Source organism: Hordeum vulgare, chromosome 5H (assembly GCF_904849725.1).
Source record: "Hordeum vulgare subsp. vulgare chromosome 5H, MorexV3_pseudomolecules_assembly, whole genome shotgun sequence".
Lineage (NCBI taxonomy): Eukaryota > Viridiplantae > Streptophyta > Magnoliopsida > Poales > Poaceae > Hordeum > Hordeum vulgare.
Genome location: NC_058522.1, coordinates 569,900,267 through 569,972,355, shown reverse-complemented (window position 1 = coordinate 569,972,355; position 72,089 = coordinate 569,900,267). Strand labels below are relative to the sequence as shown.

Sequence of the window (72,089 nt, the reverse complement as noted above, 5' to 3'; positions counted from 1 at the left end):
TTTGAGTTGATTCTTTTTGCTGCTGGTTGATATGCCTTTTTCCCAGGCAGTCGTAATTTATCAGATTTTTTGAGGTACCAAAAGTATACAAAGTATAAAGATTGCTACAGACTGGTCTGTTTTTGACAGATTCTGTTTTTGTTGAGTTGGTTGCCTGTTTTGATGAAACTATGGTTAGTATCGGGGGTACTAGCCATGGAAAAGTAAGAATACAGTAGCCCAACACCAATATAGATGGAATTCAAGTTGCTACAATATCAAAAGAAGTGGTAGTTTGTTTTCTTGTGCTAATGTTATCACGAGTTTCTGTTTAAGTTTTGTGTTTTGATGTTTTCAAGTTTTGGGTGATGTTCTCATGGACAAAGAGATAAGGAGTGGAAAGAGCTCAATCTTGGTGATGCCCAAGGCATCCCAAGACAAATTCAAGGACACCAAAAAGCCTAAGCTTGGGGATGCCCCGGGAAGGCATCCCCCCTTTCGTCTTCAATCCATCGGTAACATCACTTGGAGCTATATATTTTTATTCACCACATGATATGTGTTTTGCTTGGAGCATCTTGTATCGTAGGAGACTTTTCTTTTTGTTCTGTGACAATAATCCTTGTTGCACACCTTTTTGAGAGAGAGAGAGACATGCATTCATCGTGATTTTGCTAGAATGCTCATAGTGCTTCACTTATATCTTTTGAGCTAGATACTTTTGCTCTATGTGCTTCACTTATATCTTTTATAGCACGGCGGTGCGTGACTTGGTAGTTGGCTTATGCTATGAAAGTAGTCCCAAAGGTGATAGGTACCCAAAGAGGATGCAAAAACCTCCATCTTCAGGTGCATTGAGTAGAAAGAAAAGTCTTGATTCCTCTCAATTAGTTTTGAGACGTGGATTTGGTAATATTAAGAGCTATGTTAGTAGGGTGTTGTGAATCTAGAAATACTTGTGTTGAAGTTAGTGATTCCCATAGCATACACGTATGGTGAACTTCTATGTTAGGAAGTCGGAGCATAATTGATCTATTGATTGTCATCCTTTGTGTTGAGGTCGGGATCGCGTGATGGTTAATACCTACCAACCCTTCCCCTACGAGTATGCGTTTAGCACTTTGTTTCGATTACTAATAAAAACTTTCGCAACAAGTATGTGAGTTCTTCATGACTAATGTGAGTCCATGGTATAGATGCACTTTCACCTTCCACTATTTCTAGCCTCTCTAGTGCCACGCAACTCTCGCCGGTACACAAACCCACCATATGCATTCCTCAAAACAGCCACCATACCTACCTACTATGGCATTTTCATAGCCATTCTGAGATATATTGCCATGCAACTCCCACCGTTCCATCTCATGACTTGTGCCGTCACTCTCATATTGCCATTGCATGATCTTAAGATAGCTAGCAAGATGTTTTCAACATCATATGCCATGCTAGATCGTTGCACATCCCGGTACATTGCCGGAGGCATTTCCTATAGAGTCATCATCATTTTGAGCTTTGAAGCTGTGAGTAAGTAAAAGTGTGATGATCATCATTATTAGAGCATTGTCCCATGTGAGAAATAAAAAAAAAGAGAATAGGCCAAAGAGCCCAAAAATAAAAAAATAAAAAAATAAATAGGCCTAAGAGCCGAAATAAAAAAATAAAAAGAGAGAGAAAAAGAGAGAAGGGACAATGCTACTATCTTTTCCACACTTGTGCTTCATAATAGCACCATGTTCTTCATGATTGAGAGCTTCTTGATTTTTCACTACCATATGCTAGTGGGAATATTCATTATATAACTTGGTTTGTATATTCCAATGATGGGCTTCCTCAAAATTGCCCTAGGTCTTCGTGAGCAAGCAAGTTGGATGCACACCCACTAGTTTTCCTTTTGAGCTTTCACATACTTATAGCTCTAGTGCATCTCTTGTATGGCAATCCCTACTCATTCACATTGATATCTATCAATGGGCATCTCCATAGCCCTTTGATACGCCGAGTCAATGTGACCATCTCCTCCTTTTTGTCTCGCAACCACCACCACACTCTATTCCACCTACAGTGCTATATCCATGGCTCACGCTCATGTATTGCGTGATAGTTATAAAAAGTTTGAGAAAGTAAGAGTGTGAAAACAATTACTTGGCCAATATCGGGGTTGTGCATGATTTACATTAGTTGTGTGAGGATGATGGAGCATAGCCAGACTATATGATTTTGTAGGGATAACTTACCTTCGCCTTGTTATTTTGAAAGTTCATGATTACCTTGCTAGTTTGCTTGAAGTATTATTGTTTTCATGTCAATAGAAAACTATTGTTTTGAATCTTATGGATCTGAACATTCATGTCACGTGAAAGAACTTGCAAAGGAAAACTATGCTAGGTAGCATTCCACATCAAAAATTCATTCTTTATCACTTCCCTACTCGAGGACGAGCAGGAGTTAAGCTTGGGAATTCTTGATACGTTTCCAACGTATCTATAATTTTTGATGGTTTCATGCTATTATATTGTCAAACTTTGGATGTTTTGCATGCCTTTTATATGTTTTTTGGGACTAACTTATTAACTCAGTGCCAAGTGCCAGCTCCTGTTTTTTCCATGTTTTTGACTCCTTTCAGAGGAGATTTTGAAACACAGTCCAAACGGAATAAAATCCCCGAAAAGAATTTTTCCGTAACGGAAGAAGATCAGGAGACTTGAGAGCCAAGGCAGGGGAGCCCCAGGGGCCCCACAAGCCCCCACCCCGCGACCAGGGGGGAGGCCGCGGCCCACAGGCTTGTGGGCCCCCTCGACGTCCTTTGCCTTAGGTTTTGCGCCTATATATCCCCAAAAATTCCACAAAAAATCAGGAGATCATCGAAAGTACTTTTCCGCCACCGCAAGCTTATGTCTCCGCAAGATCCCATCTGGGACACGTTCTGGTGCCCTGACGGAGGGGGGATTCGGACATGGAGGGCTTCTTCAGCAACACCATGACCTCTCCGATGATGCGTGAGTAGTTCACCATAGACCTACGGGTCCATAGCTAGTAACTAGATGGCTTCTTCTCTCTCTTGAATCTTCAATACAAAGTTCTCCATGATCTTCATGGAGATCTATCCGATGTAATCTTCTTTTGCGGTGTGTTTGTCGAGATCCGACGAATTGTGGATTTATGATCAGATTATCTATGAATCTTATTTGAGTTTCTTCTGATCTCTCTTATGCATGATTTCATATCTTTGTAATTCTCTTCGAGTTGTGGGTTTTGTTTGGCCAACTAGATTTATGATTCTTCCAATGGGAGAAGTGCTTGGTTTTGGGTTCATACCGGGCGGTGACCTCACCCACTGACAGAATGGGTAGCGAGGCATGTATCGTGTTGTTGCCATCAAGGGTAAAAAGATGGCGTTTTCATCATTGGTTTGAGATTATCCCTGTACATCAAGTCATCTTGCTTAAGGCGTTACTCTGTTCATCATGAACTCAATACACTAGATGCATGCTGGATAGCGGTCGATGTGTGGAGTCATAGTAGTAGATGCATAAAGTATCGGTCTACTTGTCTCAGACGTGATGCCTATATGTATGATCATTGCCTTAGCTATCGTCATGACTTTGCGCGGTTCTATCAATTGCTCGATAGTAATTTGTTCACCCACCGTGATATTTGCTATTTTGAGAGAAGCCTCTAGTGAACACTATGGCCCCCGGGTCTACTCCACACCATATTTTCAGCCTTACACTTTTTACTTGGTTGCACTTTCCGCCTTCAGATCTCACTTTGGAAACATGCTTGAAGGGATTGACAACCCCTTTGAAGCGTTGGGTGCAAGCTCGTTTGTGTTTGCGCAGGTACTCTGGACTTGACGAGACCCTCCTTATGGATCGATACCTTGGTTCTCAAACTGAGGGAAATACTTACTGCTCTTGAGCTGCATCACCCTTTCCTCTTCAAGGGAAAAACCGACGCAAACAAGAGAAGTAGCAAGAAGAATTCCTGGCATTGTCGGGGAAGGACTTTTGTTGCCGTAGCAGAGCTCAAGGTGATGCAACAGGAAATTAGAGGTGTTCAACTAAACCCTAGAGGAGATGACTGGGTGTGTGCATGGGGAGCTGACAGTTTTACGACGGCGGCGTACCGCCGTTTCTACTTCGGAGGAGCCATGGTCCATGCGGCGTTTAACTGGCTGTGGAAAATGAAATGTGTACCAAAGATGAAGGTGTTCGGGTGGTTCTTGTTGATGGACAGACTTAATACGAGGAATATGCTCAAAAGAAGGCATTAAAATATCGGGCCTACTTTGGACTGCATGCTATGTGACCAATGCGTGGAGGAAACCCTTGAACACCTCTTCTTCGAATGTCACTTTAGCCAACGTTGTTGGGATATGCTGAACATCAAATGGGCGGATCGATGACATAGGCTGGAGATACTGCAACATCAGAGGACGGCGCACCCCCGAAGCATGTTCATGGAGGTTTTCCTAGTGGCGGCCTGGAGTCTATGGAAAGAACGAAATAACAAGTGCTTTGAACATGTAACCCCCTCTCTGGGAGCTTGGCGACGTAGATTCGTTATAGACTTCTCCAACCTTAGATATCGTGTGCCTGCTAGCAAGGTGCACATCATAGATAACATTGTTGCAACCCTAGCTGACGCCTCCTAATATGTAACTCTTACCTCCCCACCTCACCCCCTCCCCCACCCACACCACCCTCCCCCTCCTGTATATGTGTAATTGTTGGCTTAATATATAAATGCGGTAGGAGCATATCCTACTGTCTTACATTCAAAAAAGGGGCTCCCAGACCACCAGGGGCTGGTGCACCCCCTCTCAGCCCATGTGGCCATTCGGGGTGGGTGTACAACTTCCAGTGGACCTCTGGAACCCTTCCAACACTCCCGGTACATTGTCGGTACTGCCCAAAATATTTCCGATGACCAAAACGGAACTTACCATGCATAAAAGCTTCACCACCATACCATTTCGGAGCTCCTCCTCACATTCGGGGTCTCCTCCGAGACTCCGAACAACATTTGGTCACCAACGTACATATTGCAATACTACTCCAACATCACTGAACGTTAAGAGTGCGGACCCTACGGTTTCGAGAATCATGTAGCCATGATCGAGATACCTCTACGGCCAATTACCAATACCGGGACCTAGATGTCCATATTGGTTCCTACGTATTCCATGAAGATTTTTATTGGTCGAGCCACAATGCCAAGGATTCAGTTAAGCTCATATGCAGTTATGTTTGTCCATCGGCATGTTACTTGCCCGAGATTTGATTGTTGGTATCTCATACCTAGTTCAATATCGTTACCTGCAAGTATCATTACTCATTTCATAATATAAGATCCGTTGACAAATAATATTGCTTGCAAGCTTCTTTTGAGGTTGTATTACCGAGAGGCCCCGGAGATACCTCTCCGTCATACAGAGTGACAAATCCGTGTCTCGATTTACACTAACCCAACAAACACCCTCAAAGATACTTATAGAGTACATTTATGATCACCCAGTTATGAAGTGACATTTGATAGCACACAAGGCATTTCCTCGGTGTCATGGAGTTGCATTATCTCATGGTCTTAGGAAGACATACTCGACATGAAGAAAGTAGTAGCAAAAAACCTAGAGATATGATCAAATGCTATGCTTACGGTTGGGTCTGGTCCATCACATCATTCTCCTAATGATGCGGTCCTGTTATCAAATGACAACTCATGTCTCTGGTTAGCAAACCTTAACCATCTTTGGTCAATGAGCTAGTCTATTAGAGGCTCACTTGGGACATGGTGTTGTTTATGTATCCACACATGTGCCTAAGTTTCCGATCAATAAAATTCTAGAATGGATATTGAACGATTATTTGAAAAAGGAGATATAATAATAACTAATTTATTATTTTCCTTAGGCCATATTTCAACCAACCACAACCATATTTAAATATAGCATGGGCATCCCATGCTCCTGCTTCACACTAATGTCTACTACACAACTTTATTCTTGTAGATGTTGTTGGGCCTCAAAGTGCAGAGTTTTGTAGGGCAGTAACAAACTTCCCTCACGCATATGAATTTATCAAACCATGGGAGGTGTAGGATGAATATTGTCACTCTCAAGCAACCGTGCAATCAAATACAAGAAATCTCTTGTGTCCCCAACACACTCAATACAATGTCAGATTCTATAGGTGCACTAGTTTGGCAAACAGATGGTGATACAAGTGTAGTATGGATAGTAGATATAGGTTGTTGTAATCTGACAATATAAAAATAACAAGGTAGCTAATGGAAAATAAAGAGAAAAACCTTATGTAAATGCTTGCAAATAAGGCCTAGGGCTCATAATTTCACTAATGCAATCTCTCAACAATGCTAACATAGTAGAATCATATAATAATCCCTCATCATGCAACAAAGAATCACTCCAACGTTCAAAAGTATCGGGGAACCCAAGATGAAATTGGTGTAGGTAGTAGAACCAACTCAAAGTTATTCTTTCCGATCAATCGTCTGAGCTATTCGTATAAGTGTCACAAATAACCCTAGAGTTCATACTAGATTAACAACCATGATACATATCAATCAACCCTAATGACACCTCAAGTACCCATGGGTTAATTATACGACATGCATTGGACAATTTCAGATTCATCATATTTGATCCAACACAAAGAAGTTCAAAGAGTACCCCAAGATTTCTTTCAGAGAACGTAGTATGAAAACGTGCAATCAACCCCTATGCATAGTCCCCAAGGTCACCGGAATCCGCAAGTTGATGCCATGACATATGTCAAGTGAATCAATAGAATAACGATACGTCTTCATCGTATCTATAATTTTTGATTGCTTCATGTCAATATTCTATAACTTTCATATATTTTTCACAACATTTTATATTATTTTTGGGACTAACTTACTTATAAAGTGCCCAGTTCTAGTTCCTATTTTTTGTGTGTTCTTATTTTCACAGAAAATCCATAGCAAATGGACTCTAAATGTGATAAAATTTATGAAGATTTTTTAGGAATATATGTGAAATTTTCGGAGTCGGAATCAATGCAACACAATGCTCGAGGGAGGCACAAGACAACAGGGCGCGGCCTAGGGGGCCTGATGGCTTGTGCCCAGCCCTTAAGTCGGTTGGAGCTCTCCTTTGGCCACAAGAAAGATATTGTGACGATAAAAATCTCCTCAAAATTTCATCCCGTTCGGAGTTACGGATCTCCAGATAATTAAGAAATGGTGCAGGGCCAGAAAACAGAGTCGAAAACAGAAGAGAAACACGGAGAGAGATCCAATCCTGGAGGAGTTGTTTCCCTCCGGGTGCCATGATGGCCATGGACCAGAGGAGAAACCCTCCCCTCACCTAGGGAGGAGTCCAAGGAGAATAATAAGGAGGGGGGCTCTCTCGCCTTCTCTCTCGGTGGCGCCAGAGCGCCGCCGGGGAAACCATCCTGACAGCGATCTACACCAACAACTTTGCCACCGTCATCACCAACACCATCATCTTCCCTCATCTATCTACAATGGTCCACTCTCTCGCATCCTGTTGTACCCTCTACTTGAACATGGTGGTTAATGCTATATATTATTATCCTATGATGTGTGGCTATCCTATGATGTTTGAGTAGTTCCTTTTGTCCTATGGGTTGATTGATGATCTTGATTGATTTGAGTTGCAAGTTTTATATTGGTGATGTCCTAAGGTGCTTTCCGTGAGGCGCACACATGAAAGATTCATGCTGGAGGGTTGCAAAGTGTGCATGATTTGCTTATAGTGTGTGGCTAGAGTGACAGAAGGTTACACCCGAGTAAGGGAGTTGTTTGCGTATGGGAGTAAAGGGGACATGATTTTTAATGCTATGGTTCGGTTTTACCTTAATGATCTTTAGTAGTTGCGAAGGCTTGCTAGAGTTCCAATCATAAATGCATACGATCCAAGTCTGAAAGTATGTTAGCTCATGCCTCTTCCTCATATAAAACCACAATAATGATTACCGGTTTAGTTATCAATTGATTAGGACAATCTCGCAAATCCTATCACCACTTTTTGACACTCGCTATATTTACTTTACTATTCTATTATTAAAACAACACCTAACTTTTATTTCCACATTCTTCATTATGTTGCAAAACTATCTATTACACCTAATAAGTACTTCTAGTTTCCTTCCCACAAAATAGTTTCATACTTGTTCTAGGTAAAGTAAGCGTTAGCGTGCATGGAGTTGTATCAGTGCTCGATAGAACTTGAGAGAATATTAATTGTACTTTTAGCTCCTCGTTGGTTCGACACTCTTACTTATCAAAAAAGGCTACAAAGGATCCCCTACACTTGTGGGTTATCAAATACCCCATTGGCACTATGGGTATCCGCATGCAAGACATACACCAAGTGTTCTCAAATCCAATATTTAACCTGACATAGCAAAATCTCAAAGGGAAAGATTAAATTGATCACAAAAAGATAGCAAGGGAAGAACACCATATGATTCAACTATATTAACAAAGCCAGTGATACATCAAGATCGTGCCATCTCAAGAACACGAGAGAGAAAGAGAGAGAGATCAAACACATAGCTACTGGTGCAAATCCTCAGCCCCGAGGACGACCTACTCCCGGCTACGGCGACAGAAATCTTCTGTTGCCTCTTGAGCTTGTGTTGGTTTTTCCCTTCAAGAGGAAATGGCGATGCAGCACACGAGCACTAAGTATTTCCCTCAGTTTGAGAACCAAGGTATCAATCCAGTAGGAGACTCGCGTCAAGTCCAGAGTACCTGCGCAAACACAAAACAGCTTGCACCCAACGCTATAAAGGGGTTGTTAATCCCTTCAAGATTGACTGCAAAGTGAGATCTGAAGGCGGAGAGTGCAACGAAGTAAAAGTGTAAGGCTGAAAATATGGTGTGAAGTAGACATGGGGGCCATAGTGTTCACTAGAGGCTTCTCTCAAAATAACAAATAATACGGTGGGTGAACAAATTACTGTCAAGCAATTGATAGAACCGCGCAAAGTCATGACGATGTCTAAGGCAATGATCATACATATAGGCATCACGTCCGAGACAAGTAGACCGATACTTTCTCCATCTACTACTAATACTCCACACAACGACCTCTATCCAGCATGCATCTAGTGTATTGAGTTCATGACGAACAGAGTAACGCCTTAAGCAAGATGACATGATATAGAGGGATAAACTCAAACCAATGATGAAAACCCTATCTTTTTACCCTTGATGGCAACAACACGATGCGTGCCTCGCTACCCCTTCTGTCACTAGGTGAGGTCACCGCACGGTATGAACCCAAAACCAAGCACTTCTCCCATTGCAAGAATCATAGATCAAGTTGGCCAAACAAAACCCACAACTCGAAGAGAATTACAAGGATAAGAAATCATGCATAAGAGAGATCAGAAGAAACTCAAATAAGATTCATAGATAATCTGATCATAAATCCACAATTCATTGGATCTCGGCAAACACACCGCAAAAGAAGATTACATCGGATAGATCTCCATGAAGATCATGGAGAACTTTGTATTGAAGATCCGAGAGAGAGAAGAAGCCATCTAGCTACTAGCTATGGACCCAAAGGTCTATGGTGAACTACTCACGCATCATGGGAGAGGTCATGGTGTTGATGAAGAAGCCCTCCGTATCCGAATCCCCTCTCCGGCAGGGCACCAGAACGTGCCCCAGATGGGATCTTGCGGAGACAGAAGCTTGCGGTGGCGGAAAAGTATTTTCGTGGATCCCCTCGGCAGTTTTGGAATTTATCTGAATTTATAGGCGGAAGAGGTAGGGCAGACGAGCCACAAGGGGCCCACAAGCCTGCTAGGCGCGGGCCCCCCTGGCCGCGCCTAGGGGGCTTGTGGGGTCCCTGCTGGCCCCTGCCTTGGTTCTCAAGTTTGGTGTGTATCTTCTGTTCCGGAAAATATATTTTCAGAAGTTTTATTCCGTTTGGACACCGTCTAAAATCCTCCTTTGAAAAGGGTCAAAAACGCGGAAAAAACAGGAACTGGCACTTGGCACTGAGTTAATAAGTTAGTCCCAAAAAAGATATAAAAGGCATACAAAACATCCAAAGTTTGACAAGATAATAGCATGGAACCATAAAAAATTATAGATATGTTGGAGACGTATCACTCCCTCCTTGTCATGGCCTCCGCTGGGATGATCAAGATGTCCACCAAAGATGATTTCCCCCCTTCGGCAGGGTACTGGAAAGGCTCCAGATGGGGTTTTCGTCAATATAGAGTGTTGCGATGGCGGAGCGGAAATTCTCTGTTTATTTCTGAGGGTTTTTGTATATATAGGATTTTTTGGCGTTGGAATCATGTTAAATGGAGCCACATGGGCCCCACAAGCCATCAGGGCGCGCCCTATTTGCTTGTGGCGCACAGGTATCTCCCCTCCGATGATTCTTCACTCCAGTATTTCGAATGGTGTGCGAGGCAATCACTTTAAATGTAAACGTTGGGTGAGACATGGCCTCTTCTTTTTTTGTTGGCACGAGACCTACTACACTTAGTTGGTAATGAGATGAATTCTACTGGTGCATTGTCTTTTCCCATACCAACCCACAACAAAGATTATCAAATCTATACCAAATATTGGGTGGGGGTTGTTTCTCCACATTTTTGTCCATCAAGCGCTTTTTGTAGGTCATATTCGTCGTCCATCAACCATGTTTAAGTCATTTTGGAAACAAACATGCGTCGTTGATTCACAGGAGCCAATCAAATGGGTCGGCCCAATTGCAGCAAGTGCGAGCGAGCTTATAGATACAAAAAAAGCGTGTCGATAGAGGATCGAACTCGCGGCCTTAGGATCCTGCATGGCTAGTGATTGCGAGCCAAACCATTGAGCGTTTGTGTTACCCGATCATAATGAAAACTAGTTAAAGAAGAGGAAGTGTAGCAGCGACTCGGCGATCCGTGAGTTAATTCGAGATTCTTATGAGTTTCAATTCTAGCCAACCCCAACTTGTTGGACTACATGCAGGTTGGTACTGTACCTTGCATAATCTCATCACGCAACTCTCTATGCCCGAACTGGGCAAGACTATGAGCTAAACTATCTACCCTTCTATCTAATTGTAGACTTTAACTTCCCTGATCCCTTGTTTGATGGCTTGAAATTCCTTCGCAATCGCTCCTACTTGCGATCTATAAAGAGGCGAGTGGTCGAGCGCCTTTTCCACCGGACTGCGATCTGTCTCATTAATTAATTGTAGATCCGTACATGAGACCGCCTTCTGCAATCCTTCTAGGAAATAAATGGCTTCCACATAGTCTGCTCCATTGCACCGCGGTATAAAATCCCAGACTGATAAAAATAATTCTTCCATCATGATCTCGAACCACATCGCCACACACTCCACTCATACTTTCATCTAGGAAACTTTCATCAACATTGACCTTTGCCCACCCAAGCCTGGCTTTTGCCATCCTTTCTCGTGTGTATTATCATGTTGCTGCAAGTTTGGTAATTTAACCATAGGACTTTTTTACTTTTCGATCTATCTCAGAATTTTCGTTCGCAATTATGTGGAGGTTTACAAGGTAGTTTTGCAGTGAACAGCAGAATGGGAAATTTTCGCTTTACCTTTGACTAATGACTTTGTTGTTATACTCCATAGGCAATTGGTACCATAAGCATTGACAATGTGGAAAAAGATACGGGTAATCATAAAATGACAAAGAAATAATTAGGCAAGAACTGGACCATCAATGATGAGTACATAAGTAGAAACATATTACTAGAACCAAAGGCTAAATCGTGTGATTTATTTATTTTATTTTATTTTATTTGTAAATCTCAATTACATATGCAAGAAATAACCAACATACAAAATTAAGTTAACATAATTGCATTTATTGTCAATGAACAGTTTGTAATTGTTTTGTTTTATGTATTATCATAATACCATTAGTTCACATACAAATTAATGGTCTACGTTACACCTTTAGACATTCATTGTTGCCTTAAATAATACTCCCTCCGTCCTAAATTACTTGTCTTAGATTTATATATATATATTATGTATTTAGACATGTTTTAGTGTTAGATACATCCGTATCTAGATAAATCTAACACAAGTAATTTGGAATAGAGGGAGTATCTATTATGCAATGAAATTAAAGTATACTAGCAAAAGGGCCCGTGCGTTGCAACGGGAAAAAAATAATTTTAAATGGTCATGGCCATATTTTGTTGTATCATCGGCATACACTACCACTCCTAATTTCATGAAATCATGAAGAATTTTTGAAATCATGACCATTTTTTAAAACTCGTGCACATGTTTGAAGAAGTGAAAAATTTCAAATTCATTAACACTTATACAAATTTTTGAATACTTTCTAAAATCAAGAACATTTTTTGAATTCATGAACATTTTATACTATTTGCAAACATTTAAAAAATGAGTATGGACATAAACAATCAAATTGAAAAAAAGGAGTCATCTTCAACTTCAAATAAAAAAAATAGACGTGTGCATAGTTTGAAGAGCAAACATATTTTTTCTTAGAAGGAAAAGAGTAAACACATGTGTGATGCAGCCACGCTAGCTAGCTAACATGTCGGCTGGCTAGAAGAAACCAGCAGCCTGGTTGGCACTCGCTCATAGCCTTATCTTCGTCGTTTACTTTTCTAATATTCCACGAAGCCTTCCACATCCTCACACTGAGATGGGCCATCGCTGCCTCTTCGATCGCGTGTCGTCCCCTACCCTACCAAGCTCTAGCACCGATGGGATCACCCCCTCCCTTCCATTCGGGGCGGCGTCCCCATGCCGTGGTTGTGGAGCCCCTCCTCCCCGGTTAGTGGCTGGAGGCGACGGGGCTGGAGGGAGTATCCTCCAGGTATCTCCCCTCCAGGTATCCTGTTGGCTTGTGGTGCATATCCTCCAGGTATATCCCCTCCGATGATTCTTCACTCCAGTATTTCTTATTTTCTCAAGATCTTCACACTTTATAAGAAGTACTCAACATAAAGACAAGTGAAAACTATCATGATGCATGCAAATGTATACCTCTGCCAGTGTAGCAAGATATGCAATGAAACTAGCGCGTCATGTAGCAATAATAAGGGCAAGGCCCAACTAGCATACGGCTCCTCGGTCAAGCAAAATCATGTATGACATGAAGATCAAATCATGAGATGGTGGATGTTGCATGGCAATGTATCTCGGAAAGGCTATGGAAATTCCTTAATAGGTTGGTATGGTGGCTGTTTTGAGGAAGGATATAATGAGGCTTATGATGACAGAGCGTATCATGACAAGGGTTTGGATGCACCGGCGAAGTTTGCACCAACTCTTAAGATGAGAAAGGGCAATGCACGGTACCTAAGAGGCTAGCAAAATATGGATGGTGGAAGTGCCAACAATCGAATACTCACATTAGTCCGAAGAACTCACGCACTTATTATCGGTAACTCTCTATCTAGTTAGGAGATTCACAAAGAGACAAGCACCCCGAGGAGGAGTGCTTGGGGGTTTGGTTATCCTTGCGCATCCTCGACCCATGAAAACGTGAGGGTACTCTATATATTCCAACCCTTCCAAAGGTTAGCGATCCATTTAGTAGCCAGAGTTCTCAACTAATTTTTTAGTTTTCAAAAACACACGGATTTACCAAAATACGACACCTATCACTAATAGGCTCAAGCTCTTGGCACCAATAGTCCAAACATTACTCAAATCAATACCTCAAAACTATTGCAAGTTACTACTTTACTTAAATAACAACCTCAATTACCTACTCATGCAAGACACACAACTTAGTGCAACAAGCCAACTCTCTAAACAAGATAATCATGATAACTCAAGAGAGTTCCAAAATTAACCTAAATAAAAGATCTTAAAAGATAAAGCATGCAAACTAAGAGCTAAGCATGACATCAGCTATGAAAAGATAAAGAACACACAAAAAGGATAAGCATGAAAACCTATGTTGTGTTCTAGGGTGGAGTGGAGCATGTTTCTCTCCAAAACAAACAAAACTATGTTCCAATTTGTTCTGAACAACAAGAAAAACTAAAACAAACTAAAAAGTAAAGAGCGGGACGCTCCAAGCATAGCACATAACATATGAAGTGATAAAAATATAGCATGGAGAAGGATGAACTGATGATTGTTGATGGAGAAGGAGATGCACGGGGGCATCCCAAGATTAGACACTTGAGTCTCCTTGAATATTTCTTGGGGTGCATGGGGGCATCCCCAAGCTTGAGCGCTTGCCACTCGTGGATCTTCTTTCATCATCTTCCATCGCATACTTGAAAACTCCCTTCATACGAAACTCATCATAAGCTGAATAGAGTGGTTAGTGCCCATAATAAAAAAATATTATCTACTGGAAATAAAGATTTCCATGAAGATCTACTGCTTCTCAAGATTTCCAAAAGTTTTTTGCAAAGAAAAAGCAAGCTTAAGATTTGCAAAATGATGAAACCGCAAAACGTGGCAGAAACTGTGAAAAACAGAACAGCAGGTAGTAAACAATTTTTTCGGGGCACTTCTGCAACTCAAATCAAAAAATTCAGAACATACGCTAGAAATAAAATTATATATAGCATACATTAAAAAACATTCAGATCAAAAATTTGATCCGGTGAGGACGGGGCAGTAGCCCAGTGGTTGGGTTCACGGCAGTGCACCCAGCAACCAGAGTTCGACTCCTGTGTGGGATTATCTGGGATTCTCACCAAGTATGTTCTAAGGGATATGCCAGCTATCCGTACATGTCTGTATCAAAAAAAAATTGATCCGATGATTTTTGGCGAATATTTCCGTCAAGCAGACAGAATCTGTTTCTCGACAGCATGTCACAACTTTTGAACTTTCTTGCTGTCGAAGGCTAAAACTTGGCACAAAGCTTGAAAATAAAGATACAATGATGTTGCTACAGTAGTAACAAGCATCAAGACCACAAAAAATTAAAGTAAAAAACTCAAAGTGAAGATAACAAGGGTTGTCTCCCTAGAGCTCTTTCTTTATAGCCATAAAAATAGGCTTAAGATTTTAATGATGCTCTTGTAGGAATAAGATTTGTAGAAAAAAAAAGCATCAAGAAGAAAATACCAAACACATTTAAGTCTAACATGCTTCCTATGCATAGGAATATTTCAATAGAATATTTCATTGAAGCACAAAGCAATAAGCATAGGAAGGCAAAACAAGTGCAGCTTCAAAACCTTCAACATAAAGAGGGGAAACTTCTTATTTTTAGATATTTAGAACCATGTCTCCCCCTCTCAGTATAAATTGCAGTGGCATCATGGATGAACTCAACAATATAACTATCACATAAGGCATTATTTCCATGATCCAAAAGCATAAAAGTATCATTAATCTTCTTATAGGCAAAATATTTCTTATTAGGAATAGTGAGAGTAAAGCAATCATTATCATCATGGTGATCATCGTATCTAGGAAGCAAAGCAAATTTTCTCCTCAATAGTTGGGGGACTAAAAATATCATGTTCATCAAACCCGTCATCCCCAAGCTTAGAGCTTTCCATGTCATTAGCAATATTGGTTCAAATAAAGCATAGTAATAACATTGCCACCACCATAATTGTTATGCAAATAATAAAGTTCCATAGGTTTTTTAATTTTCTCCTCAAACACTTCATGTCCTAGTTCAAGATAAAGATTATAAAGCTCTCTCATATCTTTTTTGTTTTCCATTAAGGTATAAGACTCTAAAGCAAAAACTAGAAAGCAAACTAACAAGACTTAAAAGAAAAGGTAAAAGATAGTGCATCTCCCCTATCTTGAAGACTGGAGCCCCCGGCAACGGTGCCAGAAATTTTCTTGATGAAGAGTTGATGGATATACTTCTCGCCCCTCGTTGGTTACCCCAAGTGGAAGGTGGAGATGTAGTCAGCAGCAGATTTCCCTTACACGGGGACTGTAAGGTTTATCGAACCAGGAGGACTCCGAGGATCAACAAGTAGGTGTCCCCTGCTCTGGCGCTAGCAGAAGACATGGACATGCACACACAACAAATAACTTTGCAACCAACTAGTACAAAGAGGTTGTCAATCTCTCCGGCCTTGTAGTTTACAAAGGATCAAAACACAAGCGGGAATAGTGATAGTGATTGCAACAGAAAAGTAAACAAAATAGTAAATGGTGGAGGTATAAACAATGGTGGTAATATGGACCAGAGTCTCATGATGTTCACTAGTGATGTCTCTCTCCCAAAAGACGATAAACAACTATGCATGGGTAAACAAATTACAACTCGGCAATTGACAGAATTATAAACGCACCGCAATGCTAATCATGCTACTAGAAAGTTAGAGGCTCAAAAGTAATGGGCAGTACGCCAAGACAAGTAGACCGTTTATTCATCAGCATGTACTTACTAATCGTCCACCTTGAGATATCTATCCAGAACATCTCGCTGGTATTAAGTTGCGAGCCCCACCCAAAGTGTAAACTCAAAGCAACGGGCAACTGCATTAACGAACTTTGCGTAAGGTAAACAATACTTGCAACCACGGTCACAAGCACCGTTATTTTCTCCCTGGTGGCAACAACACATCCCCTAGTCTCATGTTTTTGTCACTGAAGCTAGACATCAGGGGGCATGAACCCACAATCATGCATAACGCTCCCTCTTGGGGTTACAATCTACTAGTCGACCAAAGCAATAAAAAGCAACAGAGAACATGCATGAATCACTAAACAACATAATATAAATAAATAATCAAATATATAACTCATCGCAATATGAACATAATCTCATAATCCATCGGATCCCAGCAAACCAAGCATAGCAATAGCAGGAAAATTACATAGATGCCTTGATCATGTAGGGCAGCTCACAAGGGCTAAACATTGAAGCACAAGATTGGAGAGAAGACATCACATAGCTACTGGTCATGGACCCATGGTCCAAGGATGACTACTCACGGCACGTCCGGGAAGCGTCCATGGTGGTGGAGAAGCTCCCAGAGGTCAATCCTCCCTCCGGCAGGGTGCCGAGAAGAGGTCTTGTGACGCTCCCGATCTCGGAAGCGCTGTGGCGGTGGAACGATGGAGAAATTCACGATTCTGGATATTCTGGAAGGGTTTCCTATCGGAGAGGTAAATATAGGCCGAAGGATGGCACCAGAGGAGGTGGGACCCACCTAGGCGACCTGGTGGCGCGTCCAGGAGGGGGGCCGCGTAGGGAGGCCGCCTGGGAGGCCCTGGCTCCCCTCTGGCCCATCACAGTGCTTCGTGAAGCTTCCGTCATGCTAATTTTTATATATTTTTCTCAGGATTTTGGGGGCTCTTTAAATTTGGGTAAAAGTCCCTGCAAAAAAGACATCAGCGTACAGAAACTGGCACTGGGTACACTGAGTTAGTAGGTTAGTCCAAATATGTGTAAAAAGGTATGGAAGTGTAAAAAAACATATAACATTGTCACCCAAAAGATCATGGAACAAGCAGAAATCATAGATACGTTTGGGATGTATCACACACATGGGAACTACATGCACTTTCAATGGCCTCGATCGCACTAACAACCAACCAGCACTGTCAGGAAGGTATAAACACCACCACCCACCTACCCATTTAAGGGTGCATGTCGTTCCGGGTGATAGCGGACGGCGTGAGGAAAAGGCTCCATTAGTGGCTGATGACATTGTCGTCATCGATGAAGCAATGTATGGTTTCCATGGACAAGGATGATTACTATCTACAGTATCTCAATACCGATGGCTATGATGACGGAGGATTGATGGCTCAGCGGTATGACTTGGGGTTTGAGCGTATGAGTTGATGCCTGAATTGCCCAAGCAGGATCGTCTTAAGGCTGATTGCTAGAAGTCTCTCTTCCTACAACCCTCGCAGGACACGCCTCCATATGTCGTCCCAACCAAGCAACAACAACGTGAGGCTTATGCATTAATGTTGAGCCTGACAACATTGGGGCAGTGGTTAGGGACAGTATGATAGGCTCAGTTCCGGTAGCAAAGAGGCATAGGAAGCGACCGAAGAAAGGCCCTCATGCCGAAGAAGCTACTTCTATGAGCTAGCCGCCTCCGCAACCTCGGGTTGAAGATCGTATACCTATCAAAGGTGCGGTGAAATACCAGTGATCCGATCCAACCTAAGGCAGCGTGAGAGACCATAAACGACGATATAAGGAGAGTTCATGACGATGTGTTGTTTTGGAAGAAAAGCCTAATCGTGTGGAAAAAACAGGATACCCTCTCTACATGGTTAACGTGTCGCAACAAAGGTTGTACATCGAGAAATTCCCCACGGGTAAGTTCTTCCTTTGCTTTCATTACATATTCGACATGTTTCACATGACAAAGCTGGATTTTATGTTTATCCACCTTTATGCCTTGTAAATGAAGTACATAATCAGGCGCGAGCAAATATCTTATATCTGTGTCGCTGACCCATACTTTATACACGAGGGCTTCTTGGCAATCAACCCAGAGCACCATCAATATGCGAGAAACTACATCGCTGATTTCATGGTCGCCAATAAGGACAAGGAGGCGATTCTCCTGCCTTATCATCCCATGTCACTCATCTGCATATGTCCTTCCTTCGATATCAATCATTCATTTGCATGCGTGGAGGCTAATTTGATGTGTACTTATTTTGCGCAGCATGGAGTGCGTCGTCCTCATCGTTCTTTACCCCCGAGTCTCCAATGCTCTTTACTTAGACTCGTCGAAGAATATAAAGAAAAAAGAGTACACCCACATCAAGGTTGTTCTCGGTAGTGCTATCTTCTTCTACTTCCACCGGGGTGGAGAGATCACGCAATATAGGACAAGGAACCGCACACTGTTTTTCGCCCATAAGGTCGACTTCTGCTGCATCCAGCAACCGAGAGATGCTCTCAGTGATGGATTCCATGTCATCTAACGCATGCTCGAGTACAGACAGGATTGCCAGAACCTTCGCATGTTAACTAAATCCAGCGATGTCGATATTCTGGAATGGGCCAAGAAACTGGGAAATGTACCGGATCATCGATTCCCACCTGAGTTCTATCACATCCAGCGTGAATTTGCCCAAGTCATCATGAAGGAGGTCCTAAAAAATAGGGATGTTTTACGAAGAAGGGAAAATGTCGCGGGAAGACGTCTGAACACGCGTAGCCGCTCAGCATTTCGGCCTGAAGCCTGTCACTGAGCTCGGGTCCTTCCTCCCTGATTCGGAGGGATGGCATTACATGTTGGAGTGATTGACGATATATGACAATGCGTCCGTTTAGGTACGATGAACTTTGTTATTTAAGCTTATGATATGTTGCTTCTATTTTTGCTAACTCTCTCTCTCTCTTTTTGTTGCTCAACTATATATTATGTTGCATATTATCGACTTATGTGATGATGCAGGCACATAGATCATCGATGGCGAAGAAGTGTTATGACGTGTACATAGGAAAGGTTCCAGGAGTGTACGACGAGTGGCCTGAGTGTCAGGCCCAGGTGCACCGGTTTCCGGGCGGCATCCAAATAGGGTTCGATAGCACAACCGAAGAGGAAGTTAGTTACTTGAGGTTCGGAGAGAGGGATCGGAACCGACGCCTCAATAACTACTACATTATCGCGCTCTTGCTCATAGTGATCGCTCTTCTCTTCTACTCCCTCCGTTCCTAAATATAAGTCTTTGTAGAGATTTCACTAGTGGACTACATACGGATGTATATAGACATACTTTAGAGTATAGATTCAATCATTTTGCTTCGTATGTAGACCCTTAGTGAAATCGCTTAAAAGACTTATATTTAGGAATGGAGGGAGTATATCTTTGTTTAGATATGTGATGAAACATGTGTACGTGATGACCATGCAGTTCCTTGTATTCGAGACATGTCACTTAATTAACTTGTATCGCTATATCATGATTATATATATATATATGATGAGACGACATGATTTCTATGGATGATGTGATGATATGATGATATATATGATATGATGACTATGTTGCATGTTTATGATATGATTAGAAAATTGTATAAAACATGTACAAATATAGAAAAAAAGTGTGAATATAGCAGCAGCGCTGGTTGGACCAACGCTACCTCTAAGTAGGTATAGCAGTAGAGCTGGTTGGACCAATGCTACTCCTAAGTAGGTATATCAGTACTGCGGTCTAGCCAGTGCTACAGCTATATACCAGTAGCGTTGATCCAACCTACGCTACTGCTAAGTTGGCATAGTAGTAGGGTGAGAAAACCGACGCTACTGCTCAAAGTTAGGTGTAGCGCCGTACTAGTAGCGCTAGCGCCCGCGCAAGTGGTAGCCCTAAAATCGGCGCTACTATTAGGCTTTCTCCTAGTAGTGAGCGCCACCGAACCCAGGACCACCAGATCCGGATAATACGATAGAGCCGAAGTGGCCGACACCGCATTAGTCCGACGAGGGAGCCTCGTGTAGAATGAAAAAGACGCACCGATGGCCGCCATCCGATCCATGCTCGAGTTCACGAGGCCAACCACCCATCGCTCTTGCATGAGGTTGTTGCCCGTGTTGATGGGGTCAAGGGACGATACAATGGCGGGCGAGCCATCGAAAGAGAGTAAGATGCGATGAGGAGAGTGAGAGAGAGTGGTGTGAATGGAGGAGTGGACGGTGATAGGAGAGAGGAAGGGGACTTACGAGACGTCCCCATCCGTTTTTCGTACTCCCCGAGGCATGTAGCGAAGAGCCATGCTTGGCTGCAGCGAACCTGGCTGTCGAGAAACTGCCCAGGTAAACAAGCAAACCTTGTTTTTTTCGCGTTGATCTAAGGACATGTACAATGATGGCATATAGATGCAGATGCTCCATGACAAAAAGTAGCTTGAGGCATCTATTTTAACTTTTTCTCTTCAATGCAAACTACCATCAGGATGCATCATCAAAAAATAAAAAATAAAAACTCTAATGCACATGCATCTTTATTTTCCACTCTACCTTTTTTAGCTTTTTATACCAGACCACATATTTTCTCTTCAAGCATCCGCGCGCCTCCTACAAAGGATCTCACTTCCTTATCTAAACATTTTTTTTCTAACTATGCATTATACATGCCCTTTGGGGCCTATCAAACACGTCCCACATAAAGTAAAATTTGAGCCGTAGAGGACGTGTCCTTCACTCACTCACTGAAAAACAAATGAAAAATCGCCGGCTTGACTGACGAGTGGGCCACTGCTCGACCTCACGCTGGCCTTCGTCATCTCCTGCGTCCTCCTCTCGTATCGACATTCTACTGCTCCCTCTCCCGCAAATCTCAAACCCTACCTTGCTCGCTATCCCTCCCCCAGATCCCGAGCTCCCCTCGCTCCCCGCCCCTCCCCGGCCGTCATGCGGATCCGCAGATCCGCCTCCCGCCTGCTTGGCTCCGCCGCGTCCGGTTCCTGCACGGAGCCGCCCCGATTCGAGCCGCCCCAGCGGCCAGCCCCAGCCCCAGCCCCAGCCCCAGCCCACGAATCCCGCGCCGGGTCCGTGGGGCCGGCGACCTCCTCCGGCGGGGAGCCCTGCTGCGAGCTCAGCCGGTCTCCATGGGACCTCATGGCCCAGCTCGACCTCTCGGACCCCCAGGTAATTTCGTCACTACCCCCTCGCTCCTCGCTCCGTGCTCTCCTCCCTGGCCGCAGCTTGCTGTATGTATTGCGGATTCCGTCGACGCAGTGTCCTGTGTAGCAGCTAGCATCTCCACCTCGCTACCTACCTCTCCTCGGCGGAAGTTCCCGTTCGGTCTGAGGCATGTCGCTAGGGTTCCGTTCCCTCCGTGCGCGTTGATCCCCGGTGAGGTCTAGCCGCCTAGGGCGTGTCAGTTAGCTCTCTCGTGGTAATCTGTGACCGGCTGGCGGCGGCGCGGCGGCTAATCAGGCTGCAAGTTCATCTGTCGGTCGCGAGCCCTACCTACCCGCCCCCCATTTCAGATTTTCAGTTCAGCAGTAGCAGCTAGCTCTTTTCGTTCGTTGACGTGTATTTTTCGAATTACCATCTCATTCAGGTGGAGAAGCTCTTCGTGGAGACTTGCTTCATGAGTGTTTCCTGGCGAGGTAGCTGGCTCTTCCCAGCAGGCATCACCATGCCTGCTGACTCCGTCAAGGAGGAGAGGGAAGAATTGGCCGTAGATATGGTTGACAGCATCATCTTAAAACTGCACAAAGCTGTGGAAAAGATGGAGAACAGGCCGAAGCCAAATAAGGGGGTCAAAGTGAAGAAAGGAGTGTGGAGGTGCAGGAAGAATGACGGCAAGAGGTGGTGCTGCCGTCGGCCCACGAGTGAGCCCAACTCCTACTGCTCGTACCACTCGGATAAGAAGCTCCCCATCAGCGACAAGCCACGTAGGAAGAGGCCTGACATCGACTTGGGTGAGGGGTTCTACTACTATGCGGGGTTTGGCCCCGGCACCAAGAGGCGCTGCACGTCAAGCGGCGACAGCATGCTGGAACCTCCACTGCCTGCTGAACCACTGAAAGAAGAGGCACCAGACGTAATGCTACATGATTTTAGTGCAGCTCAGGTACAGGCAGCGAATGAATCAGACCATCAAGTGGTGCTCCCACCATCAGCACATATCGTCGACGAGCCTGGGACCGCTGGTATTGCGGGCTATGACAAGGAGAGCAGGGATGTTGACATGCCGGAACATCCAGTGCCTACTAAACTGCCGAAAGATGCGGCACTGTCCGAAATGCAACTTAATTTTAGCGCAGGTCAGGCACAAGCTGATGACTCAGACCATGAAGAAACACCTGAATCAGTGCGTGTGGTTGACAAGCCTGCACGCAATGACGGCACCGCTGGGATCGCTGGCTGGGATGAGGAGAGCAGTGATGACGAAACGTTTGGCTGCAATGGCGATCAACCCCGAGAAATCACCAAGAGGAAGAGCGCTTTCAATAAGAGGTGGAGGAAGCCTGTGAAAGCCCGGTCGCTCAAATCACTGATGTCGTTGTAGTCCCCGAGTCTCGATCGGGGGTTTAGTTTAGTTAGCTCAGCTCAGTCTTTTCCAGTTTTGGTGCTGAGTTGCAATGTACAAACTGTTTGTAGCATCTTTTTTGTGTGTACTGTACTGTAAAACTGTGTGCCCGTGCCGTTCTTTATATTGAACTGAATTAATTTTCTAAAAGCTGTCGTTTAATCATCATCGGTGAGAAGTAGCCACTGTATTATTTTTGGTGGTGATTCAGTTTCCTGACACGGCCAGTGGATGCGCCTAATTCAGTCCAACAATGCGTGCCTGAATGTACTTCAATACATACAGGTTACCTGCATATATACCTGATCTCCCAATTGATGGCTGCTATTGATAGTACATGATTGGTAGCTCCGGATGGAAAGAGAAGAGTACAATGACACTGTCACTGGAGCTAGCTTAGCGTCCGTGCACGTAAGACACTGAATTCACAATGTCTGCATCACTTGGTATACAGCTCTCTTAAGAAGTACTGCCACAGGCGTTGGTACAGAAAAACCTAGTAGCTCCCAACACTTGGTATACGTACGTGTTGGTTGGCTTCGCAAAACGACATTCATTGCAAAAGAACATTTTGGATTTTCTTGTACAAGGTTTGAAAATCCTAGAAGACGTTTTCGGCATTTCTGACAATTTTCTTTTGCCAGGAGACGTTGTTTCTGTAGATTACAAGGCTTTTGCGCTGACTTCGTACTTGTTGCTTCTTTTTTGCGAATGGCTGAAACTTTGGGTAGCGTCAGCTGTGTCAAGTACTCAAGTTGCAAAATTTGTAGCGAAATCTCTTCTTAAGAAATATTGGTTATAGTTTGATAATCATGCAGAACGAGGTGCTTGCAAGATGGATTGTGATAGAGAACCGTCAAGAGATCTGCATTTGCATTTAAGAGGAGGGTAAAGTGTACAAGTTACAGTGATATGGCAAGGCCATAGAATGGAGAGAAAAACCTCGTGCTGTACTAGACACTCTTTATCCGACCTAATTACACAATGAAAGCCTCCCCAAGCAGCTTGATTTCATCATTGATAATCGCAACAATAGTTGAAGGTGTGGCTTCCTTTTGCTCGAGATTATACGATGAGATGTGTTCTATTGACTAGACCTGCCCCGGCTTATAATAGATACCAGAGGGCTAGGATTACAAGAGTCTGACTCAGACACCGGAGATCTAGGATTACAAGAGTCCTAGTGATACGAAGTCCTTGTCTTTACTACCAAGGCTTCCAGAGTCTTCTTCTTATTTTTCATGGGCGGCCCAAAGTGGTTCGAGATGGAAACCGACAAAGGGGTCCTCAACTCGGCCCATCAGCCCGACCGTCGACGTGGTGAGAGGCCCCTTAGAGCATCTCTAGTAGAACCCTCAAACCCTTAAATCTAAAACCAGTTTTAAGGGTTGAGAATTGGCTATTTTTGACACTTTTAAGGGTTGAAAAACAGGGACAAAGACTAGAACCCTCAAACCCAACCCTTATAACCGTTATAAGGGTTGGGTTTGAGGGTTCTAGTCTTTGCCTCAACCCCAACCTTTAGAACTATAATCATTCAAATTATTACAACAATGTTTAAGCAAATTACAATAATTGTTCGAATCAAATAGGACATAGAAAAGTAAAACAAAGATAAATCATGCTTTGTAGTACCATGTTAATTCTTGTAGCATCAAAAATAAGTACTGAAAGGCAAGAAATAACCATTCCTTTATCAGTAAAACATACATGTTTTTATGAACAAATAGGTTCCCTGCTATAAAACTACCCGTACATAGACCACATGTACAAACAAAGTGGCATAGAAGGAACAAAAGCAGACTCACACAAGCTGTATAAGGTTTCGCTATTGTCAAATTGCAATTCTCATGTCTTAGTTCCCATTAAAATTACAAATTACCTCTAGTTCTCATGCATGCGCACTCAAATCTCCACCCCTCCAGTGCCAGCATCTATGCAATCATATATCAAAGAAACATTATATATATGGGCAGAGTTTCGAAATTTACTGTAGTATCCATTCATCTAAATTTGAGAAAACTTTCTTCAGTTTAAGCATCGCAGAATGCCATATGTAGAAGTACAACTTATCCATATTCGTGGATTGTTTGTTTAATCAATCCTCTAATTCTTTTTCCATTCTAAAGGGAACATGGAAGCGCAGCAACTATATTTCAGCTATTCGGAATCACAATCTATACAGCCTGCAGGTCGTTGTTCATGGACACATTAATCACGATTTGCAGTGGTGGTACCTCGTCTTGCTGGAGCTGGTCGTTGGAGCGCAACTGCTCGTCGGGCAGATCGGGCTCCTCCCCCTCCTTGCCGTCCCGGAGCGCCATCTCGTGCAGCATCCTCACCGACTCCGGCGGCGGCGAGAGGGCGCCGCCTTCTCTAAGGGAGCCGTCGTGTGGTGCTGTGCGGGTGCGGGGGCGGGGGCGTTGGCGGGCGAGGCAGGCACGGCGGCGGGCGAGGCGCGGTGGCGGCGGAGGCCTCCATGGCCAGAGGAACTGCGGGCCGGAGCGCGGGGGGCGGCGGGGCGGCGGCCGGAGCGCGGGGGGCGTCGGGGCGGCGGCCGGAGGGCGGAGGGCGGCGGGCTGGCGGTGACCGCTGCGGATTCCTCCCGCGCGGGGGAACCAACTGCCTCCCGCGCGATGTGGGAAAAGGAGTGCGGGTTGGGGGGAGTTTTTCCTCCCAACCCTCACTTCTACAGGCTGGGAAAGGGTTTGAGGGTTGGACCTCTAATTTGTTTTACGGGTTTAAGGGTTTAAGGGTTCTAGTCTACGCCGTTTTTCCGATGAAAACTGTAAAAAAAATCGGTTATTTTTAAGGGTTTGAGAGTTTGAGGGTTCTACTAGAGATGCTCTTAGTCAGGACACGGTCAATGGGATTGGTGCAATGTTTCAGCAGAGATACATTCCACTCTCAATTTGACGAACCTGGTTTTCCCGAAGATAACTAGATGGAACCGAACAAACAAAAATAATTGAATGTTGAGCAAGTAGGTCCATATACAAAATGAGGCTATGTGGTTTTAACTACAATGTTCATTCTAAAATAACTTTTGGCATAGTTTTTTCACTCTCCATTTTCCATAACCACTTGCATAACAAACATGTGTTCACTATCTCTAGTGATGATTCATTGACTGAGGTCACTTTTCCATAATAACCATTTCCTCCAGAAATCAATCCATATACATGGTCCTTTTGCAATTTCATACATGGATATCATATAATAATGGATGTTTTTTTGGCGGGGGATATAATAATGGATGTGACACATATACAACTCCCAAACTAAGGAGTTTCCCTTGTCAGGTCCCTAATTGATTACCTACTATCTCTTATGTTGGCTTCTAATCCTTGCTGCATATGTTATTTTCCTATGAAGATGGTTCCACTAATATTTCATAGGCATTTTTTCCACATAATAATATATAAATACTACTTAATTTCCCTAACTGTTCCCAAGAAACAAACTTCAATTTTAGGCAAATTGGTATTTAAGCCACAAAAATGTATGTCTTTTAGCATTAGCAACATCAGCCTCAATCAAGAAAATAGTCTACATAATGTAACATAACTAAGGCTGTGTTTGGAATCAATGTAAATAAATACACATGTATTTTTATTCCGGGTGTAACTTATAGGCCAAGAGCAATTTACGGGTATAAACGAAAACGACGAACAATGGCCCATATTTTTTTACAAGATTATTCAAAGTGGAAATGACGTTACAAACAGGGTCTAAGCCTCCTTCAACTTAGTTCGGCACTATTCTAATATAATGAAGCCATTGATATGTGCCCTTTAAGTAGAATTTAAAGTACATTTATAGCACTATTGAATTGAGTAGGTAAGAGGGTACCCCCGGGCTGCCTTACCTTTTTGTCCTAAAGTATGGTCTTGGACTCTTAGTTATCCATTTACCGTGTCATCTACAATACCATTTGTAACTCTTACTTTTATCTTTATTATATATTGTCAAGAAAACCTTTCATCTGTAGAACACCTAAGAAGGTTGCAATTTATTTATCATATCTCTTTTCAAAATCAAGCTTAAAAATTGTGGATGAGGAATTGGTCATATGTATCTCACTATAATGAATTGCTTCATCTATGATAAATCTACCTTGTGAGAGAGTTCAGTCCTCAGCCCGGTGCCCTCCACCTTTCTTATACAGTGTGTGCTAGGAGGGGTGTCATAACGGGCTGGTATTAATAGGCAATAGGCATGATGGACTGTTTGTGACTATTATTGCTAGTAACTGTCGTATTTAACTAAACTATACCTTCCTTCAGTAACGACGCTACTGATTGCAACGTGGGAGCCACAATATCCTTGGACGTAGCTGAATGTAGGTCGTCTGACTTCTTCTATCTTCCTTGTGACCGACTGTTGGGTCTTGCCCGTGAGGGGGTGATTATCTGATTGTAGACACTTGATTCCATGGCGGGTATCCCCTCTGGTATGTGACGCCTTGCGCTGTATCTCCTTGCTCTCCACATAATGGATCTATGACGTGTGTCATTTCACTCGGTTTTTGTCGAATGTCTGATGGATACATTGATTCTTTGACTAGGGACTGACCCTCACAGTCGAATCGATGCGAGCTTTTTAGCCGATTATATACTTCTTCCAACTCGAATGCGAATCGTCAAAAGTCGTCATTACGAATCTTTCTGAGTCGTCACGTCAAAATCTTTTGCATGTTGTAAGACCTCCTTGTGCCTCGCTTGTGAGGGAGGACTATACTCCTTGGCTTTTGTGTTACAAACAGGTAGTCGGTTGACGCTTCGAGAGATAGTGGATTTATCGTCTCAACGTTGTCAGACTACCCATAAGGCTGGTTGTAATGGAAAGTATCATATACTAGTATCATGCATATGGTACTAGTGTATGATACTACACCGGTAGTGCATAGTATCATATGTTAGTATCATAGGATAGGTCATTTATTATCATGCATGACACATAGTAGCACAATATTTAATATGATACGGTATCATGATATGATACTCAACCCTCTCTTTCTTTATTTAATTTTATGCCACCTTATCAAAATTGCTTAGTTGGCATGCATGATACTAGCTATGGTACTCTCATTACGACCAACCTAATGGAAAGTAACATAGAGTAATGATATAAATATGTTACTAGTCTAAGTTACTACCTTCACAATGGATTGTAATATTGAGCATTTCATTTATTAACTTATAGACTCGTCTTGTCTTAGTATGTGTGATGTTACTCATAGTATGAGTAGCTAGCTATGTTAGTACTTAATTTATCTTTCTCCTCATTAATAAGGTGTCACATTATTTTTTTATTTACATGACATCTATGTTACTACCTATATTACTTTCACTATGGATAGTCTCAAGCGTGATTCCCGTCATTGGTTTTAGTCCTCCCCGTAGCAAGCATGTGGGAGGGTTTTTGCTCGACATCCCATCATCTTCTCCACATGCAATTGCCGCAACCGCCTGCATGCACTTTCTCCATTTTCTTCCTCCCCAGTTGACGCCACATGGCATGCACAATCATTTTCACACGTCATTGCGTTAGGGAGGAGTTCCGGGGTTGATATTTATGCAGAGACAAGCGAAGGTTGCTAGATTTCAATGGTCCCGGTTCCGGGGCGCCACACACCTAGTTCCTCATGATTTTCAAACTGTAACCTATTTTTTTGGATGATGTCGTCTTTTAGTAAAAAGAAGAAAGAATTCTCTACAAATTTTGCAAGGTTACACAGCTGACGCCACCCAAAGTTTCAGCATTTGCAAAACCGAAGCAACAAGTACGAAGTCGCCAAAAATGCCTCATAGTCATTAGAAACATAGTCTCCTATTAAAAGAAGGTTGCTGGAAAGGCTGGAACAAATCGAAGAAAATCCCAAATGTTGTTTTTTTCCAGTGAACGCTCTTTGGCGACTTCAACTAACAAGTACGGTCCGTATACCAAGTGTTGGGAGGCTGGGAGCTGATAGGTTTTTCTGTACTGACGCCTGTGGCAGTACTATTCAAGCACGTACAAAGTCTTAGTTTTCTTTCTTCTCAAGAGAGCGAGATGTATTAAGAGTGATGCCACACGTAGGCGAAGCCCAACAAAGCCATTGGGTTCGTTAACTAATTTTTCAAGATTTTTTTTCTTTCCATCCGGAGCTAGCAGTCATGTACTACTATCAATTAGGAGATCTAATAAGGCTTTCCCTCAAAAAAAATAAAAAAAATCAATTAGGCGCATCCACTTGACGTGTCAACCTTTCACCCATGACGATTAAACCACACCTTTTTTTAAAGAAATTAATTCAGTTCGAACTAAGGGCCGGCACACAGAGTTAAGACAGTACAGTACACACACAAAAACAAGATGCTACAGACAGTTGTTTGTACATTGCAACTCAGCACCAAAACTAGAGCAGACTAAGCTGAGCTAACAAGACTAAACCACCGAGATTCAGGTACTACGACGACATCAGTGATTTGAGCGACCGGGCTTTCACAGGCTTCCTCCACCTCTTCTTGAGAGCGCTCTTCCTCTTGGCGATGTCGCGGGGTTGTTCGCCATTGCAGTAGCCAACCGCTTCGTCATCGCTGCTCTCCTCATCCCAGCCAGCGATCCCAGCGGTGCCGTCATTGCGTGCAGGCTTGTCGACCATGGGCACTGATGCAGGTGCTTCTTCATGGTTTGAGTCATCATCTTGTGCCTGACCTGCGCTAAAATTAAGTTGCATTTCGGACTGTGCCTCCTCTTTCGGTAGTTTAGCAGGCAGTGGAGGTTCTAGCATGTCAACATCCCTGCTCTCCTTGTCACAGCCCGCCATACCAGCGGTGCCAGGCTCATCGGCGATATGTGCTGATGGTGGGAGCACCACTTGATGGTCTGATTCATTCGCTGCCTGTACCTGAGCTGCACTAAAATCAAGTTGCATTTCGTCTGCTGCCTCCTCTTTCAGTGGTTCAGGAGGCAGTGGAAGTTCCGGCACCGGCACGCTGTCGCTGCTTGACGTGCGGCACCTCTTAGTGCCGGGGCCAAACCCCGCATAGTAGTAGAACCCCTCACCCAAGTCGATGTCAGGCCTCTTCCTACGTGGCTTGTCGCTGATGGGGAGCTTCTGATCCGAGTGGTACGAGCAGTAGGAGTTGGGCTCAGTCGTGGGCCGCCGGCAGCACCACCTCTTGCCGTCATTCTTCCTGCACCTCCACACTCCTTTCTTCACTTTGACCCCCTTATTTGGCTTTGGCCTGTTCTCCATCTTTTCAACAGCTTTGCGCAGTTTTAAGATGATGCCGTCAACCATATCTACGGCCAATTCTTCCCTCTCCTCAATGCCGGAGCCGGCAGTGGTGATGCCTGCTGGGAAGAGCCAGCTACCTCGCCAGGAAACACTCATGAAGCAAGCCTCCACGAAGAGCTTCTCCACCTGAATGAGATGGTAATTCGGAAAAGAAAATACACGTCACATAACCAGAAGAGCTAGCTGCTACTGCTGAACTGAAAATGCGGGGCTAATGTCATGACACAGGTAGGGCTCGCAACCGAGAGATGAACTTGCAGCCCGATTAGCCGCCGCGTTGCCGCCGGCCGGTCACAGATTACCGCGAGGGAGCAGACTGACGCGCCCTAGGAGGCTAGACCTCGACGCGGCTCCACCCGCGCACGGGGGGACGGAACCCTAGGAACCTCCGCCGAGGAGAGCTAGGTTAGGTAGCAAGGCGGGCGGGCATGCTAGCGGCTACACAGCGGCGCGGGAATGCGCAATACATACAGCAAGCTGCGGCCAGGCCGCCAGGCAGCAGAACATGGAGCGAGGGGGTGTGGGTGGGTGGTGGCGAAATTACCTGGGGGTCCGAGAGGTCGAGCTGGGCCATGAGGTCCCATGGCGACCGGCTGAGCTCACAGCAGGGCTCCCCGCCGGAGGAGGTCGCCGGCCCCACGGACCCCGCGCGGGATTCGTGGGCTGGCGGCGCCGGCGGGGGCAGGGGTGGCTCGAATCGGGGCGGCTCCGTGCAGGAACCGGACGCGGCGGAGCCAAGCAGGCGGGAGGCGGACCTGCGGATCCGCATGGCGGCCGGGGAGGGGCGGGGAGCTCGGGATCTGGGGGATGGATAGCGAGCGAGGTAGGGTTTGAGATTTGTGTGAGAGGCAGCAGCAGGATGTCGAGAGACGAGAGGAGGCCGCAGGAGAGGACGAAGGCCAGTGTGAGGTCGAGCTGGGCCCTACTCGTCAGCGAATCCGCCGATTGTTTGCAGAGTGAGTGGTGTCCACGTGTACGGCCCAAACTTTATCCGCACACCTAAATTTGTTTTTTTGAGTTGATGGGCACTCCTAATCCGATGGACGTGCTGGCCGGCTGATTGCCGAGGCAAGCTATTGGTTGCCGGTTTTTACGTACTTTGTATATTAGATTTGACTCAAGTCAAGTCTTATAATGTTTGTCTGAGTTTATATAGAATAATATGAACATTTACAATACGAGTAGCATATCTTTATGATGTGAAAACATATATTTTGCGGGAGATGTGAAATATATTCAATAATGAATAAAATGATATTGATTTGATGGTGCATATGTTATAATATTTTCAAGAAACTTGATCAAAATATATAAATTTTGACTTTAGACGATGCTAATACGTGCAGTAAATAGAAATGGAAGGAGTAAGGGATAGGCGTTTTGGCTCCCAGGTGCATTTGCACCCGGACGAACAGTTCCGCAAATAATAATTGATGTGACATTTTGGGGTAACAATTGATGTTTGTGTTAATAGTAAATACTTTTGAAAAAATGAAGTCTTTTCTAGATGTTCGTGTTACTATCGCAAGCATGCTTTATAATTTTCATGCCAAACGGAGAGTGGTCACTAGTAGAAAAAGGGCACTTAGCCCCGGTTCAGTTGGGCCATTAGTCCCGCTTCTCGAACCGGGACTAATCAACCAGGACTAATGCTAGCCCCGGTTCGGTCCCGAACCAGGGCTAATGGCCTTCCACGTGGCGGGGCTGGGAGCTAGGGGGAGGGGTATTAGTCCCGGTCCGTATTACGAACCGGGGCTATTTCATCGTTGTTTTTTTTGAGAAATTTTTGCACTAAATTGGGTGGGCTATTTTGCTGCCCCTTATTTTTCCCATTTATTTGTTACATATATATTGCACATCGTCACGAATATATTACACCATCTCATCTGTCGTGCTTTGTCTAACATATTTACAAAATGTAGACACGAGTTACATGCACATATATGCATCTTTTTTACACTATATCATTTCATATAATTTCCGTCCAATGGCAATAGTATTCTAATCGATCATCTAACAACTCATCATCAACTTAATCATATACCAAGTTATCATATGATACACATAAAATAAAACAGAGAAACATCATAATATATATATATAGTCATCATATGCATGCATCCTAATTAATCGATCATGTCAAGTAATAATATAAACCAGAATAACTTGTCTCTCATAAGACCTAGTCCTTGCTCTTAGATATAATGTCATAAAACAGAATAACACCTATGTCTCCATGATGAATCACAGAGATCCAACGGTCTCCAACTTGTGGCTTGCGAACCTTCTTTATTTCTCTCCATGCTTCAATTTGGAGCCTTTTTTATCTTGATTTGAAGTTAATCGAGTATGGAGCATAGAACTCAGCCCTCAGCGGGCTTCTAATTTTCATTTGACCTTCTGGGTCCATCAACGAAGGCACTACATCATGTGGCAATTGCTGTTGAAGAACATAATAATAACCTAGTTAGCAACGTAATCAACATCATTTATGCAATAGTAGAGCATACTTAATTAGGAAACTCTTATCAAGACATTTCGGCGAATGTCATCCGGACTCAACCTATGCACTAGTGGCATGTAAAATGTATAATTTTAGCCAATTCCCAAATGATACGTGAAGGTATCCCTAGAAGCCAGAACACCAGCAACAAGAAAGTAGAGAAGAATGTCCTTCTCCTCCCAAGTTAGATATGATCCATACGTGTAGTGTGTCATGTCAATTAACTTTCGTAATTCAGTCGAAGCAACGAAATAAGCTGTAAATTATAATTTAACAAATTTAGTATATGGATGAACACCAACTATTTCTAAATATACATGCAAATTACTTGACAAATATGGTTGAGAAACTTACATGGAGGTAAAACAGGAAGCATATCCTAGTCTAAAACGTTTGTACCACCTATTTATCTTCCTTGTTAATGACAAGTCCATGATGATTTTCAATCATCTTGTCATGTGTTACTCTAGTTAGTAGGTTGCATCCCGACGGGTGATGACATCCTCCGTCACTCAAGCCCGTGTCCAAACAAAGAAGTTAGGGCATCCCTTTTCATCGACCTATATATATATATATATAGGGAGTTTCTTCATATTACGATGGTGAGCTGCTGGTCTACGTTTCCACGTCCCTAAGCACAATGTGTTGTTGTTGTTGTACAACATGTAACATGAGACAATTATTCAATACAGTAGTAACTATGGCCCAATAACTACGAACCTGCAACGTGTGGCCAAAGTTTTCAATTGTTCAATTTTCAGGGCATATCACTCGTCATTCTATGGAATTAATGATCATTTATTATTGGAAGTATATATTTGGACCGGTAGTATAGCTCAACTTCCCAGCCGTTTCATTAAATATTGAGCACCAAACAAATCTTTGAATAGACGATGAACACCACATGACATGTAAATTGCGAGAGGACTCTCTTACTACAGAATACAATTCTCGTGAGAAATCTAAACCTCTACGTGTAGTTATTTTCAGGATCAAACAATTAGATCAACTTTTGTGAAGAATATTTAGTGATACCAGTGTTAAGGTGTTATGCCGATACCAATAGATAAAGTAAAAAATTTAGTATTCCTAAATATTCTTATAATTTTTTACAATATTCAGAAGATATGTGAATAACTTGCTAAAAACTTCAAATTGAATTGGGAAATAAATAGAGAGAAAAACAGGTTGACACCAACTATTTCTAAATATAAATGCAAATTACTTGACAAATATGGTTGAGATCGAAAGTCACATGGAGGTAAAACAGGAAGCATATCATCGACAACCACCCAAATGTCGATGTTGTCTGGCATATTATCTTCAGGACGAAGATCGAAGGTGATTTCCATACCCTCCTGAAATCCATATGCCTTGCAAAAATCTTCCCAATTTGGGCACCCAAATTCTGTTTGAAAAACTGAATTAAATACTTGGATATCAAATGTGTGACCATGTATGGTCCTCAGGTTAGCGCTCCTTGTCTCAATTCTCTCGCGGTCTTCGAAACCGAGCCTCTCCAACACATATCCACTTGCATGGCAAGGGAGGTACATATCTCCATTCTCGTCAAGCTTCATGCTGAAGAACCTATCGTCTCGCAGGTGAGGCGTGTCGCACATACCATGAGAGTCGCCACAATACTCACACTCTCAATATCCATCGTCACACATTTTCTGTTTTAATGTGGTAAATGTGTGTAAACAACAATCGTGACACTATATATATCGAAAGAATTGAACATCTATATATACATATAAACATAGCTAGCTAGGCCACTCGGACATTCCGACAAAACTTAGCACAATTTAGCAAGCAAAAGTGAGAAACTAACTACTGCTTTATGCATTATATTAACACCAACAAAAGGATGATATTTGTAGGTTGGTGAAATATGTATGTGCCTTTTTCCTCTCCAAAGTTTATATAAACCATTGGTTGTCTAATTCAAACCTAATGTGTGCCTACTTACATGAAATTTACAAACATGATTTTTTTCCTTTTTTCTAGTTAGCCCATCAAAAGATCTTCAACAAACATATATATCTTGATTTTCTTATTAACATATGCATCTCAATTTCCATTATTTCAATTTGTTCTAGCAGCTTGAACCGATGGCTCAAATGTAAATGGCAGCATCCTTGGGGCGCTAGAGCGGGAGGGGAGGGGGCGGCGGCGCCTCGAGGGAGTGGGCTTACCGGAGCGGGATGGGGAGCGAGGGGGGCGGCCGGCTTACCGGAGCGGGAGAGGGGGCTTACCGCGGGAGGGGAGGGGGATGGCGACGACGGCGAGGCAGTCGGCGGCGACAACGATGACATTGACGGCAAGGTAGGCGGTGGCGGGGAGGAGTGCGGAGACGGCGACGGCGCGTCGGGGAAGAGTCGGCGTCGATCGAGGGTTCGTCCGCGTCGCACGCGAGAGGAGGAAGAACATGAAACCGCGATTTGGACATCACAAATTTCCAACTACCGCCTATATAGGCGGAGCTTTGGTCCCGGTTCGTGGCACGAACCATGACTAAAGACCCCCTTTAGTCCCGGGTCGAGCCACGACCCAGGACTAAAGACCCTCGTTTCCCGCCACTCCGCCTGCCGAAAAGGGGTCTTTAGTCCCGGGTCGTGGCTCGACCCGGGACTAAAGGGTGTCTTTAGTCACGGTTCGTGCCACGAGCCGGGACTAAAGGCCTGGGCTGTCGGCATTCCAAAGTTTAGTCCCACCCCGCTTGTCGAAAGGAGCTGCCACTGGTTTATAAGCCCCGCTGTCCCAACCGTGTCGAGTTCCACTGGTATCATCATTTCACCCACATAGCATGTGCTAAATAGTTGAGAGGGTTACGACAAAAACTGGATGCACTTCGTGTACCAAATGGACAATCTCTCTCGAAGTATCAGGGTTTCGAACAAGAACTCATGTGTTACAAAGGGATTTCATTTTTTTGAACTTATTTGAACTCCATACTTTTTGTGTGTTCAAAATGCACCATTCAAAGGCACATCACAAATTTTCAACAGTTTCTGACTTCATTTGGTATTTTTCGTGCATTTACTTTATTTTTTGAGCTATTTGACCCTGAAATTGAAAAGCACTACAAATGAACTCTGAAAATGTTGAAAGTTGGCATGGTATCATCATTTCACCCACATAGCATGTGCTAAAAAGTTGAGAGGGTTACGACAAAAACTGGATGCACTTCCTGTACAAAACGGACAATCTCTCTCGAAGTATGAGGGTTTCGAACGAGAACTCATGTGTTACAAAGGTATTTCATTTTTTTGGACTTATTTCAACTCCATACTTTTTGTGTGTTCAAAATGCACCATTCAAAGGCACATTACAAATATCTAGCACAAGGAGAAGAAGGAAGAGCGATCCCCACAACAACAGTCGGCATTCTTCTTCTCTCATATATGGTGGACACTCCCTCACCTGATTTTTCGACCGTCGATGATGGTCGCTACTCCTACTTCCCCTAGTGCATAACAAATATCTAGAACAAGGAGAAGAAGGAAAAGAGACCCTCACAACAACAGTCGGCATTCTTCTTCTCTCATATATGGTGGACACTCACTCACCTGATTTTGGACCGTCGATGATGGTCGCTACTCCTTCTTCCCCTACTGCATAACAAATATCTAGCACAAGGAGAAGAAGGAGAAACGACCCCCACAACAACAGTCGGCATTCTTCTTCTCTCATATATGGTGGACACTCCCTCACCTGATTTTCCGACTGTCGATGATGGTCGCTACTCCTACTTCCCCTAGTGCATAACAAATATCTAGCACAAGGAGAAGAAGCAGAAGCGACCCCCACAACAACAGTTGGCATTCTTCTTCTCTCATATATGGTGGACACTCCCTCACTTGATTTTTCAACCGTCAACGATGGTCGCTATTCCTTCTTCCCATAGTGCATAACAAATATCTAGCACAAGGAGAAGAAGGAAGAGCGACCCCCACAACAACAGTCGACATTCTTCTTCTCTCATATATGGTGGACACTTTCTCACCTGATTTTTCGACCGTCGATGATGGTCGCTACTCCTTCTTCCCCTAGTGCATAACAAATATCTAGCACAAAGAGAAGAAGGAGAAGCGACCCCCACAACAACAGTCGGCATTCTTCTTCTCTCATATATGGTGGACACTCCCTCACCTGATTTTTCGACCGTCGATGATGGTCGCTACTCCTTCTTCCCCTAGTGTATAACGAATATCTAGAACAAAGAGAAGAAGGAGAAGCGACCCCCACAACAACAGTCGACATTCTTCTTCTCTCATATATGGTGGACACTCCCTCACCTGATTTTTCGACCGTCGATGATGGTCGCTACTCCTTCTTCCCCTAGCGCATAACAAATATCTAGCAGAAAGAGAAGAAGGAGAAGAGACCCCCACAACAAAAGTAGGCATTCTTCTTCTCTCATATATTGTGGACACTCCTTCACCTGATTATTGGACCGTCGATGATGGTCGCTACTCCTTCTTCCCCTAGTGCATAACAAATATTTACACAAGGAGAAGAAGGAGAAGCGACCCCACAACAACAGTCGGCATTCTTCTTCTCTCATATATGGGGGACACTCCCTCACCTGATATTTCGACCGTCAATGATGGTCGCTACTCCTTCTTCCCCTAGTGCATAACAAATATCTAGCACAAGGAGAAGAAGGAGAAGCGACCCCCACAACAACAGTCGGCATTCTTCTTCTCTCATATATGGTGGCTCGAGCATTTCATCGAACACCTCATGTGCATAAACTAGAGTGGCAAAAGCATGGCATGCATGCTCACACCTCAACGCCGAAAAACACAGGAGAGGGTGGGCAGGGGCGAGGGTTTATATAGGCAACACTTTAGTCCCTTTTTTCTATAAAAACGGGACTAATAGCCTACACTTTAATCCCAGTTCGTGCCATAAACCGGGACTAATGATCCGCGGCACGCCACGTGGTTCCACGGCACGCCATGTGGGACTAATGGTCTTTCATTTTTAAATGACTGTTTTAATCAAAAACAGATCTGTTACAAAAGGGATTTCATTTTTTTGAACTTATTTGAATTGAAGACTTTTTGTATATATATGTGGTAGAAATGCATGCTACCATGAAGTTAGAAAGGGCTAAACCATTCAAAAGTAGAAAATGAAGTTAGAAAGGGCTAAACCATTCAAATTTGGAAACTATAATGGCACAAACAGAAACTAGACATACATAAATTGGTCCAAGGACTACATGATACTAGTTCAAACAGTACATAATAATAGCTATCATAGATATATATACAAGTGTTCGACGTTGAGAACACTACTCGTCTGAATCGTCTGAATCAGAATGTCCACCTTGTCTGAGGTGACGCTGGCCAAAGTTGACGACTCGAATCTTGTGGTACAACTCGTATGAAACGTATGCATCTTTTGTTGCATACTCAATGTTGATACGATCAAATGGGGTCCTCTCCCAAAGTCTGTGCTGAGACTTTGGGAAATTGGTCTTCATATCACCATACTCCTCATCGATCAAGGCAACTGCCATATGAGCCATCGAAGTCCTGACATGTCGAAGCCTGAATACCGTTTGGAGATCAATGAGGCAACTAGTTGGTATCTCAATACCGAAGTTGTGCCTCATATTCAGCTTGTCGTTCGTTATGTCAACAGTAGCAAAAGTGATGCCGCTGCGAAGGAATTCCATGAGTTCTGGACAATGCTTGTCACTACTGCAATAGCAACAAATTAAAATGGACCAAATGTTACATACTGCTGCAACAAGGAAAAATATTTCACTACAACTAAAGAGAAAATTATCTTTAGGATTCAAATGGAACATATTGCTATTCTATGCAATTTTCATATCCTATGAATTGATTAAGAAACCATAAATTAACTATGACATATATATAGGAAAAATACATCCTACCACCCAAGGGTAGTTACCCCACATGTTCAATATACTACCACGCGGGAGCATATATACTAATTTATCATTCCTATTATGTTCATATACTATATATAAGATTTTTCAAAGTGAGTTACATGAAAAAATTACAAGTTAATCCATAGTTTTTATTATATTTGTGAAATACGCATATATTTGTATGTAAAAAAGAGAATACACAAAATATGATACATACTACCAAACAAATAGTATATATACTACCTAAACATGATTATATACTACATACTACGCATACATACTCTCCGATTTGATAGATACTACATACAACATACAAAACACCCACGGTTTTGCAAATATGCAATAAGCTAGACATATTGCATATTGCTATCCAATGGAACCTAGAGAGATCACTATAGCTATCCAATGGAACCTAGAAAGATCACTAGCTATATGCAATTTTCATAACTATGACATATCATATTGCTATCCAATGGAACCTAGAGAGATCACTAGCTATAAGCAATTTTCATAACCTTGGATCAAAGAACGCCGCATAAAATTGTTTCACTACAACTAAAGAGAAATTGATCTTTATAGGATTCCAAAATGTAACATATAGCTATCGATCCTATGCAATTTTCATATCCTATGAATTGATCAAGAAACCCTCAATTAACTATCCAATGGAACATATATAGAAACTGCATATTTCTATCCAATGGAACCTAAAAAATCACTATATATATGCAATATTCATAACCTTGGATTAAAGAAAGCCTCAAAACATACCTCGCCCATTGGAAGATCAAGACATGGTGTTTGAAACATAGTTGCATGACGGCAACACCTCGTTGATCGACCGTGTACTCCAGATCAAGCCCCAAGAACTTCTCATGATCCACTGTGGCGTCAAGACACTCCTTCAACTGTCTAAGAAAATGTGGCAACTCCCTGCTCTCGTTCGTGTACACGACATCGAGCTTGGCCTTGCCATGTGCGAGCACCTCTCCGAAGTGAGTTGGCATGGTGGAAGAAGAGAAGGGAAGAAGAGAGGGAATAACATAGCTAGAGAGGAGAAGAACAGAACGAGAGAGGAGAAGAACAGAGAAATGGCGACACACTCTGCTTCGGTGTGCTTTTGGGAAGCGGGATGCAAACCGTTTGGGCCTTTAGTCCCGGGTTGAGCCACCAACCGGGACTAAAGGGGGATACCAAGGGTTGCCACCACTACGACAGGCCACGTGTCAGACCTATAGTCCCGGGTTGAGCCACCAACCGAGACTAAAGGGGGATACGAACGGTTGCCACCACCGCGACACACGACGTGTCAGTCGCTGGATCTTTAGTCCCGGTTTTTGGCGTGAACTGGGACTAATGCATCGAACCGAACCAGGGCTATTGCCCCACTAGGCCCTGGCAAACCGAACCGGGACCAATGCCTGGCATTGGTCCCGGTTTTTATTTGAACCGGGACTAATGCTCTTTCGACCCTCGGCCGAAAGACCCTTTTTCTACTAGTGGGTGTTTTGTCGGTAAAAAAACAAATTTGGATGTGATATTTTAGGGTAAGAATTGATGTTCAATTTTTTTGGCAAGGCAAAATGCTTAACCTTTTTGCCTAAAAACTTTCAGCTAGCATTGAAATGTGATAAAGACAACACAAAAACTTTATTGGGATTTTTTGACATTTGAAAATTCATTTTTGATGGGCAGGAGCACATGCTAGTGGGAGCTGAATTGCGTTTCCAATTGAGCAGTATATTTTCTTGCAGGACGAATATATCAATGAGTGAGTAAATATGGATTCTTTGAAATTAACATAACACAATTTTACCCTACCCCAATTAACATCCCATTGGCATTTACATACTCAAGGTTTTTTTATTTTTGTGAAAGAGCTTTAAGAGAAACTAGCAAGCATGGACTGAGTCGGAAATCTGGGATAACACGGGTCAATCGAAGAGGTAAAGGTTGGATGGGGCCAAACATAATATTTACAGACTTTGAGGGGTGTTATCAGAAAATAAATTACTATGGGAGGAGCCCTGGCCCAGCTTGCCCACCCCTGGATGTGTCACTGCTAGCAATGTTGCAAGCGACATTAGTCTATCATCAGAGTTGTGTTTATATGTAAGCTTATATCTTACAGTTTTCATATTTATACTTTAATTTCATTGCATAATAGGTACTCCCTCCATCCCAAATTACTTGTCTTAGATTTATCTAGATACGGATGTATCTAACACTAAAACATGTCTAGATACATCCATATATATATATATATATATATATATATATATATATATATATATATATATATATATATATCTAAGACAAGTAATTTAGGACAGATGGAGTATTATTCAAGGCAACAATGCATGTCTAAAGGTGTAACATAGACCATTAATTTGTATGTGAACTAATGGTATTGTGATAATACATAAAACAAAACAATTACAAACTGTTCATTGACAATAAATCCAATTATGTTAACTTAATTTTGTATGTTGGTTATTTCTTGCATATGTAATTGAGATTTACATATAAAATAAAATAAATAAATCACAGGATTTAGCCTTTGGTTCTAGTAATATGTTTCTACTTATATACTCAGCATTGATGCTCATGTTCATGCCTAATTATTTCTTTGTAATTTTGTGCTTATTCGTATCTTTTTCCACATTGTCGATGCTTATGGTACCAATTGCCTATGGAGTATAACAACAAAGTCATTAGTCAAAGGTAAAGCAAAAATTTCCCATTCCGCGCGTTCTCTCCAAAACTACCTTGTAAACCTTCACATAATTGCGAACGAAAATTCTGAGATAGATCGAAAAGTAAAAAGGTCCTATGGTTAACTTACCAAACTTGCAGCAACATGATAATACACACGAGAAAGGATGGCAAAAGCCAGGCTTGGGTGGGCAAAGGTCAATGTTGATGGAAGTTTCCTAGAGGAAAGTATGAGTGGAGTGTGTGGTGATGTGGTTTGAGATCATGATGGAAGAATTATTTTTGTCGGTCTAGGATTTTATACCACGGTGCAATGGAGCAGATGATACGTCTCCAACGTATCTATAATTTTTTATGGTTTCATGCTATTATCTTGTCAAACTTTGGATGTTATGCATGCCTTTTATATATTTTTTGGGACTAACTTATTAACTCAGTGCCAAGTGCCAGTTCCTGTTTTTTCCATGTTTTTGACCCCTTTCAGAAGAGATTTTGAAACGGAGTCCAAACGGAGATTTTTTTCGGAACGGAAGAAGATCGGGAAGCTTGAGAGCCAAGGGAGGGGAGCCTTAGGGGCCCCACAAGCCCCCACCACGCGGCCAGGGGGGAGGCCGCGGCCCACAGGCTTGTGGGCCCCCTGGGCGCCCTCTTCCCTAGGGGTTGCGCCTATAAATTCCCTAAAAATCCCAAAAAAATCAAGAGATCATCGAAAGTACTTTTCCGCCGCCGCAAACTTCTGTTTCCGCAAGATCCCATCTGGGGCACATTCTGGTGCCCTGCCGGAGGGGAGATTCGGATACGGAGGGCTTCTTCATCAACACCATGACCTATCCGAGATGCGTGAGTAGTTCACCATAGACCTATGGGTCCATAGCTAGTAACTAGATGGCTTCTCCTCTCTCTTGGATCTTCAATACAAATTTCTCCATGATCTTCATGGAGATCTGTCCGATGTAATCTTCTTTTGAGGTGTGTTTGTCGAGATCCGATGAATTGTGGATTTATGATCAGATTATCTGTGAATCTTATTTGAGTTTCTTCTGATCTCTCTTATGCATGATTTCATATCCTTTTAATTCTCTTCGAGTTGTGGGTTTTGTCTGGCCAACTAGATCTATGATTCTTGCAATGGGAGAAGGGCTTGGTTTTGGGTTCATACCGTGCGGTGACCTCACCCAGTGACAGAAGGGGTAGCGAGGCACGCATCGTGTTGTTGCCATCAAGGGTAAAAAGATGGGGTTTTCATCATTGGTTTGAGATTATCCCTCTACATCATGTCATCTTGCTTAAGGCATTACTCTGTTCGTCATGAACTCAATACACTAGATGCATGCTGGATAGCGGTCGATGTGTGGAGTAATAGTAGTAGATGCAAAAAGTATCGGTCTACTTGTCTCGGACGTGATGCCTATATGTATGATCATTGCCTTAGATATCGTCATGACTTTGTGCGGTTCTATCAATTGCTCGACAGTAATTTGTTCACCCACTGTGATATTTGCTATTTTGAGAGAAGCCTTTAGTGAACACTATGGCCCCCACGGTCTACTCCACACCATATTTTCAGCCTTACACTTTTTACTTCGTTGCACTTTCCGCCTTCAGATCTCACTTTGCAAACAATCTTGAAGGGATTGACAACCCCTTTGAAGCGTTGGGTGCAAGCTTGTTTGTGTTTGCGCAGGTACTCTGGACTTGACGAGACCCTCCTTTTGGATCGATACCTTGGTTCTCAAACTGAGGGAAATACTTACTGCTCCTGTGTTGCATCACCCTTTCCTCTTCAAGGGAAAAACCAATGCAAGCCCAGTCTCCGTCAACATGTCAATTTCTGGCGCTGTTGTTTGAGAAGTAGCAGCAGACTATGCGGAAGCCATTTATTTCCTAGAAGGATTGCAGAAGGCGGTGTCATGTACGAATCTACAATTAATTATTGAGACAGATTGCAGTCCGGTGGAAAAGGCACTCGACCACTCGCCTCTTTATAGAGCACGAGTAGGAGCGATTGCGAAGGAATTTCAAGCCATCAAACAAGGGATCACGGAAGTTAAAGTCTACAATTAGATAGAAGGGTCGATAGTTTAGCTCATAGTCTTGCCCAGTTCGTGCATAGAGAGTTGCATGATGAGATTATGCAAGGTACAATACCAACCTGCATGTAGTGCAACAAGTTGGGGTAGGCTAGAATTGAAACTCATAAGAATCTCGAACTAACTCACGGTTCGCCGAGTCGCTGCTACACTTCCTCTTCTTTAACTAGTTTTCATTATGATCGGGTAACACAAACGCTCAATGGTTTGGCTCGTAATCACTAGCCATGCAGGATCCTAAGGTCGCGAGTTCGATCCTCTATCAACACGCTTTTTTGTATCTATAAGCTCGCTCGCACTTGCTGCAATTGGGCCGACCCATTTGATTGGCTCCTGTGAATCAACGACGCATGTTTGTTTCCAAAATGACTTAAACATGGTTGATGGACGACGAATATGACCTACAAAAAGCGCTTGATGGACAAAAATGTGGAGAAACTACCCCCCAATATTTGGTATAGATTTGATAATCTTTGTTGTGGGTTGGTATGGGAAAAGACAATGCACCACTAGGATTCATCTCATTATCGACTAACTGAAGTAGGTCTCGTGCCGACAAAAGAAGAAGAGGCCCTGTCTCACCCAATGTTTACATTTAAAGTGATTGCCTGGCACACCATTCGAAAGAACTAAAGAACCAAAATACACTAAACTTTGTACCCAACTAATCCACGTATCATCAAAACCCTTTTGCCTTAGAATTTGCGAAATTGGTGCATGCCCAATTGTATCAAAAGCTTTAGCGAAGCCCATCTTCAACAAGATGATAGGTTTTATGGAGGCCTGACACCGATTAATTTACTCAAAATACCATCCTAGACAATCTTAATTTTCCCACTCTTAAGGAACCCATATTGATTTTGATGTATACATGAGAGATGTCTTTCTGCAAAATATTGCCCAATAACTTGGTGAGAAACTTTAAGCAAGTGTTAATAAGAGATTTTGACCAATTATCATTTAGAATTATAGGGATTGGCTATTATGGCATAAGAGTAATGAGAGAGGTATTGAGGCATTCCTAATTTAATTGCCACGTGAAACTCTTTAACAAAATTCATAAAAACAACCTTAAGAAAAAGCTAGCATATTTGGAGAAAAACTGAGCAAATCCATCTAGGCCTGGTGCCTTGTGAGAGGGCATGTGCCTTATGACCAACTAAATCTCATCATGTGAGAAAGCCCTCGACGGATCCTCAAGCACACTAGAATAATTAAGAACAACGGCTAGGTCGAAGATCATATGAATCCCCTCAGAGCAACCCATTCTTAATTTGAAATCCCGTAGAAACATTCTCGCCATGGTTGCTTGATCTGTCACAACCTGACCGGTTTCAGATATAATGCTAGTAATAGTATTATGATGAAATATTTTGGTTGCCATCACATGAAAAACAATCGTGTTTTCTTCCCTTATTTTTATATTCCAGATCTTGCAACACTGTTTCCAATAAATATACTACAACCTCAAAATTTCCTCCAAATGCAACTTGACTATCCTTCGGAAATTTGCTTTAGGTATAGTTAAGGATCACTACTCCACCACAGAATCCATACATAGAATTACCTTATTGCAATCAATAATTAGATGCTTGAATTTAGAGATACTTGTAAGCCACTATTTGAGAGCATATCCAAGAGATTTCAACTTAGCAGATAAAACTGCCATAGTTGTCTGCTTCTAAACTCGCATGTTCCAACATTCAGAGAAACGCTAAAAAACCTAGCAAATCATCCCATTAGTTGTCCAAATGGAAGAATACGGCTTTGGAAATTGATGTCGTCACTCTGACAATGTATGGGACATGATGTGATGTCGTTTTGGCTAGTGTTAGCACCAAAGTGGTAGGATAATGTGAGGTCCAAGTTAGCATTGTAAAGAACCAATATATTTGCTCCAATAGCGGAATTTCCACCATATGTGACCACATGTATCGACTACCTTTAATAGGTAATTCAATATGTCCTAGATAACCAATGATTTCACTAAACAAAAAAAATCATTAATGGTACCACTAATAAGATTTTTGCTATCCAATCATCTCATAAATTTAAAATCCCCGAGAAGCAACCAATTGCGAGAAGGGGGAATTTGAAGATCATATAGCCATTTGACAAATTCAACCCTAGCAGGCTCGTGAAATGGCACATACACCGACACAAGGGTCCAACTTTCAGAATTATGTTTGTATGTGAATTTGAAAATAATGACATGATTCGTAGCTAGGATTAACTTTCCATATCAAAATGCAAAATTCCAAACAATTATCATACCATGAGAGGCACCAACTAAAGGTACATAGGAAAAATTATCAAAGCGTTTGAGGCAACATTTGCAAACTAAAAGATGACTGAAGAAATCACACATGATCTCCTAAAAACATAACATAAATCAACCACTTTCACCAAATTTCTTACGAACAGTGTGTTGATGAGCATCTGAATTAATAGCATGAACGTATCAACATAATAACACTTTCCAATATCTAAATTTTATGATTCATTGCACACCATTAAAATATACAATAAAAGCCAGACACTTGATGGCAAAGGCAACATTAATAGGTCCCCCAAAGACCAAAGTGCACACTAGCTCATATATTGTTGATGGTTGTGTTTTCCTGACCATGAGGATTGCCATTGCCTCGTCACGCAACTTATTCCACTGGTCAAGTAAAGCATGATATAATCTTCTTCTAAATGGAGATACATGATTAAAGGAATATGCCTATCAAGAATATAGTCTTCATACACACATATTTCAAAGAGTAAAGGATATTTATTACACAAGGGAATGTTTCCAATGATAACATATTTCCATAATATAACAAATTTCTTTTATTAATCACCACTCGTTTACCCAACGGATATATGGCTCTCACATTCATAATCACCAGAATCGAGAATCATTCGTTGTCCCTTAACAGATGCCAAAGTTTCGTTTCTAATATATTTGGCCTTAACTACCTCTTGTCAAATACCACTTCTCTTATCCAACTTCCAACACCATTTAACAAAAATACTATATTATGTTTCCTCAAGTCTTTAACCCCTAGCTTCCCTTTACATTTGTATTTGCATACCAAACTCCATTAAAACACATGATAGCCTCTTTCTCTTACCATTTCTATGCCAAAAGAATTTCCTTCTAGGCTTATCCCACCACTCAATAACCAATTTATTTAATAGGAACATATACATATAATAAGAATATGGGATATGAAATAATAAGAGATTAAGCCCATGCTTCATAATTCTCGATAAATCCCTTGATGCAAGTATAACTAACATCATGCCAACGTATTTGATATGGAAGGATCCAATTTGATAATTAAACATCTCAACATATCGGTGAATAGTGGACTCGTTGTCACACGCAGAAAACACCTCACCCTTGAGGAAATTGATTTTCAAACCGAAGTAACTCAGAAAGGTAAAGCAACAAATTAAGATTTAAGTCAAATCCAAGGTTATTCTCAAAACACGAAATCGTATTGTCAACATATTGTAAAATAGATACACCATTAGGAATCAAATCACTAGGAAGCACTTTCAATAACCGATTTTCTTGAGCTTGAGTAACCATCTTAGTTAAACAATCAACACAAATGTTAAAAGGGAAAGGATATAATGGGTCACTCTCGTGGACCTCCTTAAAGGTTTGGAAGTAAGGGCGAGTAGAATCATTCAAATTAACACTATCATTTTCCCTAATAAGAATTTCCTTACCCAATCGTCCCATTTTTATTAAAACCTCGCATGGCATGATAGTCTAACAAAATTCGAATCCATAATATCACAACAGTGAGGGCATTTTGGTATCTACTAAATAGAATGTCAACCGAAGATTTTAGAAGAATATTTAAGACTTTTGTAATAAGTTTGTAAATGCATCTTAACACACAAATTGGTATAAATTCTTGTGTCTTATTAGCATGAGATAACTTAGACAAAAAAACTGATCATCCCGTAGTTCAAGTGTTGTACATCAAGTACCCCTCATCAAAGCAAGTTCAAAAGCCACATAATGTCAACATTAATCACCTTCCTAAAGTATTACAAAATAGTCAATGGGAATACTACCTGTCCGAGGTGCATGGTTATGTTTCATATAAAATAAGGCATGTTTTACTTAGTTTCAATGGAAGATCTAGTGACTATAAAATAATTTAATTAAGAGAGGTTCTCCGTAGATTTCTAAACATTAGCGAATAATTTGCATAAGTCTCAAGGAGTAGGTCCAAATAGAATTTTGTAAAAAATTGTAGCATTTTTAATAAGCTTCAGTTCCCAAGGTATTCACCTCCCCATACTAAGCGACAAAAAATAGTATTCCCCCTTCTCCTACCATTCACAATCCTCTGAAATAGTCAATATTTGGATCCCCTTTTAGTAATCAGTTAGGATTTATGTAACCAAGTTAGCCCTTCCTTAGCTAATTAATTCTATAACTCCACCCATATATCAACTTATCTAGAGTATAGCTTAGCAGGCAACACATGGATCTCCTCTAATTATTCCAAAATAGCAAGTTCCTCTTTGAAGACATTATTCCTTTTTCTAAGGATCCCGAAGGAATTAGAGCATCAACCTTTGTTAAGCCTCTTCGTCTTGATATTAATAATATCAATATGATCATTAGATTTTATAGGTTGCCAGCAAATTTTGGCAACCAGGCGGATAATTTCTTTAGTTTTTGAGCTAGTTAAGGTCAAATATGAACTATCTCTCTTATGAGGCAATGATGGGAGGCTTGCTATCATCAATATTAAGCAACAAGGGACAAAGATTAAAAAAGTATATTTTCATGAAAAGATCTGAAATTTCTCTAGAAAAGTTCCTTCCAAAAGTAAGAGGAAAAATATACTCCTAGGTGCAAGATATTAAAATTATGTTCATTTTCTCAAGTGTATTCATCTGAGGAGTAAAAGACAACTTGGTTTTATTGTTCTTCTCACCCACATGCCTAAGGATATTAAAATCTCCCCCCAACAATATAAGAAAACTCCACATCTTTACGAAAAGCAGAAGCTCGGGTTAAAACACAACTTTATATTCCGCATGGGAAAATCCGTAAACCACCATAATCCCAAATTTATTTCGTAGTTTACTATCAAATAGGAAAGTTGCAACACATACTTGCCAGCAGGAAACCACATTTTCTACTTCTATTAGTATACATTGTAAGATAACCACATCCACTCCTATATTTCTCTTTTTGTAGATTTCATAGTAGTAAAATTATCATATTTTATTTCTATTTCATTCATCCACACAATATTAAGTGGTGATATGTATCTAGCTTCATTAGTAATTACTAACACATTATCTACTTGCCCCTCAAAATTATCACACTTATCAGCTAAATTTGCATTAGATTTCTCCAGTTCCCTTGCCACATCAAGAACAAAAAAGTCATTATCATAAGTTTCAACGCCACAACGCAATTAAAATACAATGAAGCAAAAAATACAATACAACTTGTACATTGATCAGTAACTTAGCACCAAAACTGGAGCACACAATGTTGAGCTAAGTACACAAAGTCATCGAGCCAAGATAGGTATACCAAGCTTCTCTTGGGCCACAAAATTACATCAACGACTTGAGTGACCGAGCTTTGAAAGGCTTCCTCCACCTCTTCTTGAATGGGCTCTTCCTCATAGTAATGTCGTGCAGTTGTTTTTCATAGCAACCAAGAACCTCATTGTCACTGCTCTCCTGATCACAACTAAGAATGTCGGCATTGCTCCCATTTAGCCTAGGTTCCTCAACTCGTATTGATTCCGGAACAACATGGTCGGTGTCATCAACCTGACCTGCACTAAAACCAAAGCGAGTTTTAGGGCATGCCTCATCTTTCTGTTGTTTAATTGGAGGTTCTTCGAGCACACTACTACGACCGCTTGATCTGCAATGCCTTTTGGTGCTGCGTGAGGGGCCAAACCCGCCGTAATAGTAGAACGCGTTGCCCATCTCAACGGCGGGCCTCTTGTTATGTGCCTTCTTGTCGTCCCACTTCTTGCATGTCCACACTCCCTTCTTGATTTTGATCCCTTTATTCCTCTTAGGCTTCCTCTCATTCTTCTTCCCCACCAACGTTTTTGTATCCATGTGGGTGACCTCATCGACCATATTTACAGTTGTCTTCTCCTTGATGGAGCCGTTGGGCATGATGATATCGGATGGGAAGAGCCAACTAGCTCTTCGTGTGGTTCCGACGAAGTAAGTCTTCTCGAAGTGTTCCTCCACTAAGATGACAATTTGGAAAATACTTGTCAAGGGATGAGAAGAGCTAGCACTAGCTAGTAGTATAATGCACTGAAATCGGGTGCATGGAGGAAGATGCATGAGGCAAGATCAGGATTTTGGTTACCGGGCAATAAATTCGGTCACCACCTAGTAACGAGTTTCTCAGCCCCCACAAGAAATACATCTACCGTGCAAACAATACCTTTTTAATGAATTCAAATGCTTAGTATAGAGTCAAGTACTATCCTACTCCCTCCGTCCCTCCGTCCCGAATTACTTGCGCTGAAATGGATGTATATAGCACGTGTAGTCGCTGAAATGGATGTATATAGCACGTGTAGATACAACCATTTCAACAACAAGTAATTCAAGATGGAAGGAGTATGTAGAAAGGACCAGAATAGTCAGTGAACGTTGGTTAGTAGGAGATGTCAATTGCAAACGTTTTAGATGTCAATTTATGTTGTGGGGCGATGGCAATTTCTTCGAAAACACATGGCAACTTCTGGTTAGAAGAAAAAAAATTGCGGCAGAAAAGGGCAAGAATGGCCATCTCCCACAAATTTGCCGTATAAAAATGTTGGCTTGCCAGACCTTTCTCAATTGACGTTTGCGAGATATAACATATCTCAAGTAGAAAAGCATGCCAACTAGCCGTCGCGTAGTGGTATCTGCAAATAGAGAATCAAACTCACGACCTCTCCTCTCATAGGGCTCCACTAGATTAGCAGGTGGTTTTGGTTAAAGTATGGTTGAATATATATGTATATACATCTAGGTCGCAAAAATAATAGGTAAAAGAATTTGAATTCAAATTTGATTTCAAATTTCGTTGGAAATTTTCCTGGTGTAGTTCGGTTACCACGGTAGCTGAGTATATCTCGCCGCTCCACAAGAAAAAGAAAATCTCCATTTGGAATCCAAAACCTTGGGCAAATCCATGGCCGACCTTGCTGCCATTAGCGCGCCTGCGCGGCCACCGACCAGCCACAGATTACAGCCGTAACTAACTGACACGCCCTAGACGGCCAGGCCTCGACGCAACACCATTTATTTGGTAACGTGGGCGCGGAGGAGCGTAACCCTAGCTAGCGACATGCCGGCAGAGGAAAGCTAGCGGAACACGCTGGCTGCTACAAGGAAACAGGCGGCAGCGCGCAAATGTTCAACCCATCAACCAGCGGGAAGGCAGGAGAGTGAGATGGAGAGAGAGGGGCGTGGTGGCGGCGGTATTACCTCGGGATCCGAGAGGTCGAGCTCGGCCATGAGGTCCCACGGCGATTGGTTGAGGTCGCAGCAGGGATCCCCACAGGAGGAGGCCTCGGGCGCAACGAGGTCGCCGCTGGATTCGGGGGCTGGGTCCGTCGTCGCCGCCGGCGGCGACGGGGACTGCTCGAATCGAAGCGGGTCAGAGGGTGAGGGGGCGGTGGTGGGGGCGATGGCGATGGCAACGGCCGCGCCGCCCAGCAGGTGGGAGGCGGACCTGCGGATCCGCATGGCAGCCAGGGGTGGGGCGGCGAGAGGAGGTTTGGATCTGCAGAGAGGTAGCTAGCGACGGGAGGTAGGGTTTGAGATTAGTCGAAGGCGCAGTCCGCAGGAAAGGAGATGACCAAGGTTGCTAGTGTGGCGTTGAGTGGGCCTCACTGGTCAGTCACAATGAACACGTGCGCTGAATGGACGGAGATTGTGCGCGTGCCTGCCCTGAACGATGGAGGTGCTGGATCGCTAAATTTTTCTATCCGAAAATATACTCATGTGGCGGGCGCCTGATTCTGAAAATGTACTGGAATGGCTCTTTTTTTTTTCTCTTCAGTTGAAAATATACTGACTTGCAAGGTACTCTATTGCGCCACTTGGGCATTCGATGGTGAGACCAGAAGACCCTTGCTGCCTCCGGGGGCGCTCTCGCTCACTCAGGCTGCGCCATCGCCGCTAGTCCGCCACCCAAAAGCCTTCGCTTCGCCATCCAAACCAACCACATCGTTGCTGGAGAAGGCCGATCCATGATAGAATGCGACGACATGCCGTCTTTGACAGTACCCTCCCTTCACACGCTTCTTCACTTGCAGTCCCCTCCTTAGTCATCTGGACCCTTATCGTTGACGCCCGTCATCGGCTTGCCTCGGATTTGGTCCTCTCTTTGTCGGCTTGATAGTTGTCTTTCAGCTTTCTTTTTTTCTGTCATTATATTTTATTTTTTCACTAGCTTTTCTTTGGTTTTTCTTTCTTCATTATATTTTTTTGTTTCTTTCCTTATTTATTCATATTGCTTGCTTTTTATTTTCCTTTTGTTTCTTTATCAGTTTGACCGATTTTACATTTTGTACAAGTTTATTTCTTATCCGCACATAAAGTACATTTTTACCATACGCGTGAACAGGCCCGGTCCTGAGGGGGGGGGGGGGGCGGGCCCCGACACCAAGGGGCCCCTGATGTGATATGTATTCACTAGGAAAATTGCTCGTGCGTTGCAACGGAAGAAAAAAAATATTACCACACCTTCTCTCTCTACCTTCTAAAAAAGATGATGCTTCCAAAGCTTCGCTTGCCAAAAAGTGGCAGTTGCCATGAACAATGGTTGGCTAACAAGTGTTTTGCCACGAACCACAATCAAAGTGTTCCACCATTATAATACATATTATGGTAATGTTCATAAATTCATTCGATGGATGTTTTATGAATGACCATTAGCATGAGATATATCCAAAGCTGCACATATATGCTGAAATTTGAATTACAAATAATTTTATCACTTTTCCTAGCTCACCCAAAGCCTAAATAATTATGTCTTGGCAAAAAAGAAAGGGAACACCTAGTTGTAACTTCTGTATATGAATAAAGATATTATGTTTGATATACATTCATCACCCAGGGAATGCGTTTTCTCACCCAAAGCAATAGGAATCAACTTACTCATGTGTCACCGAAGAAATAGGAGCCGATGGACCCATGTGTCATCTAGGGACTCCACGTGATGTAAATTAGCAAACCATTATTGAGCTTCGGCCGTCCCGGCACACAACACACTCAGTTCTGAAACCACATTTCCCTCATGCTCATCTTCCTCATATGTATGCAAAATTTTGGATCCAGTGGGCTCTAGCTGGACTATCTGCTGCAACTGCAACACTTTATACTTGTATCTCGCCTTATTTCATAAGGTAATTGACTCAAATGTGATGAATCATTATCAGATCCAGATATAGGTGAACTAAACACGCAAAAAAGTAGTACATGATGTATGCATCTCTTTCTAGCAGGTTTGAAAGCATTATGGAAGAATAACAAAGGAAGATAAATGCAATGTCCAACTTAAATTGTATGAACAAACAATCGGGCTTTCCTAGCAGATTTGGAAGTTTCATGGAAGAATAATCGAGGAAGATAAATGCATGTCAAAGGGTAAACAATCTATGTTGGACTGGATTATAAGGGTTTCGGTTGCACTGAACTCGGGAATTATATAGCTGCCAAATATTTGTGATGTGAGCAAAACCATGGACAAATATAAATTGAACATCAATACAATTTAGTTTAGACAAGTACACTTTGGGGGAAAAAATGACCCCGCAAAGATGGCCATAGTTGATGATGAGAAGCAAACTAAGCTCCCCTATTTGAAGTATGGTCATGGAAGCGACCTGAATTGGAAGGGTGTGCCATGGTCCATTAAGTATGAACCTTACGAAAAATGGCAACTGAACAATGCAAGGAATCTATGAACACTGCATATAAAACCCTTACCAAAATTGGTAATATCTAAGTGAGATCCTTGTAGGCCAGAATATACACAATGATAATAATAACTAAAAGGTACAAATACTTCCTAATGTGCTTTATTTATGGTATCTACCCTTTGCTTATGTAGTACATGCAAATCCAACAACGATAATAATGCATTGGAGCTTCTGGTAGGAGATCAAAGCTTGAGTCTCGAATCAGTGCAAGCCAGAGACACATAAGGTCCTTCATTCACACGAGACTGCAAAAATTAACTGTCATAAAACCTGAAACCTGATTCAATCTGGGTGTACTTATACCATTCATCTGCTGGATAACGAACTTTGTTCTCTCGAGAACTCATATATAATTCAATATTACTATCCTGTAGGACCAAAATTTGTGGTCACTATATTAGTAACAAATCATTAATATGCAAACCATTTTAAAAATAAAATAATAATACCTTCTCTTCATAGTTAATTTTGTGACAGCTCACAAATAAGGTGCAAATGGCATATCCACAAATCAAACAAATGAGGCATATTTTTTTTTACAAAATTCTCTACTTGCAACTTTTTCCAAGGGAAGTGTTGCCAACATGATAAATTTGATAGCTTTACTCGAGCACTCTGTACAATACCAATTATTACCATATCTTGTGTTCAGTCCTCATTGTGACAACAACCTAAATTACAGCTTGTGTGCCAACCTAAGAACGGGACATAAGAAGCCTTTGGCAGTAGCCTGAGTTATGACCACATTAGTAGTAGAGCAGTGATAATGCTACTTTTGCACCAACCTAAGAAAGGGACACTTCATACTTGTATCACGGTTAATTACGTATCCATCAACTGCATATGTATACTTGTCAATGCAATTTGTCTTTAGATTATGAGTGCTACTTATTGTTGTAATAGGCGCACTTGAGAAATTAAGGTCGATGTTTCGACTTCTTACCGGGCTATAGTTTCTGCGTGCAGACATAAGTGATTAAGCGCAGGCCTCCTGCCCCCGTACTGGTAGTGTACCTTTTTGAATCTACAACTCCTGGACCAGCCTGCAGATCGTTTGGCAAGTGTCAAGGAGGTTTTAAGCAAGCGTGATAACACCAACAACCCAATGGTTGAGCTGCAAAGCAGGTGGACTCTGTTGGCTAATTGTTGATTTCTGACTAAATTAGAAGATGGAAGAAAAGCAGAATGGTCAGACAATTGTTGATTTCTGACTAAATTAGAAGATGGAAGAAAAGCAGAATGGTCAGACCTTTAGATCGCATGGCATGTGCCGAGGAGGCCAGCCTTCCTTCTTCCCCGTTCTTCTTCTCCCTACTTCTCCTCCCTGAATCCTCTTCTGTCTCTCTTTTCAGCCAGGGAAAACTGAAGCCCCACCATGGACTTGGAGCTCTCCCTGCCAGCCGAGCCATGGAGGCCTACCTCCACCTGCAAGGACTTTGCATCGCCGCGTCGGATCCCTCTGTCTCGCGTGCACGTTCGCCGTCGTCGGCTCCGACGAGCCCCTTCCTGGATCGTCGGATTCCGGCCTTCCTCGTCGTCATCGACAACACCTGCCGCGATCGGATCCAACGCCTGCAAGCTCCAGCCGCCGCCTCCATTCCGCATCAAGCAAAGGTGCCGCCCCCAACTGCCCAGAGCTGCCGCGCTCACCCGATCTAGAAGCTGCGCTTGAGCGTCGTCCGCGTGTAGCCCGCGCGTCTAGCCGGCTGGGTAGGGATAGGCGCGCCAGTGGCATGGGCGGTGGCGGGGCACGGCGGCGCACGGTAAGGCGAGCGGGGTGTTGCAGGAGGTGGAGATGTGATAGGCAGGGTTGACTGCTCGCGAGCGCAGGCGTCGGACGCCCCGCCTCCGTGCCTCCCCTCTGCTCCTCCTCTCGCCCGGGCAGCGAGCTCGCCGCATCTTTCATGTGCTCGCCATCGTCGTCCTGCTCCCGATAGCGCCGCTGCTCGATCTGCAGCCCCAAAAAAAATGTGGAACCGTTTTTTCATAACTCACCGAGGATTGTGGGTTGAATATCCAAAACATCAAGGATTTTTTTATAAAATCACCTCGATGGTTTTTTCGACGAAAACGATAGCCTCTTTATTATTAAAAAAAAATAGGTAAAGATTACTAGGCCGGGCTAGGAGCGCATATGAGGGAAGATAGTTGTTGACCCCACGATTTTCACCGAGGCTGTGCGCATATTCTAGACAAGACCGAGATCACCGCCACTGACCGCGACAACTGATTGCATGATATCCCTAACTATCCATCGGATGCTGCTTCTTTCCCTGAGTTGTGATACACCTATGGCGTCAGATGCGCTCGCTGGCCGCAGTTGCTGCGGAGACTGCATAGCGCCCTCCAGCGGGCAGAACAATACACTGTGATGTAGCTCTCGACGATCTTGTCGCGCTCATCAACTACCTCGGCCAGAAGTAGGTGTTCGTGATTGAGCAAGCCTGGAGCGTGATGATGGCTTGGACCTCGAATGGATGGGACATGGTGAAAGGGTTTGTGGCCTTGTGCATCACATTTAATCCTCGAAACCTGACGAGATGTCTTGTGTATCAGTTCAGTAGATGGCTTGACGGCTCAGTATGATTGTAGTTGGACGAATACTACTACTACATCTCCATGTGCTGCATCCAGGTATATAAAACTCTCAAGACAAGCAAAGTTTCGTAGATTTTCTTGCAACCTTCTGAATAATTGAATTGCCTATTGAAAGATAGTGGTTGTGTGTTCACGCGATGTGAAATTACTTTCAATCTAGTTTGAGAAGTCAATCAATCTATATACATAAATCTTACTGTAGAGTTGGTGCTTAATTTTATTGGATTAATTAGGACCACAATTAAGTAAGAAAAGAAGAAGGTAATATTGTAAGAAAATGCAGATGGATTTGCAAATCAATGGAGGGAAGTTTCCAAACAATTTTCTTATAGAAAACATTCGTGATTCCTTCTACATATTTTGCATATAATGTTGTACAAGCAAAAAAACTTGAAACTTGCAAAAAGCTTATGCGAAAAAGCTTTTCAAAGTTAAAAAATATTATTTTGTTGTTCATTTTGGTTGTCGTTTCGCTCCGGGCCCCCAAAACCTCAGGACTGGCCCTGCGCGTGAAACATTTTTTATGCACTCCTGACATTTTTCAAACATATTATGTACATTTTTTAAAGTACATGTTTTCAACCTTTTTTTTGAATAGACAATAATGTTTTACCAAATACACGTCTAATAATTTCTAAATGACAACACATTTTACAAAACTATACAATTTTTTTTACATTGTTTAGTTTTGAAGAAGTGAACACTTTTTGAAACATAAACATTTTTCCAAATTATACGAACATTGTTTCACATTGTTTAAAAAGTAGCTAACATCTTAAAAAAAGTGTCCATACTTCAAATTTGATTATGTTTTCAAAACGTTGTTCTTTTTTTAAAGTATTTAGCATTTTTCTCACATTTGTTCTGGTTTCAATAGTTGCTCAGGTTTTAAAATTTGTTCAGATTTCAAAATTTGTTCCCATTTATTGAAAAAGTTCTTACGTTTCAAATAGTGTTCATGTTTTCAAAATTTATTCTGTTTTCAAAAAGTGTTTGGACTTTAAAATATTCTCTAGGTACCAAATAGGTTCATCTTTTATTATCTTTCAAAATATGTTTATATTTTCAAAATTGATTCTGTTTCCAAAAAGCTCTTTGATTTTAAAAATCCTTAATGATTCTCAAAAAGTATTCACACTTTAGTTTTTTCGGAAATTCACAATTATTTTACGTTTTCCATATTTGTTTGCCCTTAAAAAAATTACCTTGACTTTATCGTGTGTGATGGTCGGAAAAATTGCTCAGATGTTCAAAAAATGTTCTTGTTTTATTAATATTTTTCATAATTTCATAAAATATTTGTGATTTTTATAAAAAGTTAGCACATTTGAAAAAATGTTTCATTGTTGTAATTTCTCCCTGTATATCTAAAATTGTTGATAAGTTCAAAATTGTTTCGTATTTTTCAAAATTTGTTTTCAAACTAAAAAATGTTCATGATTTTTCAAATCATGTTTGGAGTTTCAAAATTTTGTTTTAGTTTTTTTAAAAATATTCCAGTTTTCACATTCTTAGTCACAATTCAAAACAAAAATCAGAAAATTCAAATTTTTCTCACATTTTCCATATTTGTTTGCAATTTCCTAAAGTGTTTGGAAAGTTAAAATTTCCTCATGTTTTCAAAAAATGTTGGAAGTTTTGGAATTGCGTTCACATTCCAAAAAGTGTTCAAAACGTTTAGTTTTTGTTCACAATGTTAAAACATATTATGAATTTCCAAAGAAAATGATGTTTTTGAAAATGGTTGGACGTCAAAGTTTTGTTCGCATTTTCAGAAAAATGTTCAGAAATTTATATTTTGTTTACGTTTCACAAACAATTAGTGTTTAAAATTTTGTTCCCGCTTCTAAAATTGTTTGGAATTTATAAATTGTTCATATTTTCAAAAACAAATTGGAGTTTTAAATTAAAGAAAAAATATTAAAAAAATAGAAGAAGAAAAAGAAAAGAAAGATTTGGGCCCACTACCGCATGATGCGAACAGAAAGGCCCACTTCGCTCACTCATGAAATAGAAGAAACTGAAAACGATACAAAAAAGCCCGTGAAGGAGAGCCTCTGTGTGAAGCAGCAACTACTTGATGCAACAAGCGTAACATATGAACTCCCCGGACATGATGGGGTCATGCGTTTGTGTTAGCCTTAGCCAGCCAAGCCGGATGCCCGGCCTGCCCCGGCGGTGGCGTGTTGCGCCCGGTTTAGTACAATTTGCAAGTAGTCGAAACTCGGGATGGGAAAATTGTATGCCCCTAGTGTGGTCCTCGAGGCGTGCTGTAGAATTACATCTGTCATCTCTTAGGGAGTTTTCGTGCCAACGTTCTTTCACCTTGGGGGTGCGCTTGCTAGTGCCACCCCTTCGGGTTTTTTTTTTGAGAAAGTCCCTCCGTTGGTTAAAGCAAGGAGGTCGGGTCTCCTTATGTAGAATTTTGGCCTAGTTGCGTCTAGAGATTGCGCCATCCTCGGTGGCCTCGTTGAGGTCCTTCAAGAGGTTCCTGTAGTAGCTGGGCGGGGCTCTATTATTCGTTTGTCACCTGCCTCATCTTGGCCACGAACACCCCATTGTGGCCTGGTAGGGCTTGTCCCAACGGTTTTCGAGGTATCCTTGTTTCTCTTGGATACTTTATTTCTCGTTTGTTATTTTCAGGGCCGTACGGACCAGCCTTAGATTACACATAATAGGAATAACATAGGTAGTTATAAATGTCACATAAGAAAAAAATATAATGTGACAACTAATTAATGAAAAGAGAGAGATACCAAGGCAAGATGAGTCTATAGGCTAATAAATGAAAGGCTAAATGTTATTATCCCTATGTTACTATCCATTGTGGAGGTAGTAACTTATGTTTGTTACTACTCTATGTTATTCTTCATTGTGAGTAGTCTTACCCTCAAAGTATCATAATTAGGGTTGTCGAGGGATTCATCCAGGATGCCATTGTCCTCGGTGCCCACGCGGGTTGTCGAGGGATTCATTCAGGATGCCATTGTCCTTGGTGCCCACGCTGCTCCCTAGCTCACGAACGTTCTCGTCTAGGTTGGCAGTATTGTCATCGTCATTATTGTCAGCGCCTTCGCCTTCGTCACTTTCATTGTCTCCACCGCTGATGCATGGGGTGTTCATGATGTATTTTTCATAGGTGAAGGTTGCCGACCATTTTTTGTGGGTGCATTAGTGACGACTGGCCACTTGAGGAATCATCAGATTCTTCCTCTATGTAGTCAACGTCCTGGGAATCGCTCCCTAGGACTTCGGGTAGTGTTGGAATTATGCCCTAAAGGCAATAATAAATATATAGTTATTATTATAATTCCTGTATCAAGATAATAGTTTATTATCCATGCTATAATTGTATTGAATGAAGACTCATTTACATGTGTGGATACATAGACAAAACACCGTCCCTAGCATGCCTCTAGTTGGCTAGCCAGTTGATCGATGATAGTCAGTGTCTTCTGATTATGAACAAGGTGTTGTTGCTTGATAACTGGATCACGTCATTGGGAGAATCACGTGATGGACTAGACCCAAACTAATAGACGTAGCATGTTGATCGTGTCACTTTGTTGCTACTGTTTTCTGCGTGTCAAGTATTTATTCCTATGACCATGAGATCATATAACTCACTGACACTGGAGGAATGCTTTGTGTGTATCAAACATCGCAACGTAACTGGGTGACTATAAAGATGCTCTACAGGTATCTCCAAAGGTGTTAGTTGAGTTAGTATGGATCAAGACTGGGATTTGTCACTCCGTGTGACGGAGAGGTATCTCGGGGCCCACTCGGTAATACAACATCACACACAAGCCTTGCAAGCAATGTAACTTAGTGTAAGTTGCGGGATCTTGTATTACGGAACGAGTAAAGAGACTTGCCGGTAAACGAGATTGAAATAGGTATGCGGATACTGACGATCGAATCTCGGGCAAGTAACATACCGAAGGACAAAGGGAATGACATACGGGATTATACGAATCCTTGGCACTGAGGTTCAAACGATAAGATCTTCGTAGAATATGTAGGATCCAATATGGGCATCCAGGTCCCGCTATTGGATATAGACCGAGGAGTCTCTCGGGTCATGTCTACATAGTTCTCGAACCCGCAGGGTCTGCACACTTAAGGTTCGACGTTGTTTTATGTGTGTTTGAGTTATATGGTTGGTTACCGAATGTTGTTCGGAGTCCCGGATGAGATCACGGACGTCACGAGGGTTTCCGGAATGGTCCGGAAACGAAGATTGATATATAGGATGACCTCATTTGATTACCGGAAGGTTTTCGGAGTTACCGGGAATGTACCGGGAATGACGAATGGGTTCCGGGAGTTCACCGGGGGGGGCAACCCACCCCGGGGAAGCCCATAGGCCTTGGGGAGACACACCAGCCCTTAGTGGGCTGGTGGGACAGCCCACAAGTGCTCTATGCGCCAAGAGAAGAAAAATCAAGAGGAAAAGAAAAAAAAAGGGGAGGAGGTGGGAAGGGACACTACTGGAATCCAGAAATTTGCCGTCAGCCAGTTCTTTACCGTCTGCTGGCTGACGGCAAAGAACCTCTTTGCCATCAGTTGACACAATACAGACGGCAAAGAACTGACACATGGCAAAAATACTATTTGCCATGTGTGGGTCCTTTGCCGTCTGCCAGCAGACGGCAAAGAGCCCCAGGGCAGACGGCAAAGGGGACGCGTGGGTCCCATGCCTGCCGTGTCCGAAATCCGGGGGCCTTTGCCGTCCGCGGGCCTTTGCCGTCTGCCATATGGCCCTTTGCCGTCTGCCATACGGCCCTTTGCCGTCGGGGGGCGGACGGCAAAGGGGCAGCCCTATAACGGCCGTTACCCCCCCCTCGCTCACTATCTCTCTCTCTCTCACCCCGACCACTCTCTCTCTCCACGGCGACGACACCCTCCCCGCGGCGAGCCCACCCCCCCGGCGAGCCCACTGTTGGAAATATGCCCTAGAGGCAATAATAAAATGGTTATTATCATATTTCCTTGTTCATGATAATCGTCTATAGTTCATGCTATAATTGTATTAACAGGAAACAGTAATACATGTGTGAATGAATAGACCACAATGTGTCCCTAGCAAGCCTCTAGTTAGCTAGCTCGTTAGTCAATAGATGATCATGGTTTCCTGATCATGGACATTGGATGTCATTGATAAAGGGATCACATCATTGGGAGAATGATGTGGTGGACAAGACCCAATCCTAAGCCTAGCACTAGATCGTGTTGTTCGTATGCTAATGCTTTTCTAATGTCAAGTATCTTTTCCTTCGACCGTGAGATTGTGCAACTCCCGGATACCGTAGGAGTGCTTTGGGTGTATCAAACGTCACAACGTAACTGGGTGACTATAAAGGTGCACTACGGGTACCTCCGAAAGTGGCTGTTGGGTTGGCACGAATCGAGATCGGGATTTGTCACTCCGTGTGACGGAGAGGTATCTCTGGGCCCACTCGGTAGAACATCATCATGAGCTCAATGTGACTAAGGAGTTAGTTACACGATGACGTGCTACGGAACGAGTAAAGAGACTTACCGATAACGAGATTGAACAAGGTATAGGTATACCGACGATTGAATCTCGGGCAAGTTCTATACCGACAGACAAAGGGAATCGTATACGGGATTAATTGAATCCTTGACATCGTGGTTCATCCGATGAGATCATCGTGGAGCTAGTGGGAGCCACCATGGGTATCCAGACCCCGCTGATGGTTATTGGCCAGAGAGGTGTCTCGGTCATGTCTGCCTGTCTCCCGAACCCGTAGGGTCTACACACTTAAGGTTCGATGACGCTAGGGTTATAGGGAATTGTTATACGAGATTACCGAAAGTTGTTCGGAGTCCCGGATGAGATCCAGGACGTCACGAGGAGCTCCGGAATGGTCTGGAGGTAAAGATTGATATATAGGACGGATGGTTTCGGACACCGGAAGTGTTTCGGGCATCACCTGTAACGTACCGGGACCACCGGGACCACCGGAGGTGGTCCCGGGGGACCACCGAAGGGGGGCTGCGACCCCAAGAGGTAAGATGGGCTAAGTGGGGGTGGGAACCAGCCCCTAGTTGGGCTGGTGCGCCTCCCCACTCAGCCCATGGCGCAGGGGAAAGAAAAAGAGGGGGGGAACCCTAACTTAGGTGGGCCTTAGGCCCACCAGAGGGGTGCGCCACCCCCTCCTCCCCATCTGGCCGCCACAAACCCCATCTGGGAGGGCTGCCGCACCCCCTAGGGTGGGAACCCTAGGGGTGGCACCCCCTCTCCCCTTCCCCTATATATAGTGGGCACTTTTGGCCTTTGGAGGACACAGTTTTCCCTCTCCCTCGGCGCAGCCCTGCACTTCTTCCTCCTCCTCTCTGCCGGCGCTTGGCGAAGCCCTGCCGGGAGACCTCGTCTCTCCACCAACACCACGCCGTCGTGTTGCTGGTCTTCTTCCCCAACCTCTCCCTCCTCCTTGCTGGATCAAGGTGCGGGAGACGTCACCGGGCTGCACGTGTGTTGAACGCGGAGGTGCCGTTGTTCGGCACTAGATCGGAATCGCTGCGAGTACGACTCCATCAACCGCGTTCTAGCAACGCTTCCGCTTAGCGATCTTCAAAGGTACGAAGATGCTCTTACCCCTCTCTCGTTGCTGGTCTCTCCATAGGAAGATCTGAACATGCGTAGGGAAATTTTTGAATTTATGCTACGTTGGCCAACAGTGGCATCCGAGCCAGGTTTTCTATGCGTAGATTCTATGCACGAGTAGAACACAAAAGTTGTGGGCGATGGTTTGTCAATTTGCTTGCCGTTACTAGTCTTATTCGTGCATAGATTCTATGCACGAGTAGAACACAAAATCCGTTGAGACGACACCGTATGAACTGTGGTTTGGCAAGAAACCTAAGTTGTCGTTTCTTAAAGTTTGGGGCTGCGATGCTTATGTGAAGAAACTTCAACCAGAAAAGCTCGAACCCAAAGCGGAGAAATGCGTATTCATAGGATACCCTAAGGAAACTATTGGGTATACCTTCTATCTTAGATCCGAAGGTAAAACCTTTGTTGCCAAGAACGGATCCTTTCTAGAGAAAGAGTTTCTCTCGAAAGAAGTAAGTGGGAGGAAGGTAGAACTTGATGAGGTAATTACACCCCCTCTCGAACAGGAAAGTAGCGCAGCGCAAGAAGTTGTTCCTGTGGTGCCTACACCGACTGAAGAGGAAGTTAATGATGATGATCATGAAGCTTCGGATCAAGTTACTACTGAACCACGAAGGTCCACAAGGGTACGCTCCGCACCAGAGTGGTACGGCAACCCTGTGATGGAAATCATGTTGTTACACAACGGTGAACCTTCAAACTATGAAGAAGCGATGGCGGGCCCGGATTCCAACAAATGGCTTGAGGCCATGAAATCCGAGATAGGATCCATGTATGAGAACAAAGTATGGACTTTGGTGGACTTGCCCGATGAACGGCGAGCCATAGAAAATAAATGGATCTTCAAGAAGAAGACTGATGCAAACGGTAATGTAACCGTTTACAAAGCTTGACTTGTCGCAAAGGGTTTTCGACAAATTCAAGGAGTTGACTACGAAGAGACTTTCTCTCCCGTAGCGAAGCTGAAATCAGTCCGAATCATGTTAGCAATTGCCGCCTTTTATGATTATGAAATTTGGCAAATGGACGTCAAAACAGCGTTCCTTAACGGGAATCTTAAGGAAGAGTTGTATATGATGCAACCAGAAGGTTTTGTCGATCCTAAAGGTGCTAACAAAGTATGCAAGCTCCAGCGCTCCATCTATGGGCTGGTGCAAGCATCTCGGAGTTGGAACATTCGCTTTAATGAGGTGATTAAGGCGTTTGGGTTCATACAGGTTTACGGAGAAGCCTGTCTGTACAAGAAAGTGAGTGGGAGCTCTGTAGCTTTCCTCGTACTATATGTGGATGACATATTGTTGATGGGGAATGATATAGAGATGTTGGAGAGCATAAAGGCCTATTTGAACAAGAGTTTTTCAATGAAGGACCTTGGAGAAGCTGCATACATATTAGGCATCAAGATCTATAGAGATAGATCGAGACGCCTCATAGGTCTTCCGCAAAGTACATACCTTGACAAGATACTGAAGAAGTTCAATATGGAAAACTCAAAGAAAGGGTTCTTGCCAGTTTTGCAAGGTATGAGATTGAGTAAGACTCAGTCGCCGACCACGGCAACAGATAGAGAGAAGATGAGTTCTGTCCCCTACGCTTCAGCCGTGGGCTCTCTAATGTATGCCATGCTGTGTACCAGACCTGATATAAACCTTGCGATAAGCTTGGTAGGGAGGTACCAAAGTAATCCCGGTGCAGAACACTGGACAGCGGTCAAGAATATCCTTAAGTACCTGAAAAGGACTAAGGAAATGTTTCTCGTTTATGGAGGTGACGAAGAGCTCGTCGTAAAGGGTTACGTCGACGCTAGCTTCGACACAGATCCGGATGACTCTAAGTCACAAACCGGATACGTATATGTGTTGAATGGTGGGGCAGTGAGCTGGTGCAGCAGCAAGCAAGAAGTCGTGGCAGCATCTACATGTGAAGCGGAGTACATAGCTGCTTCAGAAGCGGCTCATGAAGGAATTTGGATGAAGGAGCTCATCACCGACCTTGGAGTGGTTCCAAGCGCGTCGGGTCCTATGACACTCTTCTGTGACAACACTGGAGCCATTGCCATAGCCAAGGAGACCAGGTTTCACCGGAAGACGAAGCACATCAAGCGCCGCTACAACTCCATCCAGGACCATGTCCAAACTGGAGTGATAGATATTTGTAAAGTACACACGGATCTGAATATTGCAGACCCGTTGACTAAACCTCTTCCACGAGCAAAACATGATCAACACCATGATGCTATGGGTGTTCGATACATCACAATGTAACTAGATTATTGACTCTAGTGCAAGTGGGAGACTGTTGGAAATATGCCCTAGAGGCAATAATAAAATGGTTATTATCATATTTCCTTGTTCATGATAATCGTCTATCGTTCATGCTATAATTGTATTAACAGGAAACAGTAATACATGTGTGAATGAATAGACCACAATGTGTCCCTAGCAAGCCTCTAGTTAGCTAGCTCGTTAGTCAATAGATGATCATGGTTTCCTGATCATGGACATTGGATGTCATTGATAAAGGGATCACATCATTGGGAGAATGATGTGGTGGACAAGACCCAATCCTAAGCCTAGCACTAGATCGTGTTGTTCGTATGCTAATGCTTTTCTAATGTCAAGTATCTTTTCCTTCGACCGTGAGATTGTGCAACTCCCGGATACCGTAGGAGTGCTTTGGGTGTATCAAACGTCACAACGTAACTGGGTGACTATAAAGGTGCACTACGGGTACCTCCGAAAGTGGCTGTTGGGTTGGCACGAATCAAGATCGGGATTTGTCACTCCGTGTGACGGAGAGGTATCTCTGGGCCCACTCGGTAGAACATCATCATGAGCTCAATGTGACTAAGGAGTTAGTTACACGATGACGTGCTACGGAACGAGTAAAGAGACTTACCGATAACGAGATTGAACAAGGTATAGGTATACCGACGATTGAATCTCGGGCAAGTTCTATACCGACAGACAAAGGGAATCGTATACGGGATTAATTGAATCCTTGACATCGTGGTTCATCCGATGAGATCATCGTGGAGCTAGTGGGAGCCACCATGGGTATCCAGACCCCGCTGATGGTTATTGGCCAGAGAGGTGTCTCGGTCATGTCTGCCTGTCTCCCGAACCCGTAGGGTCTACACACTTAAGGTTCGATGACGCTAGGGTTATAGGGAATTGTTATACGAGATTACCGAAAGTTGTTCGGAGTCCCGGATGAGATCCAGGACGTCACGAGGAGCTCCGGAATGGTCTGGAGGTAAAGATTGATATATAGGACGGATGGTTTCGGACACCGGAAGTGTTTCGGGCATCACCTGTAACGTACCGGGACCACCGGGACCACCGGAGGTGGTCCCGGGGGACCACCGAAGGGGGGCTGCGACCCCAAGAGGTAAGATGGGCTAAGTGGGGGTGGGAACCAGCCCCTAGTTGGGCTGGTGCGCCTCCCCACTCAGCCCATGGCGCAGGGGAAAGAAAAAGAGGGGGGGAACCCTAACTTAGGTGGGCCTTAGGCCCACCAGAGGGGTGCGCCACCCCCTCCTCCCCATCTGGCCGCCACAAACCCCATCTGGGAGGGCTGCCGCACCCCCTAGGGTGGGAACCCTAGGGGTGGCACCCCCTCTCCCCTTCCCCTATATATAGTGGGCACTTTTGGCCTTTGGAGGACACAGTTTTCCCTCTCCCTCGGCGCAGCCCTGCACTTCTTCCTCCTCCTCTCTGCCGGCGCTTGGCGAAGCCCTGCCGGGAGACCTCGTCTCTCCACCAACACCACGCCGTCGTGTTGCTGGTCTTCTTCCCCAACCTCTCCCTCCTCCTTGCTGGATCAAGGTGCGGGAGACGTCACCGGGCTGCACGTGTGTTGAACGCGGAGGTGCCGTTGTTCGGCACTAGATCGGAATCGCTGCGAGTACGACTCCATCAACCGCGTTCTAGCAACGCTTCCGCTTAGCGATCTTCAAAGGTACGAAGATGCTCTTACCCCTCTCTCGTTGCTGGTCTCTCCATAGGAAGATCTGAACATGCGTAGGGAAATTTTTGAATTTATGCTACGTTGGCCAACAGTGGCATCCGAGCCAGGTTTTCTATGCGTAGATTCTATGCACGAGTAGAACACAAAAGTTGTGGGCGATGGTTTGTCAATTTGCTTGCCGTTACTAGTCTTATTCTTTTCCGGCGGTATTGTGGGATGAAGCGGCCCGGACCGACCTTACACGTACGCTTACGTGAGACTGGTTCCACCGACAAACATGCACATCGTGCATAAAGGTGGCTAGCGGGTGTCTGTCTCTCCTACTCTAGTCGGATTGGATTTGATGAAAAGGGTCCTTATGAAGGGTAAATAGCTTTGGCATATCATTGTTGTGGCTGTCACGTAGGTAAGAAGGCGTTCTTGCTAGAAACCCAAATCAGCCACGTAAAACTTGCAACAACAATTAGAGGACGTCTAACTTGTTTTTGCAGGGTTTGACATGTGATGTGATATGGCCAAAGTTGTGATGTTGCATGTATGATGTATGAGATGATCATGTTATTGTAATAGGTTTCACGACTTGCATGTCGATGAGTATGACAATCGGCAGGAGCCATAGGAGTTGTCTTAATTTATTGTATGAGATGCAACGCCATGTGCTTGCTACTTTTACTTCATTGCTAACGGTTAGCCATAGTAGTAGTGATAGTAGTAGTTGGCGTGACGACTTCACGGAGACACGATGATGGAGATCATGATGATGGAGATCATGGTGTCACGCCGGTGACGATGATGATCATGCGATGCCTGAAGATGGAGATCGAATGAGCAAAGATGATAATGGCCATATCATGTCACTATATGATTGCATTGTGATGTTTATCATGTTTTACATCTTATTGCTTAAAACGACGGTAGCATAATAAGATGATCCCTCCTAAAATTTCGAGAACGTATTCCCCTAAGTGTGCACCGTTGCGAAGGTTCGTTGTCTCGAAGCACCACGTGATGATCGGGTGTGATAGATTCTAACGTTCGCATACAACGGGTGTAAGCCAGATTTACACACGCAAAACACTTAGGTTGACTCGATGAGCTTAGCATGTACAGACATGACCTCGAATACAAGAGACCGAAAGGTCGAACATGAGTCATATGGTTGAATACGATCAGCATGAAGTTGCTCACCATGGTGACTAGTCCGTCTCACGTGATGATCGGACAAGGGTTAGTCAACATGGATCATGTATCACTTAGATGACTAGAGGGATGTCGATTTAAGTGGGAGTTCATACTTAATTTGATTAAATGAACTTAATTGTCATGAACTTAGTCTAAAAGTTGTCTTTATAAATATTGTAGATGTCCAACGTCAACCTCAACTTCAACGCATTCCTAGAGAAAAACAAGCTGAAAGATGATGGTAGCAACTATGCGGACTGGGTTCGCAACCTGAAGCTCATCCTTGAAGCAGCTAAAAAGGCTTATGTCCTTAATGCCCCCTGCCGGTGAGTTTTTCCTGTTTTTCTTTTTAAAAAAGTTAATTACTTTAGTTAGTTTATTAGGTTAGTTTTTTATTATATATAGGGTAATTTAGTTAGTTTATTTGGTTAGATTATTAGGCTAATTAGGTTAGTTAGTTAGGTTAGAAGAAAAAAAGCAGAAGGAAAAAAAGCAGGAGAAGAAGAAGAAGAAGAAGAAGAAGAAGAGGAGGAGGAGGAGGAGAAAAAAGAAGAAGAAGAAGAAGAAGAAGAAGAAGAAGAAGAAGAAGAAGAGGAGAGGAGGAGGAGGAGAAAGAGGAGGAGAAAGAAGAAGAAGAAGAAGAAGAAGAAGAAGAAGAAGAAGAAGAAGAAGAAGAAGAAGAAGAAGAAGAAGAAGAAGAAAAAGAATAGAAGGAGAAAAAGAGGAGGGGGAGTAGGAGGAGAAAAAAGAAGAAGAAGAAGAAGAAGAAGAAGAAGAAGAAAAAGAGAAGAGAGGAGAAGAAGAAGAAAGAAGAGGAAAAGGGAACCCCGGCACCCCGAAACTGACCCTCGACCCCCGACCCCTGACACCCGACGCCACTGACCCCCGACCATCAACCTCCAACGCCACTGACCCCCGACCCCCGACCCCCGACGCCACTGACCCCCGACGCCACTAACCCTCGACCCCCGACGCCACTGCCCCCGACCCAGACCCTCGGCCCACGACTCCCGACCCCCGACGCTCGACGCCACCAACCCCCGACCCCCGACGCCACTGACACCCGATGTCACTGACCCTGGACCCCCGACGCCACTGACCCCCCACAACCGACGCCACTAACCCCCCGACCCCCGATGCCACCGACCCTCGACGGCACTGACTCCCGACGCCACTAAGCCCCGACCCCCGACACCTCTTCTGCCTTCTTTTGAACGAGAAGGTGCTTTTCGGCCTTCCAGAGGCCCACGGGGTCATAGTTTTGTAAATTATGAGTTAGGTCACATATTTTCCGATCATGTTAATTATAAAAACATCGTATTTGTGTTGATCGGGTGAATTTCAATGTGCAGTTGTTCGACGACCTCCACGTGCGTTGGACGAGCTCCGCCCTTGCGTTTGTTGGTGAGCACAAATGATTTCTCCTCCTACCCCCTTAATTTGCTCTGTCCCGGTCTTCGTGCCGATGAAACTTGCTAGCTATAGGTTTCTTCAATCATGAGTATGCGTGACCAGTATGCGTCTCCCGTTCGAAAGGGCGACATCTATAAATATGCATTTCTTTGCATATTTATAACCGCCATCCTTTCGAATTGTCCAACATTATCCATGGACAGCCCGAGTATGTGTAGATTGGGTTTGTTTTCCCGTATGCTGTGCTCCGGATCCGATGCGGAATTTCGTCAGTGCCTCCCCTGTTGTTCTCCGGGTACACATCCTCTCTGCTTATTGCCGAGACGTGTATCAGGAGAACAGCGGGGAGGTGCTGCCGAAATTCTGCGTCGCATCTGGAGCAGAGCATGGGAAAACGAACCCAGTCTACACATACTCGGGTGGGATTAGGACCTATCTTTACCTATTAGCGTGTAGGTTGCATGGACGTAATAAAACTGACAAACTTGATTAGCGTATGAATATAGATGATGAATTATGTATTTATTTCTTGTGCCCCCATAGGTAGCTAGGCAACATGAGTGATCGTGCTTGGATGTACACTGGTCACCCTAGTCAGAAAGACATGACCCATGAATGGTTAACAAAAACCAGGGGGTTTGTGAGAGCCGCATTTGCAAATGGCCAGCAAAAAACATGGTGCCCCTGTCCCAACTGCGACAACTAGAAAAAGCAGACAGAGTTTGAAATGGGTAAACACTTGCAGAAGTGGGGTTTTACGCCTAATTATACGGTGTGGACTTTTCATGGTGAGTCTGACCAACGTGCCAGAGCTGAGGTGATTCGTCGTCGCACCGACGAGCATGGTACCGGGATTGAAGACATGGTGCAAGACTTTGATGATGCTCGGGATTCGGACGATGAGATGGAGGAATCTGCAAAGGCCTTCTATGAAATGCTGGAGTCTTCAAAACGTCCTCTCCATGAGCAGACTGAGCTTTGTCAGCTGGATGCCATCGCGCAAGTAATGGCTCTGAAGGCTCAATTCAACCTAGGCAGAGAATGCTACGACGCGATGATGACGATATTTGGACGCTTTCTACCCAAAGGCCATGTACTGCCTGCAAACCTGTACCAGTCAGAGAAAATCCTCCGTGTACTTAAGATGCCCTATGAGAAGATACATGCCTGTGAGAATGGATGTGCCTTATTTAGGCTTGAGTATGCGGCCTTGAACTATTGCCCCATTTGCAATTCTTCCAGGTATATTGTGGTAGACAACGGCATGGGTGAGAAGAATCAGACCAAAATCCCCATTAGTGTTCTTCGATATCTGCCAATCGTACCAAGACTTCAACGTCTTTTCATGGTCGAAGAGACGGCCAGACAGATGACATGGCACAAATTGGGCAAAAGAACCGAACTAGATGCGGATGGGAACAAGATGCTGGTACACACTTCAGATGGTTTTGCGTGGAGGCACTTCGATGCATTACATAAGGATAAATCGGAAGATCCAAGGCAACCTAGAGTTGCCATCAGCACGGATGGGTTCAATGTGTATGGTATGACGGCAGCACAATACAGTTGTTGGCCTGTATTTGTCATTCCACTAAATTTGCCACCCGGAGAGATTATGAAAAGAAAGAACATTTTCCTGACGTTGATAATTCCAGGGCCCAACTATCCGGGGAAGAATATGAATGTGTACATGCAGCCGCTTAAGGATGAGTTGCAAGAAGCCTGGGATAATGGGATCAAGACCTACGACGCGGCTACCAAAACAAATTTCAAAATGCATGTGTGGTACATGTATTCGACGCATGATTATCCGGCGTTTGCGCTATTCGCTGGCTAGTGTGTGCATGGAAGGTTCCCGTGCACCACATGCAAGGCAGCTCTTCAGTTCCGTTGGCTGCAGGCTGGTCGCAAGTATTCTTGCTTCGACATGCATAGACAATTCCTGGATCCTGACCATAAGTTCAGAAAAGACAAGAAGAATTTCATCAAAGGTAGAGTTGTCAAAAACACTGCACCAGCTGCGTTGACAGGCCAACAGACCCTTGATCAGTTAAACGCTCTCGAGCCCGATCCTTTGCGTCCAGGATACTTCAAAGGGTATAATACGGAACACGCCTGGACTCACAAGTCATGCTTGTGGGATCTCCCTTACTTCAAAGACCTCCTTTGCCCACACAACATTGACGTGATGCACACTGAAAAGAATATTGCTGATGCCATTTTTGGTACATTGTTCGGCATAGAGGGGAAGTCAAAAGATAATCCTAAGGCTAGAATCGACCTGGAGGCTCTATGTGATAGACCGTTGCAAAACTTGCGACAACGGAAAGGAAAGAAAAGCATAGCGAAGCCAAAGGCATGGTTCAATCTTGAAAGGCCAGCTATGAGGGAAATGCTATTGTGGGTGAAAATGCGGTTGATGTTCCCCGATGGGTATGCTGCGAATCTAAAGAGGGGAGCGAGTCTTGAGAAATTGAAAATATTTGGGCTCAAGAGTCATGATTGGCACATATGGATTGAGCGGGTAATGCCGGTGATGTTGCGTGGCTTTATCCCTGAGGATGAATGGCTAGTACTTGCAGAGCTGAGCTATTTCTTCTTCTCTATCTCTTCTTCTACGTAGCTTAGACTCATCCAAGAAAGGCTAAATTAGCCAATTGTCCTACGAAATGACATAATTAGCTTAGTTAGCTCCAAAATGGCCTATTTAATAAAAAAGACCTATACTTAGCTAATTATCCTCGAAATGACATAATTAGCTCCAAAAAGGCATTCTTAGCCAATTTAGCCCGAAGAAGGAGACCAGAAGAGAAAAAGAGGAAAATGAAAGGAAGGAAGAG

At 43.4% G+C, this 72,089-nt stretch overlaps 3 protein-coding genes and 1 pseudogene across 3 annotated transcripts; 2 read left to right on the top strand and 2 right to left on the bottom strand.

The window, feature by feature from the left end:
• LOC123397358 overlaps positions 1–4,633 on the top strand; it is a 12,347-nt pseudogene extending 7,714 nt beyond the window's left edge.
• Positions 4,634–21,225: 16,592 nt separating this feature from the next.
• Positions 21,226–23,098, top strand: LOC123399356. Its single transcript, XM_045093774.1, has 2 exons — positions 21,226–21,555; positions 21,974–23,098. Exons 1-2 carry the CDS (start codon positions 21,319–21,321, stop codon positions 22,925–22,927), a joined length of 1,191 nt encoding a protein of 396 aa, XP_044949709.1. The 5' UTR covers positions 21,226–21,318; the 3' UTR covers positions 22,928–23,098.
• Positions 23,099–29,273: 6,175 nt separating this feature from the next.
• Positions 29,274–31,025, bottom strand: LOC123453196. Its single transcript, XM_045129973.1, has 2 exons — positions 30,778–31,025; positions 29,274–30,359 (listed from the first exon to the last, which is right to left on the bottom strand). The coding sequence occupies exons 1-2, from the start codon at positions 31,000–31,002 to the stop codon at positions 29,400–29,402; spliced, it is 1,185 nt and encodes a 394-aa protein (XP_044985908.1). The 5' UTR covers positions 31,003–31,025; the 3' UTR covers positions 29,274–29,399.
• Positions 31,026–48,881: 17,856 nt separating this feature from the next.
• LOC123397357 lies at positions 48,882–51,204 on the bottom strand. The gene is made up of 2 exons (XM_045091931.1): positions 50,886–51,204; positions 48,882–49,706 (listed from the first exon to the last, which is right to left on the bottom strand). The coding sequence occupies exons 1-2, from the start codon at positions 51,202–51,204 to the stop codon at positions 49,048–49,050; spliced, it is 978 nt and encodes a 325-aa protein (XP_044947866.1). The 3' UTR covers positions 48,882–49,047.
• Between the last annotated feature and the right edge of the window lie 20,885 nt (positions 51,205–72,089).

Coding starts and splice junctions, on each gene's coding strand:
- LOC123399356 (XM_045093774.1), top strand. CDS start 21,319: ATGCGGATCCGCAGATCCGCCTCCCGCCTGCTTGGCTCCGCCGCGTCC. Junction 21,556..21,973: donor TCGACCTCTCGGACCCCCAG/GTAATTTCGTCA, acceptor CATCTCATTCAG/GTGGAGAAGCTCTTCGTGGA.
- LOC123453196 (XM_045129973.1), bottom strand. CDS start 31,002: ATGCGGATCCGCAGGTCCGCCTCCCGCCTGCTTGGCTCCGCCGCGTCC. Junction 30,360..30,777: donor TCGACCTCTCGGACCCCCAG/GTAATTTCGCCA, acceptor CATCTCATTCAG/GTGGAGAAGCTCTTCGTGGA.
- LOC123397357 (XM_045091931.1), bottom strand. CDS start 51,204: ATGCGGATCCGCAGGTCCGCCTCCCACCTGCTGGGCGGCGCGGCCGTT. Junction 49,707..50,885: donor ACTCTCCTGCCTTCCCGCTG/GTTGATGGGTTG, acceptor TTGTCATCTTAG/TGGAGGAACACTTCGAGAAG.